At 44.0% G+C, this 71,494-nt stretch overlaps 2 protein-coding genes across 5 annotated transcripts; both read right to left on the bottom strand.

The window, feature by feature from the left end:
- Positions 1-2,193: 2,193 nt before the first annotated feature.
- On the bottom strand, positions 2,194-27,356 carry RHEX (regulator of hemoglobinization and erythroid cell expansion). The gene is made up of 7 exons (XM_027564306.1): positions 27,273-27,356; positions 24,830-24,920; positions 6,111-6,232; positions 5,719-5,819; positions 4,550-4,693; positions 3,223-3,287; positions 2,194-2,760 (listed from the first exon to the last, which is right to left on the bottom strand). Exons 4-7 carry the CDS (start codon positions 5,813-5,815, stop codon positions 2,560-2,562), a joined length of 507 nt encoding a protein of 168 aa, XP_027420107.1. The 5' UTR covers positions 5,816-5,819; positions 6,111-6,232; positions 24,830-24,920; positions 27,273-27,356; the 3' UTR covers positions 2,194-2,559.
- Positions 27,357-38,417: 11,061 nt separating this feature from the next.
- On the bottom strand, positions 38,418-62,594 carry LOC113906329. Of its 4 annotated transcripts, XM_027564304.1 has the most exons (7): positions 62,194-62,567; positions 44,608-44,818; positions 43,671-43,888; positions 41,315-41,357; positions 40,942-41,048; positions 40,421-40,473; positions 38,418-40,169 (listed from the first exon to the last, which is right to left on the bottom strand). In XM_027564304.1, exons 3-7 carry the CDS (start codon positions 43,741-43,743, stop codon positions 40,011-40,013), a joined length of 435 nt encoding a protein of 144 aa, XP_027420105.1. In that variant the 5' UTR covers positions 43,744-43,888; positions 44,608-44,818; positions 62,194-62,567; the 3' UTR covers positions 38,418-40,010. The 4 variants fall into 4 exon arrangements, with proteins under 4 accessions (XP_027420105.1, XP_027420106.1, XP_027420103.1 ...); XM_027564305.1 differs by lacking the exon at positions 44,608-44,818 and having other exon boundaries at positions 43,671-43,884; XM_027564302.1 differs by lacking the exon at positions 44,608-44,818 and having other exon boundaries at positions 62,194-62,562.
- Between the last annotated feature and the right edge of the window lie 8,900 nt (positions 62,595-71,494).

Raw genomic sequence — 71,494 nt, 5'->3', positions numbered from 1 at the left:
CAATCCATGGGATTGCAAAGATCTGGACATGACTGAGCGACTGAACTGAACTGATGACTGATTCACATTGTTGTAGGGCAGAAAGCAATATGACATTGTAAAGCAATTATCCTCCAATCAGAAAAAAATAAATTTTTTAAAAGATGAGGGAAAAATGAGAAAAAAAAGAAATATCAAATCACTATATTGTGTGACAGGAACTAGCATAGTGCTGTAGGTCAGTTATACTTCAGAAACAAATTCATAGGAAAATAGAGATCAAATTTTTTGTTATCAAAGGCAGAGGGTTGTGGAAGGGGAATTGGTTAAAAGCAGTCAAAAGGTACATAATTTCAGTTATAAAATAATAAGTATTAAGGGTGTAATGACAATATGATAAATGTGATTAACATTTATGAATGTTCTATGTGAAAGCTGTTGAGAGTAAATCCTAAGAGTTCTCATCACAAGGAAAAAAATTTTCTATTTCTTTAATTAATTTTGTATCTATACAAGATAATGGATGCTCACTAAACCTACTGTGATAATTATTTCATGATGTATGTAAGTCAAATCATTGTGCTGTACACCTTAAACTTACACAGTGTTGTATGTCAATTATATCTCAATGAAATTGGGGAAAAAGAAAGGAAAGCCTTCTAAGGAGATGTGATAGTCCCTCCAGGCTGCCATCAAAAAATATCATAGAGTGGTTGCTTATAAACAGCAGATATTTATTATTCATAGTTTTGAAAAGTGTCAGACTAGTTGGTGAGTGTCTTTTTCTGGGTTGCAGGCTTCTCATTGTATCCTCATATGATGGAAGGCAATAGGGAGCTCTGGATTTCTAACAGCGCTAATCTCATTCAGGAGGGTGCCTTCCTTATGATCTAATAACCTCCCAAAGGCTCCATCTCCCAGTACCATTATCTTGAGTTAGGATTTCAGTATATGAATTTGAGGGGAACACAAACCTTCAAGCTGTAGTGGGAGAGGAACAACAATGATAGTTAAATGTGTAGGGACTTGTAGACAGGCAAAAATTGCCAAAACTCAAACAGGAACAATGTCTTCAGATCATCTTGGGGAAAAGGAACCTGGAAAGATGAAAGCTGCCCCACTCTCACAACACCCTAACCCCTTTCTCAGTACTGGGGCTAGAAAGGTCGTTTAGAGTCAGCAGATTTCAGAACACAGTTGATGAATAGTTTCTATGGTGTTTGAATTTGGCCAGGAGTATTTCTAAAGTTTCCATTTTTTGAGATGTTTGCTTAGCTATTGTGAGCTTTTTTTTTTTTTTTCATTTTGTGTCTTAATTAGCTGTTGGGAAAAGTAAGTTGTATATTTATCTAGTCACTGCTTACAGCATGTTATTAATTTAAAAACACTTAATTTTTTTGAGGTTTTCTAGGACTAGCATATTGCAAACAATGACAAAATTATCCTCCTCTCCCATAGGTACAGCCCTCGTTTGCGTTAACTGTTTGACTGCACTGATTAGAGTTTCTAGAGCTATGTTGGAGAGTAAAGGAAATGGTAGGCTTTTGGACATTCCCACTTTGTTTATGATTTAGTGAGACTGAGTCTAAGGCCTTACAGTTAAACATCATGTCATCAGCTGGTTTCAGATAAACTATACTTAATTAGGTTAAGAAAGTGTTCTTTTGCTACCAAAATTGGTAGTAAAAGTAAAAACAACAGCAACCACAAACCAAGAATAGGTATTGAATTTTATTGGATTGAATTTGGAAAGTTTTTTTTTTTTTTAATAACATAAAGATGGCTCTGTCATCTTTAATTCCTAAGAACTAGCGGATTCAATGGAGAAGGCGATGGCACCCCACTCCAGTACTCTTGCCTGGAAAATCCCATGGATGGAGGAGCCTGGTAGGCTGCAGTCCATGGGGTTGTGAAGCGTCGGACACGACTGAGCGACTTCACTGTCACTTTTCACTTTCATGCATTGGAGAAGGAAATGGCAACCCACTCCAGTGTTCCTGCCTTGAGAATCCCAGGGACGGGGGAGCCTGGTGAGCTGCCGTCTATGGGTCACACAGAGTCGGACACGACTGAAGTGACTTAGCAGCAGCAGCAGATTCAAGGGTGAAATGGTGAGCTTTTCAAGCGCACTATTTAAAGTTCTGAGGGCAGAGCAGGCTTACTCAGCAAAACCCAACACTCAAAAAGGAACGGCATGCAAGGTTACGCCAGAGGAAAAGAGGAACTGGTGGTTGCTATTTATTTAAAATTTTTAAGGAAGTTGTTTATTCCCAATAATTGAAGAGATTAGAGAGGCATTTAATCATTAGACTGTCAAACAGAACTCTACTACAGCTGATTAAAATCTTTTAAAAAATTTTTATGGAGAAAGACTTCATCACTTTCTTTACTGATATGCTCCAATGTTTTCATGCTTAACCTGGAATTTCTTCCTGATCTGAATGTTTCTTGCTGAGATACAGGCTTGTTTTTCCTCCTACGCCTGGTCTTAAAAAAAAAGAAAACAAAAAAACAGTAATTTTGCTATAAAATAAGTGCAAGAATTCATAAGGAACTGCACCCCATTAAAAAGCCCAGGATTCACATGACCACTTGAGTGTATTCCACTGGCTCAGAGACAGCAGGGTTCACAAAAGTCCAGAAATCGGGCTTTTGCCTCTTTGGGTTGACATTGACATAATCTGTGGCTTCTTTTATGTTCTCATAGTCCAGGACAGAGTCATTTCTTCGATCTCCAGGGGCTGCAAAGACTACTTGTGTGTAGTTGACATCCTTGGTGACCTTGGGGGAAAAAGCAAAGAAATTTGGGTCAAAATTCCTACCACGTTTGGAGAAAGTATTCAACTCAAAGAGGCCCGCCCTGGGCCAGATGGGAAAGAACCTGGGTCCCAGGTAGCCGTGTCTGAGAGCAGGGCCAAGGCAATGAGAGAGATTGCTCCTTGTACCTGCGGCAACGAATGGCTTAAGGAAGAAAAATGTGGAGACTCTCCAAGTGAGGTCGGGACTCAGGGTGGACTTTGGCCAGTAACTGGGTCATGGGGAGAAGGGGATTTCCTGTGAGCACCTTCATTGTTCGAGCCCACTCAGACCCACCTTGCGTGGATGCTCTGTGTTGTTGGTACAGGCCTGTGAGTGAAAACCCGACCACCCTCACCAAAGGCTGCTACAATGACTCCATGGCCCTCCTTCCTTGCTCCCACCTCTGTAGCCCAGGTGACCCCAGACTGCTGGAGTGTCCCTTACCTGGGAGGTGGTGGGAGGTGAGCTGTTTGAGCTGTCAGAGCTATCTGAGGACGTGTCACTGTCATCTAGGGAAAAATAGAAATTGTTCTTCTTCTAAAGGAAGCCAGAAGGTGTTCAGAGAGTATAGAGGCGATGGAAGGAAGCATGAGACAAAGACAGAAGCAGAGCCAGCAACTCAAAGTGGAGTAGGGGAGAGAGATCAGTGTCCCCCAGAGAGAACAGGGGAATGGAGCAGAGAAAGTGGAAACCTCTGGAAACAGCCAGGAACAGATCCAAGAGTCCAGGCCCTGCTGTATTTCCAGCTCCATCTAAAAGTAAATACCAAGCCCGCAAGGCTGCCCCGTGCTTGATAAAGACTGTCTGCTGGAAGGGGAGTAGGCGGGATGTGCTGAGCCGCTATGGCCCAAGGCAAACAGATCTGGCCCCAGAAATCACAGGCATGCTTCTAATCTAAGCCTGTCACTAACTCCAGGCAGATTACATTCCTCTTTGTGCCCTGATCTTGTCTCCAGTGACAGTGAGGGTTGGACAAGGATCTCTGAAGTCCCTGCCAACCACCGCGTCTCTGACTGCAGCCAGGCTTCAGGGAAGCTTTGGGATCAAGGGTCATGGTGAGGCCAGTGCCTCTCTGCCTCCTTGGAAACCCTGAGTTCATGCAAGTGGCATCTTCTGTGTCCCTCATGCATTGAGGCCTTATCTTGGTGCGGAGGAAGCCTGACAACCAGATTTCTCTAACGGAAAAGATAAAATTTAGAAGGATGGAGCAAACTTAAATCAACCAGAAGATAAAGCAGTGGAAAGGGTAGTCTCTGGTGAGTGAATGTCTTGCTGCGAAGCGGCAGTTTCCACTGTGTGAAGAGAGTGGCGTGGCGGGTCTCTCAAGTGGGGAGAGAGAGAAAACAGCAGGAGTGTGGTGTTCCTGTTGGTGCCCTTGCCGGAGGCAGATGTAGATGTGAACCGTCACCAAGACTCAGGTTTATTAAAATGCCCAGATCCCATGGCTGGGAGCAGACAGAGGTGGTTGAAATCTGGGCTCTAACTAATGGCGGGCAGAAGATAAGACACCACAGTGTCACAAAGACAGGAGCAGAGACAGCCCCAGGCCTGAACTAAGACCTACGCAAAGCCCACTGCGGCTGCCACACCGCACGGGATGGGGGGCCTTCTCAAAGCAGGGGCCTGGCTTGGCCTGCACTGGGGAGCGTGTGAGGAATCCTCCGGCTCGTGGTTTGGGCAGGAAGACTGGGGCTTCTGCGAGGAGGCTCCCCGATAGTCCAGACAGAACAGAAGCAGCGTCATGACACGTTCTCCTCGCAGCGGTACTCACGCCGGTAGCGGGGCTCAGGCACCAGGACGTTCCTCTCTGCCCGAGTCTCCTTCCTCTCCTCGGCAGCAGGCGGGCAGCAGTGAGTTGGACATAAGCTGGGGGCCTGGGACCTGGCCCCTTTTAGTATGCGCTCGATTTCCTTGGCTACCGGGGACAGGGCAAGAGTCAAAAGTGAATGTTCTCCTGGTCGTGCACATCCTGGATCTGTGAACACAGCTCTCCTGAGGGAACACTCGTCCGACAGATCTCTTCAAACCTCGGCCCTCCTCTGCTCAGAACCCTGCAGTGCCCCTCGCCTCACTTGGAGTAAAACCTACAGTCCAAGCCGAAGGCCTCACTCCCCTTCCCCTTCCTGCCGCAGCGCAGCTCCATCCAGCCGGGCCCCTCTGCTTCCGCCATAATGAGCAAATCTCCCCGCTTCTCCACGTTGTAGGCGTGCCTCACTTCCTGGCTTCCCTCACGTTTAGACTCAAACGTCAGCATCTCAGGGATGCTGGCTCCCATCCAGTTCATACCTCCCTGCCTTGCTTCATCTTTTTCCCTATACTTCCCGTGCCCTGACACACATTTTACTTGTTCGTTTGTTGCATTACCCACGGAATGCAAGGTTCATAACTGCACGGATTTTTATTTTGTTTCCTCTTGCACTGGATAAATTAATGAATGACAAGAGAAGCTTAGACTTACATCATCCTGCTCAATCCCTTGTCTTAGCACAGCCCAAGCAGTGTTATTTTATTTCCCCTAATTATAATGTCTTCCTCAGACAGAGCGTCCTGCTTTTCACTGCGAATCAGCTCAGAAATTTAAGCTCATATCTTAGTCTAACCATACTCCTTTCTCTTGTAATTCAAGGCCATTTCTACAGGTCCCTTGGCGGTGATGAAGGAAATTTACTATGCTCAGGTTAAGTGAGCCCAACCTCAAGAGCATCACAGAAGCTTGTCTCTAGGCAGGAGGTCTGGGTAGCAAAAGGACTCTCAGCCATCATTCCCAAACACAGATGGGCTGGGTCAGAGTGCAGATAACCCACTAAGAGGTTGGTGGAGTGACCTGGCTAGTGATTCCTCAAGTAGGATTTCAAATGATACTTGGGGGCTCATCTTGCTGTGGGCTTGGGAACGGTCCCTGAGAGGGGCCAGGAGGGAAGAGAACGCTGAGCCAGTTACCCATGTGCCTGCTGAGCAGGTAGTTGATGACTGCGAGGAGACAGGTCTGCAGGATCAGCGACACTACTGCGATCACTACTCCATGCCAGACCTCCATGACCCTGTTGGGAAATGAGGAAATCAGGTGAGAGGCTCTGGAGGTGCTGAGATGGCTGCAAACCCATCCCTGCCCCAAGCCAGGGGCAGCCTGCAGGTACTGCTGTTGTGGCTTGAGTCCCTTTCCTCTTGAAAGGGAAGGCTTCAGGGCCCAGGGAGGGTGATGTGCACAGGAAGTGATGTTACTGACACGGGAACCTGAGCTGGCTCTCTCCAGACCACTCACTGAGCCAGCATGACAAGCTCCTGGCAGGGCTGCTGCGGGTCGCGAGTGGGGCGCGGGCTCTCTCCAGTACCTCGTCTCCACGCAGCACCCCCGGCAGGATGGCCGGAGACCTGCAGTGGGTCAGAACTCTTGGGCAGTCTCTGCTGCTGGGGAGTCCTTTCCTTTCCTCTCCCCAGATTCCAGTTTTTGAATCTACAAAACAGGCAGTAACAGTATTAGTGTCTGCCAGCCAGTAGGCACTGGCTTGCTGCCAGTCCCAGGGCCGAGCACCCCCGCAGCCCAGCCTTCCAAACTGATCCACACAATCCTAGGACCTAGATGTCACTACTCTCCTCTTATAAGGAGCCACGTGAGGCCCAGAGGGCTGAGGGACATGTCTGAGGCCCTACAGTCAAGCCTGGTTTGAGCTCTACATCCAAGCCTACACCCCCAACATTCCGTCTCTTCTCCAGAGCCTTGCCTGCTACTGGAAGCACAGAGGAATCCCATAGGAGGAAATACACTGGGAGAGATTCTGTGAAGCATACCAATGTCTCACACACACACACACACAGACACACACGCACCCACACTGCTGAAAGGAAATAAATTAGGAGTTTGGGATTAGCAGATACAAACTACTACATATAAAACAGATTAAAAAAAAAAAAAACAAGGTCCTACTGTATAGTACAGGGAATTATATTTAATAACCTGTAATAAACCATGATGAAAAAGAATATATATATATATATTCTGAATCATTTTGCTGTACTCCAGAAACTAACATGATTTTGTAAATCAACTATACTTCAATTAAAAAAAATTTTTTAGTGTCAAAAATAAAGACCACAGCACTGAATATGGAGTGTATTATAAAACAAAGCCAAGATGGTTTCAAAGCTTTTGAAATGATCTTTACTTAGCACAAGATGGGCCATACGATGGCCCATTGTCCTGCTGCAGACGATAAATGCTGAAAAGCCTTTTATTGCCAATAAAGCTTATTTTCTCAATCAGGGTTTCCAAGTGTTAGGGGTAGTGTGGAAAGTCCTGCCTTTTTTACTTCTATCTGTAGTTCTGCACTGGGTGGGCCTATCCAACATCCAACTGGGACTAAGTTTGGAGAGAGAGGAGGCAGTAGCTGAGGAGGGAGCCTGCGAGGTTTGCCTCCACCGCCTCTCCAGGGCTGGGTGTTGGCCAGCCTGGAAGCTGCCAGAGAGAAAAAACTACCTTCTCCCCTACGTCCTTTACCAACCAACAAGCCACTCTTTGGGAACAACCTTTCTTGTGTAAGGTCGAAAGTTGGGAGCAGACTTCCCTGGTGGTCCAGTGGTTAAAGAAGTTGGCTGCCAGTGCAGGAGACACAGAAGAGCCCACGTGCCACAGGACGACTGAGCCCGCGTGCCTCAGCTCCCGAGCCCCAGAGCCCAGGGCCCGCGTGTCGCCGCTGAGCCTGCACACTGCAACCAGAGAGGCCAGCGCACCGAGCCCTGCTCCTGCAAGAGGAGCCACCACGGTGAGAAGCCCGCACACGTAACCAGAGAGGAGCCCCTGCTCGCTGCAGCCAGAGAAAGCCTACATGCCTCAGCGAAGACCCAGAGCCACCAAAAGCAAAGCAAGGAGAAAAATGGGAGCAACACGTGCCCAATTTAGTCATCATACTTAGCTTAAGTCCCCTCTTTCTGACATAATAAGTTCTGATGTAATAAATTCTAGACACTTCCTCCAAAGGAACCTAACTCTATCCACTCTTTACTTTTCTAGTTAAATGAGCAAAGTATACCTAACATCATCACTCTTAAAGAATGCTATTTAGTTTGATTTATAAAGATGGATTCAGCATCCAGACATGAGTTCTTCATTACATACAGATTCGGCATGTGAGATGGGTCAGGAAGATGTAAAGTGGGAACGTTCTAAGTAGGGGAATTCCCCTTACCCCGCTTCATCCTAGCACCCACCACCCTGGTGCCAAGGAGCACCAGAAGGTTATCTCTGGAGAAGGAGTCTCCTGTGGTTCCTTCTGCAGGAGTGTTGCATTAACTCACTTTCGTCATGGCATGAGGGGGTCACTGGGAGCAGGAGGTGGAAACTGATCCAGATGGCAAGCCAAGTGAGAGGGGACCCCAGGAAACTACCTACCTCCCCCCTTTACACATGGCCATCACCAGACAGTTAGTATCAAAATCATATTGATTATGTTCTTTGCAGCCGAAGATGGAAAAGCTCTATACACTCAGCAAAAACAAGATCAGGAGCTGACTGTGGTTCAGATCATCAGTTCCTTATTGTAAAATTCAGGCTCAAACTGAAGAAAGTGGAGAAAACCACTAGGCTATTTGGGGATAACCTAAATCAAATCCCTTATGATTACACAGTGGAGATGATGAATAGATTCAAGGGATTCGATCTGGTATACAGAGTGCCTGAAGAACTGTGGACAGAGGTTCATAACATTGTACAGGAGGTGGTGACCAAAATCATCCCGAAGAAAAAGAAATGCAAGAAAGCAAAGTGATTGTCCAAGGAGGCCTTACAAGTAGCTGAGAAAAGAAGAGAGGTGAAAGGCAAAGGAGAAAGGGAAAGATACATCCAACTGAATGCAGATTTCCAGAGCATAGCAAGGAGACATAAGAAAGCCTTCTTAAGTGAACAATGTAAAGAAATAAAGAAAACCAATAGAATGGATAAGACTAGAGATCTCTTCAAGAAAATTAGAGATACCAAGGGACCATTTCATGCAAAGATAAATAAAGGACAAAAATGGCAAGGACCTAACAGAAGCAAAAGAAATTAAGAAAAGGTGGCAAGAATACACAGAACTGTACAAAAAATCTCTTCAGTTCATTTCAGTCACTCAGTCGTGTCTGATTCTTTGTGATCCCATGGACTACAGCACACCAGGCCTCCCTGTCCACCACCAACTCCTGGAGTTTACTCAAACTCATGTCCTTTAGGTCAGTAATGCCATCCAACCATCTCATTCTCTGTCATCCCCTTCTCCTCCCACCTTCAAATTTTCCCAGTATCAGGGTCTTTTCCAGTGAGTCAGTTCTTTGCATCAGGTGGCCAAAGTATTGGAGTTTCAGCTTCAGCATCAGTCCTTCCAAAGAATAGTCAGGACTGATTTCCTTTAGGATGGACTGGTTGGATCTCCTTGCAGTCCAAGTGATTCAATAGTCTTCCCCAACACCACAGTTAAAAAGCATCAATTCTTCAGCACTCAACTTTCTTTATAGTCCATCTCTCACATCCATACATAGCTACTGGAAAAACCATAGCTTTGACTAGATGGACCTTTGTTGACAAAGTAATGTCTCTGCTTTTAATATGCTATCTAGGTTGGTCATAGGTTTTCTTTCAAGGAGCAAGCGTCTTTTAATTTCATGGCTGCAGTCACCATCTGCAGTGATTTTGGAGCCCCCAAAAATAAAGTCTAACACTGTTTCCACTGTTTCCCCATCTCTTTTTCATGAAGTGATGGGACCAGATGCCATGATCTTAGTTTTCTGAATGTTGAACTTTAAGCCAACTTTTTCACTCTCCTCTTTCCCTTTCATCAAAAGGCTCTTCAGTTCTTCACTTTCTGCCATAAGGGTGGTGTCATCTGCATATCTGAGGTTATTGATATTTCTCCTGGTAATCTGGATTCCAGCCTGTGCTTCATCCAGTCCAACATTTCTCATAATGTACTCTGCATATAAGTTAAATAAGCAGGGTGACAATATACAGTCTTGATGTACTCCTTTCCCAATTTGGAACCAGTCTGTTGTTCCATGTCCAGTTGTAACTGTTGCTTCTTGACCTGCATACAGATTTCTCAGGAGGCAGGTCAGGTGATCCGGTATTCCCATCTCTTGAAGAATTTTCCACAGTTTAATGACCCAGATAACCGGGATGGTATTGTCACTTACCTAGAACCAGACATCCTGGAGTGTGAAGTCAAGTGGGCCTTAGGAAGCATTGCTACAAACAAAAATAGTGGAGATGATGGAATTCCAAGTGAGAAATAGATTTAAGGGACTAGATCTGAATGACAGAGTGTCCGATGAACTATGGATCAAGGTTTGTGACATTGTACAGGAGACAGGGATCAAGACCATCCCAAGAAAAAGAAATGCAGAAAAGCAAAATGGCTGTCTGAGGAGGCCTTACAAATAGCTGTGAAAAGAAGAGAAGCAAAAAGCAAAGGAGAAAAGGAAATATATACCCATTTGAATGCAGAGTTCCAAAGAATAGCAAGGAGAGATAAGAAAGCCTTCCTCGGTGATCAATGCAAAGAAATAGAGGAAAACAACAGAATGGGAAAGACTAGAGATCTCTTCAAGAAAATTAGAGATACCAAGGGAACATTTCATGCAAAGATGGGTTCAATAAAGGACAGAAATGGTATGGACCTAACAAAAGCAGAAGATATTAAGAAGACGTGGCAAGAATACACAGAAGAACTGTACAAAAAAGATCTTCATGACCCAGATAATCATGATGGTGTGATCACTCACCTAGAGCCAGACATCCTGGAATGTGAAGTCAAGTGGGCCTTAGAAAGCATCACTATGAACAAAGCTAGTGGAGGTGATGGAATTCCAGTTGAACTATTTCAAGTCATAAAAGATGATGCTGTGAAAGTGCTGCATTCAATATGCCAGCAAATTTGGAAAACTCAGCAGTGGCCACAGGACTGGAAAAGGTCAGTTTTCATTCCAATCCCAAAGAAAGGAAATGCCAAAGAATGCTCAAACTACCACACAATTGCTCTCATCTCACATGCAAGTAAAGTAATGCTCAAAATTCTCCAAGCCAGGCTTCAGCAATATATGATCTGTGAACTTCCAGATGTTCAAGCTGGTTTTAGAAAAGGCAGAGGAACCAGAGATCAAATTGCCAACATATGCTGAATCATCGAAAAAGCAAGGGAATTCCAAAAAAAATCATTGACTTCTGATTCATTGGCTATTCTAAAGCCTTTGACTGTGTGGATCGCAATAAACTATGGAATATTCTTAATGAGATGGGAATACCAGCCCACATTACCTGCCTCCTGAGAAACCTAAGGACAAGAAGCAACAGGTAGAACTAGGCATGGATTAATAGACTAGTTCAAAATTGGGAAAGGAGGACAAGGCAGTATATTGTCACCCTGCTTATTTAACTTATATGCAGAATACATCATGTGAAATGCTGGGCTGGATGAATCACAAGCTGGAATCAAGATTGCTGGGGAAAATATCAACAACCTCAGATATGCAGATAATGGCAGAAAGTGAAGAGGAACTAAAGAGCCTCTTGATGAAGGTGAAAGAGGAGAATGAAAAAGCTGGCTTAAAACTCAACATTCAAAAAATAAAGACCATGACATCCAGTCCTATCAGTTCATGGCAAATAGATGGGGAAAATATGGAAACAGTGTCAGATTTCAATTTTCTTGAGCTCCAAAATCAATGCAGATGGTGACTGCAACCACAAAATTAAAAGACACTTGCTCCTTGGAAGAATAGCTATAACAAACCTAGACAGTGTATTAAAAGGCAGAGACACCACTTTGCTGACAAAGGTATGTACAGTCAAAGCTACATTTTTTCCAGTAGTCAGGTATGAATGTGAGAGTTGGACCATAAAGAAACCTGAGTGCCAAAAAATTGATGTTTTTGAACTGTGGTGCTGGAGAAGACTCTTGAGTCCCTTGGCCTGCATGGAGATCGAACCAGTCAATCCTAAAGGAAATCAGTCCTGAATATTCATTGGAAGGACTGATGCTGAAGCTCAATCTCCAATACTTTGGCCACCTGATGTGAAGAACTGACTCACTGGAAAAGACGCTGATTCTGGGAAAGATTGAGGGCAGGAAGAGAAGGGGGTGACAGAGGATGAAATGGTTGGATGACATCACTGACTTAATGGATATGAATCTGAGCAAACTCTGGGAGATAGTGATGGACAGGGAAGCCTGGTGCTCATGGGGTCGCAAACTGTTGGACATGACTTAGCAACTGAAGAACAACAACAAACAAACCCCTCCCCTAAGTCCCAGGACGGATTGATAGACAATCTGATACTCCCCAGTGATCAGCTAGCTCTAGAAAGAAAGTTCAGTGCAAAGTTACATGCACAGGATAAAATTTGCAGAGCCAGGAGGCTGGAAATGAAACACCAGAGTGATGAAGTGAGGAGGCGATTATTCACGAAAAACAATGATATTGAAAAATTAGTTGACTGGATTGAAGAAAGGGCATCGATATATTTTAAATACCTGATCTAGTCTTATTTTGGATAAGCCATACTTAAATTTCTACAGATACCGATTTCTCAAGCAAATTTCTCAAGGAAGTATGTTAGTCACTCAGTCATGTCTGACTCTTTGTGACCCCATGGACTGTAGCCCACCAGGCTCTTCTGTCCATGGAATTCTCCTGGCAAGAATACTGGAGTGGGTTGCCATTTCCTTCTCCTTCTCAGGGAAATTTTGGTACTAATCCTGATTTCTGGGGCAGACGTAAGAAAAACGATTTGATGTTACCAGGAGAGCTTTATTGAATCAAAAAAAAGCATGAAAGTCACGGGAAAGGGCTGGAAGCAAAGCCGGTGTGCCAGGAAATCAACAGTTTCTTTTTAAAAGGCACTCTTATGCTTTAGGAATGCTGACTTCATATTAAATGCCTCATTTGTCCTTAATCGCAGAAGTTATTCCGCTTCTTCCACTGAAGGGGTTGGTAGGGATACCACTAGGGCTGTATTCTGAAACCATGCTCTAAGTTTTCATTTTTTTAAGGCTCCTCTCTATTTATTAAAAATCCAACAACTAAGAGGCATTTGTAATTAAAAAAATTAGAAGTGCAAATAAGCAAAGCATTTCATAAAATGAACCCAAATTTCATTCCATAAAATTATCTTTGTGTTTTCATAAATATATGCACTTTGTACGTGTATGGAAATATTTGTATACACAATCTTTTTGAAACAAGGCACCATACTGAGTAGTTACTTTTCCGCTTTGCTTAACAGATCATAAACTTGTTTGCAGATCAGAAAAACCTCTGTTAAAAAACCCCAATCTGGGCGCTCACTGGCCAAATTTGACACCTAGATGATTTTATTTGATAATGTACTTTAAAGATTTGTACGTGGATGCCCTGAGGAAAGTCATGTACTTTTCAGTCCCTGACTGATCCCTGAAGGCATTGGAGTTTGCCTTCAGTTTTATGGCATCACTGAAAATGATTAGTATTCTACTTTACCAGTATTTCTTACTATTCTTCAGTTTTATGACATCACTGAAAATGATTAGTATTCTACTTTACCAGTATTTCTTACTATTCTTCAGTTTTATGACATCACTGAAAATGATTAGTATTCTACTTTACCAGTATTTCTTACTATTCTTCAGTTTTATGACATCACTGAAAATGATTAGTATTCTACTTTACCAGTATTTCTTACTATTCTTCAGTTTTATGACATCACTGAAAATGATTAGTATTCTACTTTACCAGTATTTCTTACTACTCTGGACATTCAGAGGCACACAGCTCCTTGTCTAAAACTGCTTGTGTACTGCCTGGGAGACCACGATAACAGATGTAACAGGCCAAAATGACCCCTCACGTTTCCAAATGTCTCCCTGAGGCAGTCACTTTTGCCCCCAGTTGAGAATCACTGCATTAGATAAATGTTACATTATGTTAAAAGCATTATCTTATTTGGTCTTTTTATTCAGAACAGTATTGCCTACACTTCCTCCTTTCATTTTAATATATTATGAGCATCTTACTCGCTAAATGACACACTACCTGTGTCCTCAATATCTAAGATAAAAGTCAATACGGATCCAAGTTCTGTTCCCTTCTAGGTGTGAATTATTGAACTTCTCAGTGTCTTAGTTTCTGTACCTGTTAAATGGGGTTAAGGATAGTATATACCTCACAGAGTTCTTGTCGGGGCTTGGGGAGTTACGTTTATAGAGACCTAAATACAGTGGCAGGCATGTGGAAAGCACTCAGTAGTTACCAGGTATTATTCAACCCTAAAACACTGCACCAAGTTGGTGACTAGAGCGGAGCTATAAAAATTCGGTCTGTGTATTTTTGGAAGCTTAGACATTCGGTTTTGAGTACAGTTTGAAGATAAAATCTTGGCAGGATGAGGTTTGAAAATGATGACAGATGCCATTATTTAAGTGGCTAATGGCCCCTAACCGCAATGAGCAGGTTGTTCCTTGGGGGCTAATTGCAGATTGCTGATCAGACAGTCGGCAGAAACATCTGCTCATTTGTGTACATACCCCAAACAACCGGGAAATGAGCAATTTGAAGTAATTAAGTTGTGAAAAAAATGCCTGGACCATGTGAGAGTTTGGTACGCCTCGTTCCATCATCAAGATGTGACTGTCCTGCCCTCTTTCAGGTTTGGATACCCAGCCCCACGTGAATGCAGTGTCCTGCCAACTGCCTGCAAACCACAGGTCAGCAGAGGGCCGAGAGCATTTCTTCTGTTTTCTTTGAACCTGGTGGAAACCCTGAAGCTGGATTCACATTCTTATTTCCCCCTCTCCTGCTAAAGGAGCTCTCTCGTGGCCTTTCTAAAAGGTACACCCCTAAAAGAGGTGAAATAATAAAAACACAGCTTTTCCTGTCTGATGCCATGCTTTCTTTGGATAGATAAATTCAGAAAGAACACAACAGAAGATGATTTATGTAAACATCATATGGATTAAAGTAATCGTAATCAATATTGCTAAGCAGACTTGATCAATCTTTTAAAATTAAGTAGCTTTTATGTTTAAAATGGATAAGCAATAAGGACCTCAGTTCAGTTCAGTCACTCAGTCATGTCCGACTCTTTGCGACCCCATGAATCGCAGCATGCCAGGCCTCCCTGTCCATCACCAACTCCCGGAGTTCACTCAAATTCACATCCATCGAGTCGGTGATGCCATCCAGCCATCACATCCTCTGTCGTCCCCTTCTCCTCCTGCCCCCAATCCCTCCCAGCATCAGAGTCTTTTCCAATGAGTCAACTCTTCGCATGAGCTGGCCAAAGTACTGGAGTTTCAGCTTTAGCATCATTCCTTCCAAAGAACACCCAGGGCTGATGTCCTTCAGAATGGACTGGTTGGATCTCCTTGCAGTCCAAGGGACTCTCAAGAGTCTTCTCCAACACCACAGTTCAAAAGCATCAATTCTTCAGCAAAAAAAATAAGTAGCTTTAAAGATTTTTTTATAAAGTGTTTATAAAAAGATTTTGGGGAAATTTTCATTAATTTATTGTCTTTAAAATGAAGAATTTGAGCTCTAAGATAACAAGACAGGGAGATGAGAGCCAGGCTCCTCCTCCTGGCTCAGTTACTTGCTACCTGTGTGACCTGGGACAGGTAGAAATTCTTTCTACGCCCAGCACTTGTAGTACTCCTAAGGCTCTTTCTGGCCCTTAACATTCTGTTCTTTAAAGATGGAATTACAGTAGGGGAAAGGAAAGTGTAGTTGGATGGAAATGGAATATTTTGAAAGAAAAACAATACATATTTCTATTTTATATCATTCAGTCTCCTTCACTCTACTAGACTTTTGTCCTCTAATTGAATATGCAGTTTTGAATAATCAAGAAAAGAATGAAACATAAATAAGCCAAACTAATAATAGCTATAACCACATAAACGGAGGAAGCCAAAAATTGTGAAATTCCTGACATTTTTCTGTGTGTGGAAATATCAATAAAATTATCGATTTCCTAGAAAAATATAGATTAATGAAATGGACTCCATAAGGCACAGAAAACTTAAACAGACTAAAAGCAAAGCAAAATAACAAGAAAGAAGTTTGGGATCCGAGTTTGGTACCTTTCGAGCAGCTAAAGGCAGAGAACTTGGAGTCAGATAGTCTGGCTTCACATCCCAGCTCATCCTCTGCATGAGTTGGGTCTAATTATTTAACCTCTCAAAGTCTCTGCTTTCTTACTTGTAAGATAAAATCAATAACCACTAATTCTCAGGGTTTGATTAGATGAACATAAATGATACCCACTTCTGCAGATGAAGTAAGATGAGGTACGTAAGTTATTCTAGCTTTTGTCACATAGTAATAAGCATCCGATAAATGACAGCTATTATTATTTGAAATTAAAAGCAGTATAAAAACTATCTACTCAAAATCTGCATCCAGATAGTGTTACAAATGAATTTTTGAAATTTTAAGGAACATAGGGCACAGAAAATAATGGAAGGCTCTCCAGGCTTATCTCGTTTATGAATACAGAGGTAAATGCATGATTATATCAAAAGTTGCTCCACCTTGCTTATAGTTTCCTTCATTGTGCAAAAGCTTTTAAGATTAATTAGGTCCCATTTGTTTATTTTTGCTTTTATTTCCATTACTCTGGGAGGTGGGTCATAGAGGATCCTGCTGTGATTTATGTCAGATAGTGTTTTGCATATGTTTTCCTCTAGGAGTTTTATAGTTTCTGGTCTTACATTTAAATCTTTAATCAATTTTGAGTTTATTTTTGTGTATGGTGTTAGAAAGTGTTCTAGTTTCATTCTTTTACAAGTGGTTGACCAGTTGTCCCAGCATCCTTGTTAAAAAGATTGTCTTCTTTCCTTTGTATGTTTATTCTTGCCTCCTTTGTTAAAGATAAACTGTCCATAGGTGTGTGGATTTATCTCTGGGCTTTCTATTTTGTTCCACTGATCTATGTTTCTGTCTTTGTGCCAGTACCATACTGTATGGTGACTGTGGCTTTGTAGTAGAGCCTGAAGTCAGGCAGGTTGTTTCCTCCAGTTCCATTCTTCTTTCTCAAGATTGCTTTGACTATTCAGGGTTTTTGTATTTCCATACAAATTTTGAAATTATTTGTTCTAGTTCTGTGAAAAATACCATTGGTAGATTGATAGGGATTGCATTGAATCTATAGATTGCTTTGGGTAGTATACTCATTTTCACTATGTTGATTCTTCCAATCCATGAACATGATATATTTGTCCATATATTTGTGTCCTCTTTGATTTCTTTCATCAGTGTTTTATAGTTTTATATAAAAAACCTTTTCAGTGTCCTATAGTTTATAGGTCTTTTGTTTCTTTAGTTATAGTTTATAGTCAAGGCTATGGTTTTTCCTGTGGTTATGTATGGATGTGAGAGTTGGACTGTGAAGAACACTGAGCACTGAAGAATTGATGCTTTTGAACTGTGGTGTTGGAGAAGACTCTGGAGAATCCCTTGGACTGCAAGGAGATCCAACCAGTCCATTCTGAAGGAGATCAGCCCTGGGATTTCTTTGGAAGGAATGATGCTGAAGCTGAAACTCCAGTACTTTGGCCAGCTCATGCGAAGAGTTGACTCATTGGAAAAGACTCTGATGCTGGGAGGGATTGGGGGCAGGAGGAGAAGGTGATGACAGAGGATGAGATGGCTGGATGGCATCACTGACTCAATGGACGTGAGTCTGAGTGAACTCTGGGAGTTGGTGATGGACAGTGAGGCCTGGCGTGCTGCGATTCATGGGGTCGCAAAGAGTCAGACACAACTGAGCAACTGAACTGAACTGAACTGAACTATAGTTTATAGTTTCTTTAAGTATAGTTTATAGGTTTTTTTGTTTCTTTAGGTCAATTTATTCCTAAGTATTTTATTCTTTTCATTGCAATGGTGAATGGAATTGATTCCTTAATTTTTCTTTCTGTTTTCTCATTGTTAGTGTATAGGAATGCAAGGGATTTCTGTGTATTATTAATTTTAAATCCTGTTACTTTACTCGATTCATTGATTAGCTCTGATAATTTTCTGGTGGTGTCTTTAAGGTTTTCTATGTAGAGGATCATGTTTTCTGCAAACAGTGAGAGTTTTACTTCTTTTTTTTCAACCTGGATTCCTTTTATTTCTTTTTCTTCTCTGATTGCTGTGACTAAAACTTCCAAAACTATGTTGAATAGTAGTGGTGAGAGTGGGCACCCTTGTCTTGTTCCTGACTTTAGGGGAAATACTTTCCATTTTTCACTATTGAAGATGATGTTTGCTGTGGGTTTGTCATATATGGCTTTTATTATGTTGAGGTATGTTCCTTCTATGCCTGCTTTTGAACAACAAAGGAAACTATAAGCAAGGTGAAAAGACAGCCTTCAGAATGGGAGAAAATAATAGCAAACAAAGCAACTGACAAAGAATTAATCTCAAAAACATACAAGCAGCTCATGCAGCTCAATTCCAGAAAAATAAATGACCCAGTAAAAAAATGGGCCAAAGAACTAAACAGACATTTCTCCAAAGAAGACATACAGATGGCTAACAAACACATGAAAAGATGCTCAACATCACTCATTATCAGAGAAATGCAAATCAAAACCACAATGAGGTACCATCTCATGCAGGTCAGAATTGCTGCTATCAAAAAGTCTACAAACAATAAATGCAGACAGAGTGTGGAGAAAAGGGAAGCCTCTTACACTGTTGGTGGGAATGCAAACTAGTACAGCCACTGTGGAGAAACAGTATGGAGATTCATTAAAAAACTGGAAATAGAACTGCCATATGACCCAGCAATCCCACTGCTGGGCATACACATTGAGGAAACCAGAATTGAAAGAGACACATGTACCCCAATGTTCGTTGCAGCACTGTTTACAATAGCTAGGATATGGACGCAATCTAGATGTCCATTGGCAGACGAATGGATAAGAAAGCTGTGGTACACATACAATGGAATATTACTCAGCCATCAAAAAGAATGCATTTGAATCTGTTCTAATGAGGTGGATGAAACTGGAGCCTATTATACAGAGTGAAGTAAGCCAGAAAGAAAAACACCAATACAGTACATATGGAATTTAGAAAGATGGTAATGATGACCCTATATGCGAGACAGCAAAAGAGACACAGATGTAAAGAACAGATTTTAGGACTCTGTGGGAGAAGGCGAGGGTGGGATGATTTGAGAGAATAGCATTGAAACATGTATATTACCATATGTGAAATATATCACCAGTCCAAGTTTGATGCATGAAACAGGGCACTCAAAACCAATGCACTGGGAGAACCCTGAGGGATGGGATGGGGAGGGAAGTAAGAGGAGAGTTCAGGATGGGGGACACATGTTCACCCATGGCTGAGTCATGTCGATGTATGGCAAAAACCACTACAATATTGTAAAGTAGTTAGCTTCCAATTAAAATAAACTAATTAAATTATTTTTTTTAAAGTTACTACAGGGAAACTAGGCTCCCTAACTTCAGACTCTACTACAAATCTACAGTAATCAGGGGGCTTCCCTGATAGTTCAGTTGGTAAAGAATCTGCCTGCAATGCAGGAGACCCCAGTTTGATTCCTGGGTCACGAAGATCCGCTGGAGAAGGGATAGGCTACCCACTTCAGTATTCTTAGGCTTCCCTGGTGGCTCAGCTGGTAAAGAATCTGCATGCAATGCAGGAGACCTGGGTTTGATCCCTAGGTTGGGAAGATCCCCTAGAGAAGAGAAAGGCTACCCACTCCAATATTCTGGCCTAGAGAATTCCATGGGCTATATAGCCCATGGGGTCGCAAAGAGAAGGACAGGACTGAGCGACTTTCACAGTAATCAGGACAGTATGGTACTGTCACAAAAACAGACATAAAGATCAATGGACCAGGATAGGAAGCCCAGAAATAAACCCACACACATATGTCAACTAATCTATGATGGAGGAGACAAGAGCATAGGATGAAAAAAGACAGTCTCTTCAATAAGTGGTGCTGGGAAAAGTGGACAGCTACATGTAAAAGGGGTCGTTTCCAAGCATGGAAGCAACCTAAGTGTCCGCCGACCGTCCACAGAGGAACACATAAAGAAAACGTGGTGCATGTATACAATGGAATATTGAAGTCACTCAGTCGTGTCCGACTCTCTGTGACCCCATGGACTATATATATAGCCCACTAGGCTCCTCCGTCCATGGGATTCCCCAGGCAGGAATACTGGAGTGGGGTTGCCATGTCCTTCTCCAGGGGCTCTTCCCCACCCAGGGAACGAACACGGTCTCCTGCATTGCGGGCAGATGCTTTACCCTTTGAACCACCAGGGAAGCCCTCGGCCATAAAAGAGAAGGAAACAAGGCCATTTGCAGCAACATGGATGAACCTACAAATTATCAAACTACAAAATATCATACAAAGTAAGTCAGACAGAGATATTGCTTATATGTGGTATCTAAAAAAAAATGGTACAAGTGAACTTATTTACAAAACAGAAACAGTCACAGATATAGAAAACAACTTACGGTTATGAGAGGGAGGGGAGGGAGAGATAAACTGAGAGATTGGGATAGACATATGCCACTCTGTGCTGTGTGCTCAGTCACCCAGTCATGTCCAACTCTTTGTGACCCCGTGGACTGTAACCCACCAGGTTCCTCCATCCATGGGATTCTCCAGGCAAGAATACTGGAGTGGGTTGTCCTCCTCCAGGGGATCTTCCTGACCCAGGGATTAAACCCACATCTCCTGCAGTTCCTGCATTGCAGGCAGTTTCTCTAACACTGAGCCACTGGGGAAGCCCCACACATACACACATATCCACTCTTTTTTATTTTCTTTTCCTATATAAGTCATTACAGAGTATTGAGAAGTGTTCCCTGTGCTATATAGTAGGTTCTTATTAGTTATCTCTTTTATATATAGTAGTGTGTGTAGCGAGAAGGCAATGGCACCCCACTCCAGCACTCTTGCCTGGAAAATCCCATGGATGGAGGAGCCTGGTAGGCTGCAGTCCATGGGGTCGGTAGGAGTTGGACATGACTGAGCTACTTCACTTTCACTTTTCACTCTCATGCATTGGAGAAGGAAATGGCAACCCACTCCAGTGTTCTTGCCTGGAGAACCCCAGGGACGGGGAGCCTGGTGGGCTGCCGTCTATGGGGTCGCACAGTGTCGGACACGACTGAAGCGACTTAGCAGCAGCAGCAGCAGTGTGTGTATGGGGCACAGTGGTAAAGAAACCATCTGCCAGTGCAGAAGCTGCAGGAGATGTGGGTTTGATCCCTGGGTCAGGACGATTCCCTAGAGAAGGGCATGGAAACCCGCTCCAGTGTTCTTGCCTGGAGAGTCCCACGGACAGAGGAGCCTGGTGGGAAACAGTCTATAGGGTCACAAAGAGTCGGACGGGACTGAAGCGACTTAGCACGCACACATGTGAATATGTGTGACTGATTCTCTTCGCTGTACACCTGAAACTAACACAACATTGTAAACAAACTGTACTCCAATAAAAATTTAAAAATAAATTTAAGTTACTCCAGGGATATCCAGGAGATTAATTATTACAATAATGAAAACTAAGGTTGAGTGTTTTCCATGTGGCTTTTATCTTCTTGCTCTACAAGAACGGACATCATCACCATTTCCTAGATGAGGACACTGAGGTTGTCCAAGAAGTGAACAGTTTGCCCTTGTGCCCCCACTGGAAGAGTCTTTTTAATTCAAGCTCATCTGACTTAAAAGTCTAAGCCTCGATCATTTAAGGAACTGCCATTTATATACTATAAATACATGGATAAATCAAAAAATTTAAACTATGATCGCAGTAAAATGCCAAAAAACATTTGATAAAATTGAATACTCATTCATTTTTACTATTTTTTAATTAAATGTTTTAAATTGTATTGGAGTATAGCCAATTAACAATATTATGATAGTTTCAGGCGGACAGCAAAGGTACTCAGTCATACATATACATGTATCTATTGTCTCTCAAACTCCTTTCCATTCAGGCTGCCACATAACACTAAGCAAAGTTCTCTGTGCTACACAGTAGGTCCTGTTTTTCATCCATTTAAAATATAGCACTGTGTACTTGCTCATCCCAAACTCCCTAACTATCCCTCATTTCTTTATTTCTTATGTTATTAAAGTTCAAATGTGAGGATTGCTTCTTACTCTAATAAAGAATATCCCTTCTATACCAGCAATCAACATCTTACCAAATGGTAAAATATTTTAGCCGTTATTTGAGAATGAAGATGTCTGCTGTAACCATTTTAAAAAATTAATCCTAGAAATTCTAATTCCTGGAAGTTCCTCCAATCTATAAAAATAATATTGAATATTTATTGAGCAGGCTCTCTGTGGCTGACACTTTTACATATGTCTACTCATCTGCTTCTCACAACTACCTAGGAGGTAGGTACTATTATTATTACTTCCATCTTACGGAGGACAGAACTCAGACACAGAGAAGTTAAATGAGTTGGCCAAGATGATGAGAAGAGTTAATGAGGCTTTGCGCCCAGACAGGCTGGTGCTGGAGCGTCAGCTAATAACTTATGCATGAAAGAAATGGAGCAAGGAAAAGTCAAGTTTATCCTTATTTGCAAAAGATGTGATTTTATACCTAGGAATCCCAAAAGAATCAATTGAAAAACCAGTGAAATTAATGAGACTGCTCAGGAAAGTCCTAAGGGCATGACAAATATTCTAAAATTACCAGCCATTCTTTCTATTTTTCTATAATAGAAAATAGAAGTGGGGACAGGGGGAACGAGGAGCCTTATCAACCATCACAAGAGATAGTGCTAAGAATTATTTTAATTATAAGAGAATTATTTTATAGAAAATTCTAGAAATTTACTGAGAAACCTAAAAGACTTAAACTAATTGAAAGACATCTAATGTTTCAGATTGGGAAGTTAGAAGACTAAAAAAACTGCTTTGAAATTGATTTATTGGTCCAATACAATTCCAATCAAAATTAGAGAGAGAATTTTTAAAACCTCAAAATTATTCAAAAATTTATTAGGAAAAAATAATAACAAGCCAGAAAGGTTGGAACATAATTTGAAAAGGAATTGTAACAAGGTGGGTTCCCACCTTTTTAAAACCATTTTTAAAAAGTAGTGTAGTTGCCAGTCCAGGTTTGATGCACGATACTGGATGCTTGGGGCTAGTGCACTGGGACGACCCAGAGGGATGGTATGGGGAGGGAGGAGGGAGGAGGGTTCAGGATGGGGAACACCTGTATACCTGTCTGTGGCAGATTCATTTTGATATTTGGCAAAACTAATACAATTATGTAAAGTTTAAAAATAAAATAAAATTAAAAAAAAAAAGAAAAAAAAATAGTGTAGACTTGCAAAATTATGTTTAGAAAAAATTAATCTAGAGAATGAGTCTTCCATGAAAAATTACAAGACAGTTATATTTAGCTTGTACTTTATTGTATATATGTAGTATACAATATACAATATGATCAAAACTCTGTAAAAAATGAATATAAAAAGAATAAATATTTTTAAAGAAAAAAACTCTAGATCATTAAAAAAAAAACTATGTCTATTAGATTACCCCTCAATTCACATGATTCTGTTAATCAAATCCAGAAAATTCATTGACAATAATTTTGCATATTAAATTTTCTCATGAACATACATTTATGGAAATTAAATTGGGGACTCTGTTTAAATGTGCTTTCTTCAAAACGGGGAAATGGAAGAAAACATACCTAAATATTAAAAGTTAGGTACTGAAATGTTATGGATGATTTTTTCTAATGAGGGAAAAAAAGGTATTTTAAGAGTGTAAAAACAAGTCCAGAAATTCTGAGTAGCTTAAATTAACATGAGACCAGATTTCTCTACATAAATGTCTTATTTACATCTAAATTCTATCTCACCATGTTAATAGAACATTGAGATAGTAAATTAAATGTCTGAATTTCAATGAATCAAATATTTATTGAGTGGTCTGTGTGTGGTCCTGGATGAAATACCCTTGGCCATGAAAAGGGGAGAATGCTATCTGAACTTCCAAGAGCTCATGTTATACTTGGAAAATCAAGACATTAAGGTGTAAAAAAAAAATCAAAAAGCACAAGAAATGCTGTGATGAAGCATGATGAATCGTCAGAAGACGTGCATAAGGTGTAATGTTTTAGAAGAAAAAGAGATGCCCATGCAATAGAATCTTCATAGAAGAGCCACTGAGATGGATGGATGGGTGGAGAATGGAGACCACAGCACTCCAGCTGAAGCTATCTACCAGCTCTGGCTGTAGAGGACAGCTGTAATGGAATTGCTTGTCTGCAACAAAGTTCACTGTATATTGACCACATGGGAATAAGAGGATATGGGGAAAAGCTGGGTATGCTCCCCAGAAACCTCACAAGCAAGGGCAGGGAAATGGTGAGAAACAGGGACTCAGTGGTTAGGTGAACCCGGCTGGGGAATCCCAGCTCTGGCCTTCCTAGCTATGACTTGCTTTCTGTCTTCTGGTCCCAGAATTTTATGGGGATAATGAGGATGTCAGTTGTTTCCTTTTAACTCAAGTTGTGTGCTTCCTATATGCCAGCATCATTCAAAACATTTTGAATAAATTATCTTGTTTAATTATCTTAACCCTCAAAATAAGAACGTTATGAAGTAGATACTATGGCTGCCCTGCTTTTGCATAGGAGAGAACCAGGCTTTAGTTCCCCATGAAGGGGAAAGAATTCAAACCCAGGCTGTTTGAGGCCAGAGCCTTCACCACACTACACACGGTATTGAAGACACTTAAGTGCTTGGCATATAGAGGTATACAACAGGGGTTGATCCTTAGACCAGAAAGAGGGGTCAAATCCCTATAAGTTGGCTTACCTATATAAATGCACCCATTTCCACAGGCCCTCACTCATGATTTTCAGATGGGAGGTATAAGCAATCCAACTAACAAAGCTGTATAGTCCTGGGAGATCCTTGGTGCTACGTGTGTCCCTGTGCCCAGGCACCAGGGAACAGAGAAGGTCAAACCACTGTGAAAGGGAGGAAACAGGATCTGACAAACCCCACGGAGAAGACGACAACAGAGTTAGGGTGTTACCTCTGTCCTGCGTATCAGAGGAATCGTCCCTAGATTTGCTTCAGCTCTGGTCACCATGGTAGGGACCTCACCCTAGGCAGCTGGGACACATCTGGAATATGAAATGAAAAACCAGGTCAACATTGTAGCTCAACTTTCTAGACTCAGCTACCTTGGACACCTTGATTCCTCTCTCTGAGCCTCGGTTTCCCTGTCTAGAAACTAAAGGGGATGAGTTAAACAGATTTAGTTCTGATATTTTATTGTTTTAGAGTTCCTTTAAAGTGACATAGACGATAAGACTCAAATTCACAAGAAATAGCAACTGTGAGTCTCAATCAGCCAAGCCACATCTCCAGTCACGTGGCTTTATAGGTGCAGGCACTTCCAATTTTTAGGAAGAAAACAAATCATCCTAAATTTCTGATTAGTAATTTGATGGAAAGCCTTTTTACAAACAATTACTTGAGATGATGGACAGGGAGGCCTGGCGTGCTGCGATTCATGGAGTCGCAAAGAGTCAGACATGACTGAGTGACTGAACTGAACTGAACTGAACTGAACTCACTGACTTGAGATCATTGCAACTTAGAGCCAAGACTAATTCAGCAAGACAATTGGAAGTAACTTAAGCAGTATTCAGAAGTCATTTTGCTAGTTCTGCAAAGCTCCAGGTAAATTGGAGGGGCCAGCCAACAAAATTTTATAGAATTGACCAACTAGATTTTAAAGAAACTGAACGCCTTCTACAGGGTATGCTCAGTTTGTGAGCACTTTAGTGGCTGGAACCAGGTCTAGTCCATACTTAGCTCCACGATTCCTGGCACGATATTTAGACTCTAAATTTTAGAGGCAATGTATGGGGAAAAGCACTTTGTATTAATAACATTCTGTACACATTGCAATTCAATCTGTTTCCATTAATAAATACTGCTTAAGCTTGGTGGGGAGTGGGGCGCTTAATGTCCCTGAGCCTAATTGCCCTCCTCCGTTAATCAGAAAGCCAAAGGCCTCTCTCACAGGATTTGTCAAGAGGGATAAGTGAGACCATGGAAGCTTCCAGCCCTGTTCCTGCCTCACTGCTGGGTCTCAGGGCCACAGGCTTACCTCCTATTCTGTTCAGTAGGACCTCATGCTCAGAAGGGCCCCATGATGGGCCTAGAGCTCTGCTGTTGCCATCTTTAAATTCTTAATAATTTTTAAAAGAGGAACCCCAGATGTTTATTTGCACTGGGCTCTGCTGATCATGCAGCTGACCCTACTCAAGGTGTTGTACTGGGTAGGGTTGTCGAAGCCCACACAACAAGGCCCATACAAGGAACAAGAGCAGGATCCCAATTACCACGTCTTCCTTGAATGCCTAGTCTACACTCCTGAGCTCCCCGGGCTGCAGAGATGATGGCAAGAGGCCTGCTCTAAAAACACTCTTCTGTGCTGAAGTCCTCCAGAAGAGCTTTCTGTCACCAACTTCAGTCAAATCACTCAACACCTTTGTGCCTCAGTTTTCTCAACTATAAAGAGAAACTATGAATAGCACCTGTATTTTCAGAGCTGTTGTGAAGATTGAATGAATTAATCTACATGATGCTCTTAGAGCAGTTCCTAGGACATAGGAAGCTCTATGTAAGGGTCAACTATTGTATTTTGCTGTCATTGTTGCTGGCTTTTCTTTGCCTGGATGTTTGCATGGCTTTTCCTGGTCTGGATGTTTGCATGGCTTTTTTCTTTGACAGCATACATTTTCTCATTCTCATTCATAACATTTTTAAACTGCCAGACTGGTTTGTTTCCCACAAAACATCCCAGTTCTTTGTAGCTCAGAATGAGTCTTAAGGGAAAAACTCACGTAGCGGGGTATTCTCTGTGATCTGGTTCACAGATGACTTGAAAAGAGTCATTAATTTATAGCTACTATTGCTGGAGCACCGGACTGGGCGCTAAATGTCCATTGTCTGTGATCCTCATAGCAATACTGTACCATGGCTGGTTTTATACCCATTTTGTAGATGAGGAAATTGAGGCTTATAAACATTCTGCAAAGTTCTTTGGATCTGGTTCTGTCTGCCTCCAAAGTCACCTTCCAGCTGGAGCCCTGAAGGCTGCTGCTGCTATTGCCAACAGATCTCAGGTCTCAGGAGCAAGAGGCTAATTAATGTCCAGGGACTTCCCGGGCGATCCAGCGGTTAAGACTGCACACTCCCAATGCACAGGTTCAATCCCTGGTTGGGGAACTAAGATCCCACATGCCTCCAGGTGCGGTCAAAAAGAGAGAGACACTGAGGTCTGTGAAGTGCACAGTGCCAAATCTTAAGCTCACTCCAAGAGGATGGCAATTGAATTCCACACCCTGGCATCCTAGCGCGTAAACAAAGAATCCGCTCTGAAATTTGAGTACATTTATATTCACAAACAGACACACATCCCTTTAACTAATTTTAAATCCTACTGCCCAGATAATACTTACCCCCAGGACCATGAGAAAGGTCTGGGCCCAGCCTGTGTTTCAGCGGTGTCCTGATGGAAACATCTCCCTCACCAACCCCCAGCCCCACCCGGAAGCTTGTCAGCCCCTGGAGGTCAGTCACCAATGTTTCATCATTTCCAACGGGGCGGGGGCATGCTACTCAAAGATAATGATCTAGCTCGGTTGAGAAAAGCAGGGTGAAGCAACAGATACCACCTCCTATCTCTCTTGGCAGGGCTCTGCCCTTCTGCTCCGTGCAGTTTATGTCTGTGGAGAGTAGTAGTCTCTTTCCCTCCGTGTGAACACAAATTTAAATACCACGAATACACGCGTGGCCTGGTGGAGTGGAAAGGGCACTGCAGGAGGAGGCAGGAGGCTTGGGTTCAAGGCCCAGCTCTGGCACTCATTTGCTTGCATGAACTCGGACGAATCACTTTCCCACCAGCAAGCTCATGTTCTTCCTTTATGAAATGAAGAAGTGGGTCTCTACAAATCGGCAAAGTTCCCTTCCCGCTTGCTTCACCTCCGAAACTGTGTATGCCGTGGCCGTAGCTTATTTCAGAGTGTGTGTATGGGATGTAGGCAACTGGTAAGGATGATTTTAAGCGCTTTGCCATTAAATGCTGAACGGGGCCAACCTGAGACGGCTGGGGCAGTTTGCAAGACAGACAGTGCCAGCAAGGGAAGGAAGGTTGACGGCAGGCTTTGGGTGTGGGGTCTCAGGCTAACCCTCCGAGACTAAACTGAGGACTGAAGAACAGGAGGAGGATAAAATGACCCTGATGTAAAACAAAGAAAGCAGAACTTTGCAGGCCTCTGTGATGTCACCTCCCTGCTCTGGACAAGATAACCAGTGTGGAATAAGAGCTCCTGAATCAGATATATTCAGATTTGAAAACTGGCTCAGTTACCCGATAGCTGAGTGACTTGGGAAAAGTTACTTAACCTCTCTCAGTTTTTTCACAGGTTAATAATAAATGTTTAATTTTTAAAATTTCATAAGGTTTTTTAAAGTTAATACAAATACATGGGCAAAGTACTTAACAGATGCTCTTTTCTCTGGTAAACAGCTCATCATGCTCAGTTGTATCCGATTCTTTGCGACCCCAGGGACTGTAGCCCACCAGGCTCCTCTGTCCAGGGGATTCTCCAGGCAAGAACACTGGAGTGGGCTGCCGTTTCCTCCTCCAGAGGCTCTTCCCAACCCAGGGATCAACCCCACACCTCCTGTGTGTCCTGCATTGCAGGATTCTTTACCTACTGAGCAATTGGGGAAGCCCCCTGGTAAACAGCATATAGCAGCTATTAATATTTACATTTTTATTCTTTAAAGTTAAAAGTCCACCTCTCGGGCCGAGCCCTGCTCCGTGTTTCCGCGTCTGCAGTGTGTTATCAGTTCACTGTGGAAATATGTCTGTAGCTAGTTTTCTTTTCTCTCATAGCATGTTAAGAATTATTTTTGTTTAATCACTAAGTTGTGTCTGATTCTTTTGTGACTCCATGGACTGTAGCCACCAGGCTCCTCTGTCCGTGAGATTTCTCAGGCAAGAACACTGGAGTGGGTTGCCATTTCCTTCTCTAGGGGATCTTCCCAACCCAGCAACCCAGCCACCAGGGAAGCAATAGGAAGCAACATTCTTACTCAAAGTTTAGGAATGCATGGGCATTCTGGAAGCTTTACAGAATAACTTCCTAACTGGCTTTTCCACACCCTTCAGGTTCATCCTTACACTGTCAACAAACAGCTCTCTGCTCCTGAGTGTCAGGGTCTTCTGCTACTTAACTCTAGCTACAGTTAACCTACGGGAATCAAGCCAAGATTTTGACTCACTACGTTGTTTTCTCTTTTATCTGAACCCAGGATAGATATGTCAGCATCCAGGGCTGTGCAGAATTCACTCTGCTCTGCTCTTCTGTGTGGACCATTCTTGGACCAGAACCTTCCATGATGCCACTCCAAGGCTCACAGTCCCATGTAGCTGGGCATCCCTGGATGTGAATCCACCTGCCAGTGCAGGGGACATGGCTTCCATCCTTGGTCCAGGAAGATTCCGCATGCTGTGCAGTAGCTAAGCCCATGTGTCACAACTACTGGGCCCGCACGCAGCAGCTACAGAAGCCCACGCAGCTGGAGCCTGTGCTCCGGAAGAGGAGAGGCCACCACGACGAGATGTATACCCCACTCGCCAGGGCTAGAGAAAGCCCGTGAGCAGCAATGAAGATCCAGCACAACCATAAGTACATAAATAAAATATATTTTTTAAATGTAGTTGTTAAGGGTCTTTGCTGTTGCCGCTGCTGCTGCTAAGTCGCTTCAGTCGTGTCCGACACTGTGTGACCCCATAGACGGCAGCCCACCAGGCTCCCCGTCCCTGGGGTTCTCCAGGCAAGAACACTGAAGTGGGTTGCCATTTCCTTCTCCAACGCATGAAAATGAAAAGTGAAAGTGAAGTCACTCAGTCGTGTCCGACTCTTATCGACCTCATGGACTGCAGCCTACAAGGCTCCTCTATCCATGGGATTTTCCAGGCAAGAATACTGGAGTGGGGTGCCATTGCCTTCTCCTAAGGGTCTTTGAACACGACATATTGTGATCTTCTGTGTGTGTGCTCTCACTGGGATAGTCTTGTAACAGTAGAAAGTCTACTTGATTTGGACATCAGTGACTTGGAGATCACAGGCCTTTGCCCTCTCTGGACTACATTTTCTTCATATACATTTGCAAGGAATTTGATTAGATCATCCATGACTCTGCTGTAAATCCAGGGTCTATGTATGATTCAGAGGCAGGAGATAGATGGGTCCCAGGCTGAACAGTTTCTCCCCTGTGGACAGAAATTCCATAAAGGCAGAAACTCCATAAAAGCAGGATGATGAAGGAGGCTGGACCCTGCCTAGATAAGAGATACAGATCACGTATTACTCATTCTCGAGGTTAAAAAGAGCTCCCTGACTACACATGCACAGAAAGACTACTTGGAGGTCAAAAAGGGAGGGAGCATCACCTCATAGTAAGTGATGTTGTAAGTGATGTCAGGCCTCTTTGCTGGAATCCATCTGGGCTATGAGATGTGTGTGCATGCATGGGAGGACCTTGAGATAAACCAAATATGGACTCAGAACCAGCAAAGCAAGATGATTGGTTAAAAGAAACCCAGAAGAAATGCCCCATGAACGTGATCCAGTTGCCACGATGGTGCGACTCTCCGTCTGAGCTGGCTCTTGAGTCCATCCACACGCCCTATACCATTGTTTCTTCAAATAAACAATTTATTTGTTTCACTACTTGCTGTCTCTACATGGAAATTCGTTTCTACACAGCTGATGGGCCAGGGCCTTGCCGCTGGCCTCTGACTCTGGTGGACTAGTGGCTGAGATTCAGCACTCTCCCTGCTGTTGCCCAGCCTCAATCTCTGGCCAGAAATGAAGCCCTGCTTGAAGCAGGGGCCTCAGCTGCAGGCCGAGGCCACCCAGGATCAACTCTACCGTGTCCCCAGTCACCAGAACTCTGCTGGCTTCTAAGGTAGTCAAGCAGTGTTTGTGGCATATGTAAGTGAGTGAATGCATTTAAGCATTCTGTTCCTTATACATACCTAGAGTTTGCCCACACCTCACTGCCTACCTACATGCAAACACTTGCTGAAGATGAAATAATGATTTTCTCACAAAAGCCCTTAGCCTGTTCCTTCCCAGAGGTCATGGTCAGTGGATTTCTGCTGGAGCTCCTTGGGAGGTCCATATCCAAGCCCCTATCTGCTGAGCTCCAAGTGATATGGTCCTCCTCACTCTGCTTTGAGCTGACATCTTTAAAGGCAGGAGTCAAGAGGAGATCAGACAGTGATAAATGAAGCTATAACATCTGTAACATCAACAGGAAGCTATTTCTGATAGCTTATCACCTGGTGGAGAAGGAGCGGCTGATGGAGGTCGATAACTCACTTTCACCTCCCACCCCTTATACATTTTGTAAGACCACATCCCTCCCAGGCCTTGCACGCCCTTGCACGACACCTCCAATATTCGTGGGCCGCAGCGTCTCACAGAGAACATAGCTACTTTCTGCACGAAAGTCATTTATCTCTCCCCATTTTTAAGGGAGAAAAAATCGTGGGTCAAGATTAAGGAATTTTTCTAAAATCTTTTTTTATTATCATTTTATTTTTATTTTTTGATTAAGGAGTTTTTTAAAAGAGGAAAAATACTTGTTTCAATCATCCTCATACCACTTTGCATGAAGCTTTTCCGGCATACTTGTGGGTTTTTTGAAACAGTTTCCCAAATTGTTTTCCACATTATGACAAATGAGCTTTTAAAACCTGCAATTCCGGTTATGCCCCTCTCTGCTAACAACTCCTCAGTGGCTTCCCACTGAACTTAGACCCTGAACGAGATCCACCCTCTCAGCTGCACCTCGGGTATTTGTCTTTGTTTCTTCACACTCTTCCAGGCTCCCTCCTACCTTGGGGTGTCTGGCCATGTGGATTCTTCTGTGCCCAAAAGGTTTTCATGGCCTTTTTAACGGTTGCCTAATACCCCGCCCTGCTGTGTGCTTGCACGCCAAGTCGCTTTAGTCGTGTCTGACTCTGCAGCCCTATGGACTGTAGCCCTCCAGACTCCTCTGTCCATGGGATTCTCCAGGCAAGAATACTGGAAAGGTTGCCATGCCCTCCTCCAAGAGGTCTCCCTGACCCAGAGATTGAACCCATTTCACTTACGTCTCCTGCACTGGCAGGCGGGTTCTTTACCACTAGTACTACCTGGGAAGCCCCCTCCCTGCTCACCCCGACTCCCCTCCCAACCCCCTGCCTTGCTTACATATCCCTAAATTCCAAAGCATTCTTTGGACGATCAATCAGTTGTTTCCAGTGTTTTTACTACTGAAGCAACACAGTGATAGGTAACTTTGTACACAGTGATTTTGCTGCTATTGTTGGTAATTTTAGATTACTTCTTTTGAATAAAGCTGCAGAAGTCGATGTCCAAGCCCAAGGAAAGTGACTTTCTGGCCTTTGCGTCACACAGACCTTTGGCTTTCAGCATGTGTGTTCCTTTATCTGTGCTTGAGCGTGTCTATTCCACTACAACCTGGATAGCAATTATATAGTGTTACTTCCATGCATGCTTTAGTTCATTTTTTAAAAATCTGTTCATCAGTAATAAAATGTTCTACTATTCACTGAGCACCAATATATGAAGTTGCTTCAATACACTAGCTCCTTTAATCCTCACAACAACCATACAAGGAAAATACTATGAATACTGTTTTAAAGTAAAGAAGCTGAATATTGGGACGGTTTGTTGCTGTTCAGTCACTAAGTCATGTCCAGTTCTTTGTGACCCCGTGGACTGCAGCATGCCAGACTTTCTTATCCTTCACTATCTCTTGGAGTTTGCTCAAACCCATGTCCATTGAGTCAGTGATGCCATCCAACCATCTCATCCTCTGTCATCCCCTTCTCCTCCTGCCCTCAATCTTTCCCAGCATCAGAGTCCTTTTCAATGAGTCGGCTCTTCTCATTAGGTGACCAAAGTATTATAAATGGGAAGGTTAACTTTCCCAAAGTCAGAGAGTTGTAATAAGTAGCAGAATCAGGATTCAGATTCAGATCTTGTAATATTATCTCAAAATCTATTTGCTTTGTGTATTATTTGTCTACCATCTGCATCTTCCAACTAATAAATGTTCTCAACAGTGAGTTTTGTGGACCCTGAACTCCCCAGAGCGTCAGGTGCAGTGCAGCACCCCAAGTTCATGTGACAGCATGCATGGAGCTCCCAAGTCCAGTCGCTCAGTTCCGACTCTTTGTGACCCCACGGACTGCAGCACACCAGGCTTCCCTGTCCGACACCAACTCCCGGGGCTTGCTCAAACTCATGTCCATCAAGTCAGTGATCCCAGCCAGTACCTATCCAGAATGAACAGTCTGCAAGCAGAAGACTCCAGCCTCCTGGGCACCTCCACCTCCACCACTTCTCCCCTTCCTTTTAGATAAAAATTTTTATTGATTAAAAGTCTTCCTCCATAAACTGAAGTTAAAACTCATTGACAGATGCCATCCAATGCCCACCTCACAGAATTGTTCAAGATTCAATGAGCCCACATGGGCTCTATTTACCCATATGAAACACTCTGCAAAAACCAGGCTTTATTATCTTTTTAAAATAACATAGGAAGAAGTGAAGAGTGACTGATAATGAGAAAAGGTTTCTTCTGGGGTGATGAAAATGCTCTAAAATTGTGGTGATGATTGCATACTTCTGTAGAATCATGAATTGTATGGCATGTGGACTCTATCTTGATAAAGCTGATATTTTATCAAATAGCAAGGGTTTTGCTACTGTGGTCAGTGTGTTATTCGCTCTGAACAGTCCTGCCACTCATTCATGCTACAGATATTTCTTGGTAGTTGAAGATGCACCTGGCTCTGCATTTAGGACCCAGAGAGAAAGAAGACAGACATGATCCCTACCCTCAAGCAGTTGGGATCATAGACTTCAGATGAGAAATTACACTCAGATGTGGTGAATGCTATCTCCTGGAAAGTTAAAGGGAGCTGGGGAACAGCAGAAAGGCTCATCACAGTCTTCAGTCAGAGAAGGTCTCACTCTGACCTGGGGAATGGGGGAAGGGTTACAGGCAGAAGGAAGAGCGTGAGTAAAGTCTCAGTGGGGAGAGAGAGAACCAGAGCATCTGGGAAACTCAGAGCCAGCCGAAATGAAGCAGGGGGGGGCGGGGGTGGGGGCAGCAATGAGGAGCAATGGGGCCAAGGTGGTGGGTATGGGTGGGGTCACAGAGGGCCTTGTAGACTCGGCTAAGGAGTTAGGATTTATCCAACAGGCAACTGGAAACTGCTGAAGGGAAGCTGATTAGCTGAAGAAAGGTGAACTGATAAATGCCCCTGGCAGTTTGTTTTTGAAGAACCCCTGGTTGCAAAGTTAGACTAGAGAGAGAGAGAGAGGTAATTAAACAGATTTTTTGAACATGTAGGATGTAGAAGTGATAGGATTTGGTGGTTGAATTACTTGGAATGGAGGTGGGAGAAAGACAATTGCAAGGTGACTTGGATTTTTCCCTTCAGGCCATGGGGGACTGGCGGGGAGGGAGAGAGTGGCGGGGGAGCAGCAGGCTCCTTTCCGCGATGGTCCTGGCGAGGGTGCACACACAGGGGCCGGGACACACGGTGCGTGAGGACCAGGCCCCGAAGCGAGGCCGACTCCGCCTGCTTAGCGTCGCTACCCAGCTTCTCTGTGACCCATTTCTTGAAGATAGGAATAATAGTAGCTTTCTCAAGTGCTGCTGTGAAGCTTATATGAGTTATTATATGTGAGGTACTTCAAATGTCTCTGTTAAGACCGCATTAGTGTTTACACACAGCTAAGACTACGAAAGTATTTTTCATTTTTATTGCTGTCATTCTTCCAAGAGGTGAAGTCCAGTAAGCAGGTAGATGAGTGTCTACTGATGTCTACAGTTGGAGATGCAGATTTCAGGGGCATTGGCAAGTAGATGGCATTAACACCTTGGGGAGCAGAGATGTCTCCTGGCAAAGGGTCAGGAGAGGTCCCCGAGATGTTCTATCAGGGACAGGTGGAGCTTGCTAAGGACACTCTGAAGGCCTGGCAAAGACACAAGAGGAAAGGGGTGGGAGTGCCCAATGCCAAGCCTCAAGAACATCCTTATAACTCTGTGGGGCCTCTGACTGTCCCCCCACTTTCCTTACACAGTCAAGATGGCTCCAGCTAGGTATTTCCAGGGAATATTGGTGAATTCAGTAAATCTAGTTTTTAACATCTATGCCTAGAAACGGTAGCTTCCCCGATGGCTCAGTGGGTAAAGAATCCTGCAAAACAGGAGACATGGGTTTGATCCCTGAGTCGGGAAGATCCCCTGGAGGAGGAAATGGCAACCCACTCCAGTATTCTTGCCTGGAGAATCCCATGGACAGAGGAGCCTGGAGGGCTACCGTCCAAAGGGTTGCAAAGTGTCCAACATGGCCGTGCACGAGCATGAGCTTGACTCCTCTTAGATCACTGGCTCTTAAGGAAGTGAAAAATTAGGGACGACATGATTTATTTATTTGTTGAGTTCCCGTTTATGAGGAGATGTTGCTGAGTAGTACTTGAGGTGGGTTCTTAAAAACAAAAATGTGTTAACGCACAGTGGCCATGCTCTTTTAATGATGATAAAATCGTCCTGTTGGTCTAGTCTATTGAACAGATCCATGAGAAATAACTCCTTGTAACATAATCAATTGTCATATAATCAGTGGAGAATCATCCTTCACCTTTTCTACAGCATCTTACAATTTACAGAACGTTTTCATAAACACCATCGGATGATACCTATCTTCAAAGGAGTCACAGATTATTTCCATAATCTGTGAAATTATTTTCACCATCTAACAGATGAGAAAATCAAGGTTTAAAGAAATTAGTTAACTTGTCAAATGTTGTACAAGCTAAGTGAAGGATCGAGACTGATAGCTACGAAGAGAGTGGTGAATGTAGTGGGTAGGGGGCAGGTGGCAGTCAGAGCTGTCCATCCTGGAAGCAGGCACTAAAGGGGTGCCTTGTCTGCAGAGGATTTAGAAGATAATAAAACCGACTAAAGGCAGTCTGCTTTTGTTATCACTATGCACCACTAATTTCAAATACTGTCAGTAATAAAATATTCCTCTCTGCTGGGCACTGAGAAGCTGGTCTTTTCTATCCTCTGATAGAAACGTTAACAGAGCAAGTGAACCACATTTCCAGTCACAGAAAGAGATTTTTCTCAGTACTTTGCAAAGTGTTTCATACTGCAAATCCCTGTCCATGTTAAAGCAAACACATTTTCTTGGAGCGTGTTCAGAGTCCTCCAGAACTGTGCTTCCCCAAGACAAAGATCAACCACCACATGACCAAACGTCTAGAAAGAAGTGTCTCAACCTACTTTACAGAATTTCTGAAGAATCTTCTAAAAGAGCAGCACCCATTCGCTGTCTCAGCAAAACACATTGAGCAACTCCTCTGAGAGTGATGCAAGGCAGGAGCCGTGGGTGTGAGTGGGTTCGTCCACCAGGCCAAAGGGCTGTGGACAACTTGCTTTGCTGGTAAGCTGGAGGGACTCATCTCAGTGCCCACACCCTGGGCCTCCTTGGAGTGTGCATCTCGCTTGCACTCTGGGCTTCAGCTGTAACTGTCCAGAATTCTCCCACCCTAACTGAGAAATGCAGCTGCTCGCTTATCATATGTGAAACAGATCGCCGGTCCAGGTTCAATGCATAAGGCAGGATGCTCAGGGCTGGTGCACTGGGATGACCCTGGAGGATGGGATGGGGAGAGAAGTGGGAGGGGGGTTCAGGATGGGGGACACATCTACACCCATGGCTGATTCATGTCGATGTTTGGCAAAACCCACTACAATATTGTAATTAGCCTCCAATTAAAGTGAATAAATTTAAAAAATAAAATAAGATCACAAAGGCTAATTCAGCAGCAGAGAGTTCTAGCTGCTAGCAGGCCAGACTTGAGGGGTTCCCCAAACTCTTCGATGCTAAAACTCAATGCTCTCAGTGCTAAAACAGAAACAATCCAAGGCAAATCAAGATGGTTGCTCAGTCATCCTTCTAGTTGCTGAGACTTTTAAATCATCTGGGGGGCAGGGGGGGCTTGTTTTAATTTGTTAAAATCACCATGGGTCCCAAGGCTGGGACATGGAGAGGCTGGTCAACATCTTCATCTTAGCTATGTATTGGAACCACACAACAGGCTCCAGAAAAACCTAGAGCAGGGTTTTTCAACAGCAGCATGACTGACATTTTAGGCAGAACAATTCTATTTTGTAGGGGGCTTTCCAGTGCATTTTGATAACATCCCTAGCCTCTATATATGCCAGTAGCACACACACACACACCACTCCTCTGTGACAATAGAAAGTGTCTCCAGATATTTTCAGATGTCTGGGAGGGGGAGCAAAATTGTTCCAGCTGGGAGCTACTGCTCAGAGAGATGTCTCTGGCTGCCTCACTAAATATGGGGCTCAGTCGCCTCAGTCATGTCCAACTCTTTGTGACCCCACGGCCTGCAGTTCCCCCAGGCTCTTCAGTCCATGAGCTTCTCCAGGCAAGAATACTGGAGTGGATTGTCATTCCCTTCTCTAGGGGATCTTCCTGACCCAGGGGTGGAACCCGCGTCTCTCATGTCTCCTGCATTGACAGGCAGGTTCTTTACCACTAGAGCCACCTGGGAAGCTAAAAATGGGAACTGTTGGGTACAAATCAAGGCTGGAAAAGGGAAGTGTCCTGGCTTCACAGCCATTCTATTTGCCACATACAAGACTAATAATGACCACTGTTCACTCTTGGGTAGAATCAGAAGCAGAGTTAGGCTGAGATCCCCCTTTTGAGGCAGGAGGTAGGTGCCCCTTCCCCCAGTGTAAAGCAATTGGAGAGTCATCCCCTGCAAGCTGAAACTCCAAAATATCAATAGCAGGACAATTGAGAGAGGAAGCTGGGCCCTGCCCAGATAGAAGAGACCATGTATTTCTCATTCTCCAAGTCAGGACACCTCCCCGACTACACACGTGCAGAAAGGCTCCTTGGAGGTCAAAAGGAGAGTGATCCTAAGTGAAGCTCCGCCCATAGGCTCTTCGGTGGAATCCATCTCTGTTAAGAGATGCATGTGCACACACAGGAGGACACTGAGATAAACCAAATACGGACTCTGAACCAGGCAAATCAGAATGACTGGCCAAAAGAAACCCAGAAGAAATGTCCCATACAAATGATTTAAACCACCACGACAGTGTGACTCTCTCTTTCGTATGTCTATCCATAAGTACTGTACTTTTTCTTCCTAATAAATACTTTGTAACATTACTTTCCATCTTTGTGGAAATTCTTCTGCCTCAAAGCTGAAGGGGCAGGGCCTTGTCACCGACCACTGGTCTAGTGGCCGGAATTTGGTGCTCTCACCGCCGTGACCTGACCCCAACCTCTGGCCGGGAACAGAGGCTTCACGGCAAGCCGTTCCAGGCCCACACCACCCGAGATCCCTGTGACAGTGCCTCCTGGGCAGGTGGCCCCTTAAAAAAGCCTTCCCACAGGATGTTACAAGGATTACTTCCTGCCCTATGGAATGCTCCCTAGGAAAACAAAAGAGAGCTTTATTCATGAAGGACTTTATTCATGAAGTAGATTACATATTGAAGCCTCTGAGAAGTCTCACCATAAAGGAAGCTGTTTAAATTTTACAACCCAGATTCATGCTGAGGTCAAACTACCCATTAAATACCGTTGTTAACCTCCCAACTGTAGGTTCTTCCGAAACTCTGGTCCCCTCCCTGAGATTTCTGAGAAGTTTCAGAGAGTTTGCGTTCTTGTGTTCTCTTCCGGCTCTGAGCTCAGCCTTCCTCTGAACGGTCCAGCTCATTCATATTGCACCTCTTACCACTTCCCTTTATTTCTGCTCTGTGCTGACCTAGATGTAGACTTCGGTTCCCTTTCCATGGTGCCCCCTTCCCCTAAATACCCGCACCAGGAATTGTTGTGTTCACTGGGCTTTACCAAGGTTTATGGTGGTGGAAATCTTTATGTGATTTTAGCTCCGTTTGGCCTCCAGACTGCCCTCGCACCTCCCCAAGGCACCGTACATGCAGCCTCCTCCACTCCCCCCCCGATTCCGTTCCCACTTTATTGTACAAAACAACTTTGCTTTCCCTTCCTTATTGGTCTTGGAATTGCTTTTGCACTCTCAAAATCTTGTGAACAGGTGACCACATAATCTATCATCCAAACTATGACAATTTAGAGAATGAAAGGGGATCTAATAATAATTTTGCTGGGACCACAGTTGTACACCAGGAAAATCCCCAACAAATCAGGGTACCTGGTCATCATACAGCTGTGTTAAAGACAAAGGGTTGCCTGCTCTTGAACTTTCCCATTATCAATAGAAAAGAAGGCAGAGGCTTGGAAATCTTTGTGTTTCCTTCCTACTTTCATCTCCCCTCTCCAGTCTCTATAGATGGAATGGATCCGTAGAATAGGTGTTTTCTTAACGATGTGAATCACATCATCCTCGAAGATGAAAGTGGCTTCCATAAGCTTTGTTTTTAAATGAAATTTTCTTTTCTCCATTGCATTTGCGTGCTAAGTTGCTTCAGTCATGTCCAACTCTTTGAGACCCCATGGACTTGCAGCTCCCCCACGCCGCCTCCCTCCACACTTGCTGCATGGCCCTGGAAAGCTGCTGTGAAAATGTGCGTGGTGATCAGCCACAGACCTGAGTGTGACGCACGCGTTAACCTCTGCAGGGAGTCAGCTCCTTACACGGCAGCACAGCAGAGACGAAGTCCGGGAGCTGGTCCCTGAGTGGGGTGAGCCCTGCTCCTCAGCCCTGGCCTTATGAGGGGCAGGGGAGAGAGACGGCTCTTCTTTCGGCCAGTCTCTCTCAGGAACCTGCCTCTGGCTCAGAGTGGCTGAAATGACTATGTCCCTTGTCACTCAGATGTCACCCCTTTCCATTAGAACTGCACCTTGCTTCCAATAAATTAGAAGAAATACCAAGTCGTTTACCTCCATCAGAATACATATTATGGTTTTTGAGCATGGGCGGGCATGAACACACACAGGCACGTGCAAAGACACACACACACACATGCACACATATACACACATATCTAGAGCAAAAGCCGCATCAGGATACAGATAGGCACAGGTCTGACTCTCCACTCTGAAGCATCTCACGAGCCTCTCATCAGTGAAATACAATGGAGGCATATTCCACGTGGTCTGGTGATGTCCTCCTGGGGCGGCTGAAAGGGGGCACGTTGGCATAGACAGCAAAGTCATCCTCTTTCCTGGGTGCCAGGTTGATCACGTTGGAATATATGGCATCGGCATGGCAGGAAAGCTCCTTTAGAGACAGGATGCAGGTGAGAGACACCAGTGATTCCAAAGACAGAACAGGCTACCGGGGTCCCTACAGGACAGCAAGTGGAACCTCGGGTTCTTGCTGAGCAAGCTCTGATCTTCAAAAACATTTCTTTTAGGGCTGTTCTCTGCCTCACCACCACAATACCTGTGTGGTGCCTGCCTAGGAACAGCATGAAATCCTGGCAGAGATAACCAGGAGACCCTCTAGGTATGACTCAGCCATTTCCTTACCAAGGATTTGTGGAGAAAGTTGGTCTGATGCTTCTGTTGTTTCTTAAATAGTCCTAGAAGAATTAATAAATTCAGAGTCAGTCTAAGTTGGGGTGGTAGCCATCTTTCTTTGATTGCTGGACTTAGGGTTGAACTTCAGAATGCAAAGCCACCACGTTCAACCCACTGGCCCTCTGAGACTGGGCTAAGTGCCCAGGAAGAGACAGGGAGAGTGAGCACTGTTTTACCCTTTATGATTTTCGTTATTATTTAGATATTACTTGGTATCAAAATTTATTTTAGTTGATACATTTGAACCATGTCTGTTCAGATTGCTCATGTGTGACTTTTAGCATAAAGAGTTTGTACCATAAACAAATCTTGTTGCTCTGTGCTGAGTCCCTGGCTACTCCAGAGAATAGACCTACAGCCTCCCTGTTCTCCCCTCCCCCAAGGCTGCCCCAGAGGAAAGACACCCCGTTCCTACCCTCAGTTTCCCCCCTGTCCTCATACTTAGCTCCAGGGCCAGCTGGTCAACTCACTCTCATGCCTCCATTTTTTCAGAGTCACGGACAAGAGTCCCACCAGGAGCAAGATGAGGGCCACGACACCAATGGAGCCAGAAACAGCTGTGGCCGCTGTGTCTAGGCTGAGGGAAGTGAACGAGAGAATGAGGACACTTCAGTGCCCTAGCCGGCTGTGGGGACTATCCACAAGGTGGCCCTGGGGCCTCCCCACTGCTGGGCTTCCACCTCCCCAACAGCCAACCATCTCCTGCCTCCATGTCGACCCTCTTCCCTCTGCCCCGATCTCCATGCCAAGGTCCCACCCACACCAGTTCCCACACCGGGCCAAGCAGACCCCCCTTCCAAGATCCCCGATACTCCTCCAGGGGCCAGCCCTTCTTTCACCCACCTGCTGGGTAGTGTGGGGCCTGACGTTGAGGTGGTGATGTTCTCTGCAGAAAGGGAAAGGAAATTTGAGAGTAATTCTTTAACACATGCTATAGACTGAATTGGAGAAGGCGATGGCACCCCACTCTAGTACTCTTGCCTGGAGAATCCCACGGATGGAGGAGCCTGGTGGGCTGCAGTCCATGGGGTCACAAAGAGTCGGACATGACTGAGCGACTTCACTTTCACTTTCACTTTCATGCATTGGAGAAGGAAATGGCAACCCACTCCAGTGTTTTTGCCTGGAGAATCCCAGGGACGGGGGAGCCTGGTGGGCTGGCGTCTATGGGGTCGCACAGAGTCGGACACGACTGAAGCGACTTAGCAGTAGCAGCAGCATAGACTGAATGCTTGTGTCCTGCCAGACTCATGTGTTAAAATCCTAACCCCCAAGGTGATGGTGTTTGAAGGTAGGGTCTTTGGGAGGTGAGTAGGTCAAGAGGGTGAAGCCCTCATGAACGGGATTAGTTCTTCTATAAAAGAGACTCCAGAGGGTCTCCTTGCCCCCTTCAAACCTGTGAGGACACCGCAAGAAGACAACCATCTAAGAACCAGAAGCGGGCTCTCACCAGACATTGAATGTGCCAGGGCCTTACCTTAGACCTTCTGGCCCCCAGAACTATGAGAAATGTCTGTTGTTTATAAACCACCCAAACAGTAATTTGTTATAGCAGCTGGAAATGACTGAGACAACACATACCCAAATGAACTCTATGGGACCCTAAACAGTAATATTAGCTACCTTACACTGGGGGCTGGATATATACCCGGCACATTCATTATCTTATTCATTCTTCATAGACAGATAATAAGCTGGAAGCAATCATTATACCCACCTCACAGTAAGGAAACCAGCCCGCAGAGATCAGACTTGCTCAAGGTCATAGAGCTAGACAGTGGCAGAGATCAGACTTGAACCCATATCTCTCTGACCTGAGTTAAACTGCAGCTTGCTATCAGGCTATTGTTGTACTCCTGAGTTCTGCCATTCTTACAAAGGGTCAACAGCCACGGCAGGATGTTCAAAAAAAAAAGACAATCAGGAGGATGCAGGCAACCATCCCCAGGGAGGCGCACATGTGAGGGATGGGGAATGGTCAGGACACCGGGCAGTTGGAATGGAACCAGGCAGAGGTACCAGCTGTTACAGCCTGCCCATGTTTGGTGAGGAGGTGATGGTGTTATCATCCACACTTCAAAAATTTCTCCTGCATCAAGGGACGGAGACACTAAACTTATCCCCTCTCCATTCAGTCTGACCCTGGATTCTCAGAGTTAGAGGGAATCTTAAAACACATGTAACCCAATCTCCTACTGTATAGATCCTCAGGGTCAGTTACTTGCTGCTACTAAGTGCTGGAGTCAGTGCTGGAGTCCATGTTTTCAATTCTAAACTCAAAGCTTTCTTGCCTGTACTTAGGCCTCTTCCTATTCCTTCCCCCTTAAAGCAGAGCTGCATGGTTTAACGCAGCTCTCCAGACACATCTTGGGAGCTGAGATGCAGAGACTGCTGCTGGAGTGGGGAAGAGGGAACCTACTGGATCACTAGGGCAAGCTAATACCCACTGACGATACATAATATCTAAAGGCAGAAGTACTGCACCAAGAATTACAGCTCCTGGAGCACGAAGGCTGGGTGGATTTGGGTCAGGTACCTCCATGGTTCACTTCCTCTTGGCCTTCTTTCCTGTCCCCCTTCTAAGTATGACAGCTGGCTCACCAAGTTTCTCTTTAACAGACCCTGCCCACTGTCTGGGCAAAGGGTAGGGAGGGGACTTGGAAACCAGATCTTCCAGTGCCCACAGCACCAGCAGGGAATTACTCAAGATGAGATACCAAGACACAGGACTTGAGTGTGTAGGCAGTGGTGAATGTCGTACAAAAGCCCAGAGTGATAAGACAGGAGCCTGGGGTACCAGCTGGAGGGTGCTGGCCAGGCAGGGCACATCTGTTCTCAGCAAGGAAGACAGACAACATGAGACTGTCCATTTAGGGCCAGAAAAGGGCAAAGGCCTGTCCTGGGAAGGCCGAGGAAGGTCAGTGGGCATAACAGCATGAAGGATGACATCGTGAAAGAATCTGAGCTTGAGGGTCCCATGGCCTGGTCTCAGGTACTCAAGAGAAACTTGTGTGATCTTAGGACAGTCATGTCACCTCTCTGAGTCTCATTTTCCTCATCTGTGGGATGGTCATAGTGTTGTTCAAGAACTAAATGGTCAGACTATTATTTAATAGAAACTAGCAGCCACTTTCCCAGAGCTGGCATTTTGCTCATCTTACCCAAGCCGAGCAACTGAGTGGTGGTGTCTAGGACTTACCGCTGGAGTCCTGGAACATATGGTCGGTCAAATTCATCTTGCCCAGGGGTCCACCCAGAGGTTTTTGTTCCATATACTGATCTTCCCAGAACAGGGGGTTCCTATTAGCTCAAAGCAGAGTTTCTCAGAGGTACTCAGCAGCCGCTGGCAGACACAGGCCCCTGGGAATCGGCAATTCTCTTCTCCTCGCTGTGTTTCATGCTTCCATAGGAACCTGTCTGATGCAGAGAACGTTAGACTCTCACCTCTGGAAAGGAGGGCCTCAGGGCCCTGAGATAATTTCTTTCTCTTAAAGAGGCCATCTTCAGACAGGCCTTCCCCAAGCACACGGTCCAAAGTCAGCATCCCAGCCTCTCTGCCCCATCGCCCTCTGATCTCTTAACTAGAATGTGAATTTACCACAACCACTGATTAGTTTGCTTGCTTACTGTTAGTCTCTTATCACAAGAACATAAGCCCCACAGGAACAGAAAGCTTCCCTGTTGTGGTCATCGCCATATACCCGGGGCCTAGAACAGTGCCTCTCCAATTCATAGGTTCAACATACATTCGTTGAGTGAATGAATGAATAAATGCCCAAGATTCTTCTGAGGAACCCAACCAGGGTCACTCAGCCTCTATCAGAACCTTGGCAAGTCTCCACCACAGACTTTCAATCCCTTCATTGATGGTAAATCTTTATCCTTTGAAGGAGAAGTTGATTTAAGACAGTCCAAAGACATCTGGGCTTCCCTTGTAGCTCAGTTGGTAAAGAATCTGCCTGCAGTGCAGGAAACCTGGGTTCGATCCCTGGGTTGGGAAGATCCCCTGGAGAAGGAAATGGCAACCCACTCCAGTATCCTTGCCTGGAAAATCTCATGGACAGAGGAGCCTGGTGGGCTGCAGTCCATGGGGTCGCAAAGAGTCGGGCACGACTGAGTGACTAACGCTTACTTACTTAAAGTCATCTGAACCAACCAAACTGGATGATAAAGTAGGTGATGATTGATCTGGGAAGTGCCGATTGTGGAAGTTGAGGCACTTTGTCTGCAGAACCAAGAGCAGTGTCCCAGCAGAGCCTGGAGGAGGTGGCCCCGCCTGGGTGCGTGGAGAGCCGAAGGGGCCGGGGTGCAGAGGACACTGCCCAAGAGCTGCCATCACGACCCCTGCTGTGGGTGGGAAGTGGGGAGAGATGGTGTTTAGCACCAAATGAAAGAGGATCTGTCCCCCTCCACCCCCCCACCCACGGCCACACCCCCACAAAGAGACCTGCAGGAGACATCAGGAACCCCCCTAACAAGGCAGGAGTCGGAGCCCAGAGCCCAAATGACATAGATGAGTCACTAAGCCCGTCTGGACTCAGTTTCCCCCTTTGGGGAATGGGGCGACGGTGAAAAGAATAAGGTAGGACTACAAAACGCATCACCGGCTCAGTGGACATGAGTCTGAGTAGACTCTGGGAGTTGGCGATGGACGGGGAGGCCTGGCGTGCTGCGGTCCATGGGGTTGCAAAGAGGTGGACACGACTGAGCGACTGAACTGGACTGAACAGAATGACTAGTTCCTCCCCTTCGGGTGTCTTCTTTGGATGTGCTCCCCGTGTACATTGTATTGTTTTTCTAATAATCATCCTAATTGCTCAAGTAATACTAAGAACTCCTCTGTGGAGGATAGCCTTTCTAAGTGTTAAGAATTGTTTTTATTTTTAATTTTGAAAGAAGGAGGGAACATCATAATTTTTTAAGTTTGGGGCTTCTGAAAGTTTTTATTTTATTAGGAACATTCATATGACTATAAACTTAAAAGGAACAGAAAGATAGTCCTTGAAAAGGTGCTTTTCTACTCTTCACCCCAGGCAGCTAGTTCCTCTCTCTGGAGGCAACCAGCGTACATAAGGTGCTCGTGTTTGCTCATGAACACCTTATGTATATGAGCAAACACACACACACACACACACACACACACACAGACGTATAGATGCATACAAGCAATACAGTTTTTTTCCTGTGGATGATAGCATACTATATATATTAATCTGCCTCTTGCCTTTTCACGTGATACACATTGGAGTTAATTCGTTATCAATATGTAAAGCTCTTTCTCATTCTTTTTTTCATCTGCCAAGCGTTCTACTCCATGGATGTCCATGGTTTATTTAACTGGTCTCCTTGTGGACATTAAGGCTTTGTTTCCAATTTTTACTCTTCAGAGGATGGTGCAATTATTAAACATATTCAAACATCATCTGCACAGGTATGAATATATATATGTAACATTAGCTTGTTAAGGCAGCTTTGAAATCCAAATATTAAGAAGTCAGTGTTACTTTTTAAATTCCAAAAATGTAATGTTACCCAACTGACTACCCAAGTAATTTGCCAGATTTCAGTTCACGTCACCTTTGGCTATTTCCTGAAATCAAAATGCTCCTCAAAGAACAAAGATCTGAAAGCACTAAGGATATTCAACAGAGCGGCCTCATCTCAGGAGGCTGTCCTCTATAAGAACCAAATGCCATCAGCAGAACAAGTGCAGTGTTTCCCCGGGTGACTATGAGGGTAGAATAACTCGCAATGGCACAGATATTTCCAAGTGCTTCAAACAAGAATTACTGAGACCCAATCCATACTCTAGAGTGCTGCAGTCCATGGGGTCCCAAAGAGGCGGACATGGCTCAGCGACTGAACAACTGCAATCCATAGTCTGCTTAACATAAGGAGACCAATGGTCTAACGCAGCAGGCAGTTCCCAAAGTGTGGTCTGGGAATATCCTAGGGGTTATCCTGGGGGTTCCAGGGAGCCTTTCAGAGGTTTGGGAGCATAAAAACTCTGTCATCATAGTGCTAAAAGGTTAGTTGCTATTTTCACTCTCTGTGTTTCTCAAGGTCCAGTGGAGTTTTCCAAAGGCTACGTGACATGTGATATGGCAACAGACTGACTGCAGAAGCAGATCTGAGAATCTAGTTCTCTTTTACCAAGCTAGATATTAATCATGAGATTGGCAAAAATGTCAAGCAATACTTTTGTTCTCACTAAATTTTTCATGATTTGGAATATATGGTTAATTTTTCATAGAAGTGTGTTAACTGTATTAATATGTAATGGTTATAGTACTTCTTTAAAAATTAGTTAAGACTTATTTTTAAATTGTCAGTTTTAATTCCTAATGTGGTAAATGCAGATGGATACAGCCTGCTGCTGCTGCTGCTAAGTCGCTTCAGTCGTGTCAGATTCTGTGCGACCCCATAGACAGCACCCCACCAGGCTCCGCCATCCCTGGGATTCTCTCGAAAGAATACTGGAGTGGGTTGCCATTTCCTTCTCCAAGACCAGCTGTTCTCAGATTTTTTGGTCTCAGTGCCCCTTTATACTCTTTTAAGAGTATATACTTTTAAGACTATACTCTTTTAAGAGTATAAAGGGGCACTGAGACCAAAAAATCTGAGAACAGCTGGTCTGAGTTTCTTCACCATAGGGTGGGTGTGGGCACTTTACCAAGGGTGTGATCAAGGAGCACAAACCAAAAGATGCAGGAGAAACAGAAATGGGCTTCTTCAAAGAGCCGTATGTGTCAAGGAGAACAGATAATCTCTTGGAAAAGAGAACTCTCTGGGGCCTCCTGGCTGGCACCATGGCAGCTGTGTAGACAGGCTCTGCCAGAGAGGACAGAGCCCTGGTATGGGGGACAGGCTCTGAGGTGGGGCGACCGGAGAGAGGAAGCAGAGCTTTTGTGCCAGACTAAGCTGCTGACTGTGTACCCCTTGGATTCCGGGGGTCACCTGTCCTGCCCCAGACAAATTCACACTGCTGGCTAGGGCCTGAAATTCTAACGAAGTGTTTCATTCTCTTGGCCAAAAGGCAAATTCAATCCCAAACAACGTTAAGTGCTCAAGCTTACACACTTGAACACTTAGATGTTATTTAGATTCATTAGAAGGTTGCATTTTATTAAAACAAAAATGTGTATCCATGCCTGGGTTAGGGTAGTTGAGTGAGGGATGGGGGAGGGGAGCGCAGGACGGAGGATAGGAAATAAGTCTGGAGGCCAAAAGTTATTAAATAATGGACCATAAGAGCTATGCCTGGACCCATGATGGCAGAGCGCCACTAACAGCAGAGTTTGATCAAGCTAATTCTGGGAAACTAAAATCAAAGAAAAGAGTCCAATCCAGCCAAAATTTTAAAAAATTTTATGGTGTGTACCCAGCAGAACAAAGCAGGCTACAGGGGTAGAGAGGATTTAGACATGGGCCCTGGGCTCAGAGAGTGGTATCCCCTGTCCTCCCAGCCCAATCTGCCAGGAAAGGTCTCCACTGACGCCCCCAACAGCTGTAAGAAAAAGCAGGTGTGTGGTCAGTGCTCAAGTGATGTACCAACAAAGGGCTATTGGATCAGAGAGGAAGGACAAACCATTCCAAACTTGGGCAATGAGGGAAGGCTGCATGGAGGAGGTGCCATTTGTGCTGATTCTGAACAATAAGAAAGCTTTCTATAGGCAGTGCTGAGGCTCTGGAAGTACCGTGGTGCCAGGAGCAAAGGAATATGCAGTCATTTCTCCCTTGGTGAATATCTGAAATTATTCATAAGAGGAGGAATCCTGGACACCTGAGGCTGAAGGGAAGCTATCACCTAGGATGGTGGAAGGAAAGAGGGCCAGAATCTGGGGAAACACGGTGTGGGAAAGACAGTTCACAGACGAGAACTCAAGAGCCCTGTGTGGGCCAAGATCAGGTCTGATGCGACTCAACCAGCCCACGGCCAGCGCCTGGAACGTAGCAGGCCCACAGTAAATGCTTGCTGTGTGAGGGAAGGATGGGACACACTCCTTTTCTCCAGTCTGGCCAGACATACTGCTGTAATCAAGTGGGGTCATCAGGAGAAGAGGGGGGAGGGTGTTCAACCAAACTTCCCCCTGGCTTCCGCTGATGTCACTATTCTTACCATTTCTGGGACTTCAACCGCTTTTCTGGTTGTTTTTGCAAATTTTCATTTCTCAAAATAGAAACCCTGTGTCCTCTTGAGGTTTATTATAGAGCCATTTATTGGACGGGAGTTGCTGTAAAGATCATCTTTAGGTTTTCAGTTTGCACAGTGGCTTATTTGCAAGCTTCAAACAGTTACCTTAACATTTGGCTTCCTAAGAAAATGAGGATGTTAACCCCTTAGGCTCCTACAGAAGTTCAGCACTGGACCTGTAAAATCAGCAACTGTCCACAGGTGACTTAACAGGAAATGATTTCAAATTCATTGGAATTACTGGCTTTTACTGGCTCTGGACATGTACTTCATTCGATTTTAAAACAATACAATTTTTAAGGAAAGCATATTTTATCGAGTACAAAATGGAAACACATCTCTCATACACATCTCATGATTTCATTTACGATTCAGAACTGGGAACATCTCCCTGGCCTCCACGTAGCAGTTTGAAGGATTAGGCATACAACTTATCCCCATTTGTAGATGAATTGACAAGGATTCCCAGGGAATGAGGAGTGAATTGCCCAATGACTCTGCGAACCTCAGGAGGAGCATCCAAACACATGTCTCAGGATCACTTAGCCTGTCCTTCATTTCCTACACAGGTTGTTTCTCTGTATGTGGGAGCACTTTATTAGCTGTACTGGCCATAAAAATGTTTAGAGTAGCCAAGGATGGTTGCTCAGGTTGTTTATTGCTCAAGGTCATGACATCTAAGGAGACTACTCCCATCATAGATATCTTTGACTACTGATTTCAAAGGTAGGTGATTTATGTCCTTACTACAATAATTTTCTGAAAAATAACAATAAATTATCTACCAAAAATCCATTTATTATGATAATTTTCTGACAGATGGAAATAAAAAGACTCTTGCTTCGTAAGTAAAGCACAAAGAGGTTGATGAAGACCTCGTTAACTGAAAACATCTACAATGATTAGTGCTTCCAAACAAGGAGCTGCTTTTCCAACTGCTGTTTTGATTTTTATCTAAAAAATTTTAAATCCTATATAAGTATTTGTGTATTGGCTAAATTTAAAATTTTGCCTTATAATTCAAATTGTCCACCTGAACAGTAGTTCAGAGTTGCTAATTTTAATCTACCAGATTTTAAATATGATATAACTCAACTTTTGTAATAATGAATGTTCATTTCCATTACATATATACAAAATAATTGTGCTAGTGCTCAGTCATCCAGTCATGTCTGATTCTTCAAGACCCCATGGACTAGAGCCTGTCAGGCTCCTCTGTCCACAGGATTTTCAAGTAAGAATACTGGAGTGGGTTACCATTTCCTCCTCCAGAAGGTCTTCCCAATTCAGAGATCAAACCCTTGTCTCTTGCTTGGGCAGGCAGATTCTTTACCACTGAGCTACCTGGGGAGCCCTACAAAGTAATTATGTACATTCATAAATTAGAGATTGCTGTATAATGATTACCCTGAAATGGTTACCACAGTAAATTTAGTGAACATCTATATCTCATACAGATACAAAATTAAAGAAATATAAAAGAAATTTTCCCTGTGAAAATATCCTAAGTAAATCTTAGGATTTACTTACTCTCTTAACAACTTTCATATGTAACATACAGCAGCGTTAATTATATTTATCATGTTGTACCTTACGCTGTAGTACTTGTTACTTTATAACTGGACGTTTGTACCTTTTGACTGCCTGCATCCAATTCCCCCTCCTCCACCTCCATCTCTGGTTACTATAAATCTGATCTCTTTTTCTATGTTTGTTTCTGAAGTATAATTGATCTGTAGCATTATGTTAGTTCCTGTTACACGGCATAGTGATTTGATATCTCTATACATTTCAAAATGATCACAATAAGTCTAGTCACCCTCTGTCACCATACAAAGATACTACATAATTGTTGACTATATTCCTTATACCATACATTTCATACCCATGACTCATTTACTTTGCAAAGTCAAGGTACTTTGTACCTCTTAATCTCTCTCACCTATTTTTCTCCTCCCCTCCGACAGCCTCTTTGTGTTTGTCCTCTGTATCTATGACTCTATTTCTGTTTTGTTATCTTTGTTAATTTGTTTTGTTTTTAGGTTCCATATGTAAGTGAAACCATACAGCATTTGTCTTTCTCTGTCTTGCATATCTCGCTTGGCATAATACCCTCTAGGTCCATTCATGTTGCTGCAAATGGCAGGAGTTCATTCTTTTTACAGCTGAGATAATAGAATAATAATATTCTATTACTTTCCTTCTGCCCTATATAGAAGAAATTTCTTTAGGACAAAAATTAACTGCAGTTACATTTCATAGCTTGCTACATAATATTTTTAAAAGTTACACATTCTAAAATGAGAAATTAAGCTCATATATTATTTTCCCCATGATATTGGAAAGAAAAAAGGTATCAAACCCAAAAACAGAAATTGAAAACCTGCCTACAGAAGGAAAGAAATAAAATGATTTGTGGACTTCCCTGGTGGCACAGTGGATGGGAATCTGCCTGACAACGTAGGGGACACAGGCTCGATCACTGGTGGGGAAGATGCTGCATGCCATGGAGCAACTAAGCCCATGCACCGCAACTATTGAGCCCACGAGCTGCAACTGCCAAGCTTACACGCTGCAACTACTGAAGCCCTCGAGCCTAGAGTCTGTGCTCTGCAACAAGATAAGCCACCACACCCGGAGTCCCCTCCGCACTGCAGCTAGAGAAAGCCCATGCAAAGCAACAAAGACTCAGTGCAGCCAAAAAAAGGAGAAAATGGTATGCATTGTTGAATAAAACTAGGGAGAGAAAAGGTGAAATAACAAAAGGATACAGATAAGAGTTCAGAGTCATAGATTTCACGGAATGTGTCACAGAAACGTGAGCAGGATCTGTATTTACATTTTCATTCCATTGTCAACCACAACTGATAGATTTCAAGGAAAACTAGAAAAAAATGCAAAGAACCCAAATAAATAGCCTTGTACTTTGAATGTGAAACAAAGGCTCACTCTTGTTGAAAACTACCCATCTCAGGTAGGAAATGTTTACTTTACATAAGATGATGCAGATTGGAAGTTTAGGGAAATATAATGGACAAAAATTCTTCTAAATGGTGAGGAAAAAATACACTAGATTCTGTTTGCATACATGTGTGCTCAGTCGCTTCAGACCTTTTGTGACCTCATGGACTGTAGCCCTCTATTCATGGAATTTTTCAGCAAGAATACTGGAGTAGATCGCCATTTCCTTCTCCAGGGGATCATCTCAAAACCCAGGTCGCCTGCACCCTCTGCCTTGGCAGGCGGGCTCTTTGCCATCGCACCACCCGGGAAGCCCAGATTCTGGTCACTTTATCACATTTCAAAGGATTTGTATGTTGCCAACACTTTGAGAATGAAATAGATCAATTGGAAAATAAGAAAGAGCACAAAGATTGAGAGCATTTACCGCTATTTTTGTGTGTGAAGAATCTGAAATGAACATTAATAGTAGTATTGCATATTCAAATTTCAAATCTGATTGGAAAAAATATGTGATTATTAAGGCTGCAAAACAGATTCTATATGATAAAGAAAATATTGGCATTCTCTTGTTGAACACATAATATACACAATTATGTCTTTAGCAAGACATTAGCATTCAGAGGATCACCCAAGAAAATATATGAGTGTTCAAATGAGATTCTTCATTTACAGAAATCATTAAAGGATAATAGCAACAGAGCAGAACATTCATCCAGGATACAAACACCAAATAGCATACACACTGGTTAGTGAATGAAAAAACAAAAGTCAAATAATTAAAAAATAGGAGACTTGTTGACCAAAACAGTTTTGAATTCTTAAGAAATGTTAACAATGAATAATTCTTAACAAATGAATATTGTTAAGAAATGCCTCCTGTGAAAACTATATGCAGGTCAAGAAGCAACAGTTAGAACAGGACATGGAACAACGGACTGGTTCAAAAATTGGAAAAGAGTACATCAAGGTTGTATATTGTCACCCTGCTTATTTAACTTATATGCAGAGTACATCATGCAAAATGCTGGGCTAGATGAAGCATAAGCTGGAATCAAGATTGCTGGGAGAAACATCAACAACCTCAGATATGTAGATGATACCACCTTGATGGCAGAAAGTGAAGAGGAACTAAAGAGCCTCTTGATGAAGGCGAAAGAGAAGAGTGAAAAAGCTGGCTTACAACCCAACATTCAAAAAACTAAGATCATGGCATCCAGTCCTATCAGTTCAGTTCAGTTCAGTTCAGTCGCTCAGTTGTGTTGACTCTTTGCGACCCCATGAATCGCAGCACGCCAGGCCTCCCTGTCCATCACCAACTCCCGGAGTTCACTCAAACTCACGTCCATCGAGTCGGTGATGCCACCTAGCCATCTCATCCTCTGTCGTCCCCTTCTGCTCCTGCCCCCAATCCCTCCCAGCATCAGAGTCTTTTCCAACGAGTCAACTCTTTGCATGAGGTGGCCAAAGTACTGGAGTTTCAGCTTTAGCATCAGTCCTTCCAAAGAACACCCAGGACTGATCTCCTTTAGGATGGACTGGTTGGATCTCCTTGAAGTCCAAGGGACTCTCAAGAGTCTTCTCCAACACCAGTCCTATCATTTCATGGCAAATAGATGGGGAAATGTAGCAGTGTCATATTTCATTTTCTTGGGCTCCAAAATCAATGCAGTGACTGCAGCCATGAAATTTAAAAATGCTCACTCCTTGGAAGAAAAACTATGCCAAACCTAGACAGTGTTTTAAAAAGCAGAGACATAACTTTGCCGACAAAGGTCCATAAAATCAAAGCTATAGTCAAAGCTGCTGCTGCTGCTGCTGCTGCTAAGTCGCTTCAGTCGTGTCCAACTTTGTGTGACCCCATAGACGGCAGCCCACAAGGCTCCCCTGTCCCTGGGAGTCTCCAGGCAAGAACACTGGAGTGGGTTGCCATTTTCTTCTCCAATGCATCAAAGTGAAAAGTGAAAGTGAAGTTGATCAGTCATGTCCGACTCTTTAGCGACCCCATGGACTGCAGCCTACCAGGCTCCTCTGTCCATGGGAGTTTCCAGGCAAGAGTACTGGAATGGGGTGCCATTGCTTTCTCTGATAGTCAAAGCTACTACTGGTTTTTCCAGTGGTCATGTATGGATGTGAGAGTTGGACCATAACGAAGGCTGAGCACCGAAGAACTGATGCTTTTGAACTGTGGTGTTGGAGAAGACTCTTGAGAGTCCCTTGGACTGCAAGGAGATCCAACCAGTCCATCCTAAGGGAAATCAGTCCTGAATATTCACTGGAAGGACTGATGCTGAAGCTGAAGCTCCAATACTTTGGCCACCTAATGTGAAGAACTGACCCATTGGAAAAGACACTGCACTGATGCTGGGAAAAACTGAGGGCAAAAGGAGAAGGGGTGACAGGGTGAGATGGTCGAATGGCAGCACTAACTCAACGGACTCGAGTTTGAGCAAACTCAGGGAGACAGTGTGGACAGAGAAGCCTGGCATGCGGCTGTTCTTGGGGTTGCAAAGAGTCAGACACGCCTGAGCAACTGAACAGCAACAGCGAGAAATGTTAAATATTACACAGTTAAACATCTAAGACATATCTCTTGATGTAAGCCATGTGAAACACTTATTCTTAGATTTGTAAATTTTCAGAATGCCAATATAGCTATATGACATCAAAGAAATTTTTTTTCCACAGCAAATTATATAGCTAGAGGAAGATTTTTAGTAGACCGTCAACACCATAACAAGAAAACACTGAATCTAGGCCGTAATCATAACTGAGGGGCAGATACAACAATGACAAAGAAGTTATGACAAACTTAATGGATTTCAACATAAAATCCCCCCAAGGTTCTAAGGCTGCCCATTATTTAAGCCTAGTACTAAGTAATATAGCAAAAGTTCTTTCAACATTGTCAAATGCTGTTATATTATCCAAGAACTGCGAGACTTCAGAGAAACATCGGAGAGCATTGAAAGCAGTGTAATCAGACTTGAGACAACCATCAAATAAGTGATGAAAAAGTCAATTGAAAACATTGTGACTTGAAAAACTCAATTAGAGGCATTATGGGAAAGTCTTTCAGAAATCATTGATATTAATAAAAACATAGATTTTTAAAAATAGGCCAAAGCTATGCTCTTGAAAATATATTTTTTAAATATATTTGTTCAACACTAATTTGGCGTAAAGTTTACAACAACGTAAATATGAAAAAAGCAAAACTTAATGTACACAATATATTTGAAAAATCACAGGGATTTAAAAATGCTTTAAAAAAACACAGTTTAACCCAATTCATAAAACAGTTAATGAAATATTATTGATGCCAAACAAATTGTAGTCTTTTGACATTGATGCCAACTTCTCCAAAATAGAAAATATTAAATAAGGGAAAGAGAAGACTCATTTTATCTGTGAACCTAGGACAGGTCCTTTTACAATCCAAAGGTCAACATCAAAATAAAAAATTCTCTTCTATTAAAATAGCAGAAACAGCAATAGCTCTTTAAAAGATGCAATATTCTAGACAACGTGTATAATTTGAAAAAAAAATTATGAAAAGTATGAGCTTCTACAACCATTAAAAATACATGATTAAGGGAATTCTCTGGCAGGCCAGCAGGTAGGACTCCGCGCTTCCACTGCGGGGGGCCTGAACTCTATCCCTGGTCAAGGAATACGATCCAACAAGCCACACAGCACAGCCAAAGCCAAAAAAAAAAAAAACCAGGCCAAAATGGAGGACCATGGTAGCAAATGTGCCAACGATGAGACATTGATGTTAGAAAAATCTAGTTGACTCACATGAAATGCGTCAATGCATTTGCATCTGTAATATATTGGGCACACTTTACTAACACCATTGTAGCTCTCAGGATATAATAACCTTGGCAATATCAGTCACCAGTGGAAAACATAGTTTCTCACAATTAAAATTAGTAGAAAACTACTTAGCATCTTTCACTACTTTTTCAGTTAACACCCACAGTGTCACAAGGAACACTGTCAAATCTAGTGACCAAGACACTGGAACGAGGAGGACTGACATTATCACAGAAAGTGTTATTATTATTATCAGGCATAAATCTGCTTGCTAACGGTCGGTGCCTCCCAGCGACTGCCGGCATGTCGTCCAAAGGCCTTACACAGGCTGTGACGCCTGTCACCACCTGGCTGCCCGCATTTCCAGCCTTGTCGCTTAGCAGTTTCTTTTACACTCAATACCACCACCAAACTGATCTTCGTTTCCCAGACCCTGGGCCATCCTTCCCTGTATGTAGGCACCCGGATATCTTCTTTGTCTCCTATTTTTCCACCAGGACTAAAGTGAGCTGTCCCTTCCTCCAGGAAGCCTTCTTTCTCACCAGTCTCTACCCCTCAAGGTCACTAGGCCAAGAGACTCTCCTACACTTCATCTCAGACCACAGCACTCGTCACACACAGCTGAAGTCTTCTGTAACCTTGTCTGGCCTCCCCACTAGACTGAGACCCCTCCCCAAAGGAGCCAGGACTCACCAATCATTGCATGCTGCTGGAAACCCAGACTCGGGCACCTACCTGATGCTCAAGAAATGTTTAGACAAACATGCATGCAAATGGCCAGTTACATAAATAAGTACAGTTAAATAAGTACTATCTCACTAACAAATAAAGTAAGTTAAAACCATATTTTTTAAAAATGAAAATTCTCAGTCTTGGCTAGTGTTCTGGACACTCTCTGACAGATGGGCAAATTGTTACAATCTTTGTGAAGAACAATTTGGTGATATGTATCAAAAAGTCCTGGACATGACCATACTTCTTTGACCCAGCAACTCCACTTAGAGGAATTTATCCTGAGGAACTTGCCAAGGATGTGTGCAGAGATTCAGCCCTTAAAGACAGGTGACTGCCAAACCATTTTTAAGGGCAGCAGTGGAGACATATCCTTGATACTCAGAGATGGTGGACTTTTGTGTCAACTGTGGGACATCCATAAAGTGGAATAAGATTTAACCATTGAAGTGTTCTGTGAAAAGATGCTCACGTCATATTGCTTAGTCGACCAAAGGCAGATAAACACAACAGAATATCAAACACTCTCCATCAAAATGAACACATCGTATGTGTGTGGGTCTGTGTGTGTGCACTGCGTGTTCTTCATTTCCCCACCTAGCAGTATATTACGGCCATCTATGGGTCCACATCTTGGAAAGACAAACACCCAAAGGCTAGTGATGATTTTCTCTGGGTGATGAGCTTCCTCGTGACTTCATAGGCTCCTTTCTTACTCTTCTGTGCTCTCTAATTTTTCTGCAGTAAATGTCATTGTGTTGAGAGAGAAGAGGAGAGAGCTTCCCCCACTCCCCAGGGCATCAGGCCCTCACAGGAGTGATGATAAAAGGGAAGAGACTTAGAATTAGGAGAGTAGGGTTGGGGGGCAGATGAGTGGAAAACTCTAAGGCCTCCAGTACCATGATAACGGAAACCTTGGGAAGTGAAGGTAGTTCTTTAAAAGAAGTGTTCAGAAGTGAATGGAATGGCCAAAGGCAGCCCAGGCATAATTGAAGTTGCCCATGAACCCAGCAGCTGGAGGAAAAAAAAAAATTCTCCTGACAGTAGAACTTCTTCTCACAACCCCTAGCTTTCCCTTTCTATTTATGGAGCATCTCTCCTTGCATCTAACAAAGCTCTAATTTATCTTGCAGTTCTGACCTCTTTCTAGTAACGTCTGCTACTTCTAATGTAGGTCAGTGAAGCAGTTTGCGATGAACCTGTTTTCCTGATAGGAATATATTTTGATATGTGATGAGCAAGGGTTAGACCATCTTCATTTTCCTGGGATCTATTTTAAAACACATTTCAGTAAATGTCACATTAATCTAGTGCACCCAGAGCCTGATCCTCACTGCAGTCACTTTATTTATCTCATTTTGAAATCCAAAAGCCATATGCAGAGGAGATGTTAAGTAAATACCTGTTGTGAAGCAGGAGGGACCGCTGTGAAACAGGGAGCCAGGGAGGGAGCCAGGCAGAGCTCCATCAGTGGCTTGGGAAGACTCTGCTGCTGGAGCAAGGACTCAGGTTCTAGCCCCCTATCCTCCAGGCCTCCTCCTCCATCGTCCACCAGACACCCTGCCAGCTTTCCTGGCTTTTTCATTTATGTGTGCATCCCAGAGGAAGGACTTGCCACATCACTGGTGCATTGTTGGGGAGGGGGCGTGAGGATCCTACCAGGACCCCCTGAAGGCCTCCTGGCACCTCCAGCATCACCCTCCTGGGTGCTGTCTCTCCATCACCCTTCTCACCACCTCCCTCATCTTTATCCCCACCCGGCACACCCAAGGGCACACTGCCAGGATTTCAAGGTGCGTTCAACTAGAGACGCGGCTGAGTCCTTAGAAAGGTGTGTTGACTTTCTCCCCATCGCTCTGTGGACCCCTGAACGGGCATATGTGGGCCTCACTCCTTTCTTCCCTGTCTTTGAGGACGGAGAGCTCTTCCGTCAGCTTTAGGAGCAGGTGAGAGGGCTGAAAATGGCAAGTCAGCAAAGAGGTGCCAGCCTGCCACGTCTTGTTCATTCAGCACGAAATGAGCACCTACTATGTGCTCCCTGCCTTGAAAGACTCTCAACCCCGTTAAAAGCACACAGAATTTCCCTCCACATTTTCTCAAACTGCCCAACTGCTCCCTGGGGGTGGTGACGTGCCCGTGTAGCCTTGCTAAGATTAAGCCTTATCACTTTTGTCTTTGTTTTTTCATCCATTTTTCCCGTTTCTGAAGGTCGTAGTCTTTTAAGGGTGCCCTGGTGGCTCAGACGGTAAAGCGTCTGCCTACAGTGCGGGAGACCAGGGTTCAATCCCTGGGTCGGGAAGATCTCCTGGAGAAGAAAATGTCACCCCACTCCAGTACTCTTGCCTGGAAAATCCCATGGACAGAGGAGCCTGGTGGGCTACAATCCATGGGATCGCAAAGAGTCAGACACGACTGAGCGACTTCAAAAAAATAATAATAATAATTAGCTTCAGCAAAAGTGAAAAACATCTTTATCTTGTTCTTCCCATTGAAGCTGCTGCCTCACAGGTTTAGGTTACCCACCCATGGTCTTTTCTTCTGGATTCTCACAGAAAAACTTAACTTGAAGGTAACTTTGACCAACTCTGTTGTCAACATGCTGAAAGATGTTTTTAAAAGCTAGTTTGTGGTTTGTTTTTCCAGAAGTAACTTACTAAACTTTTGCTCAAATAAAATGTTTCCCTCCTTTTATTTACAGCCACACAATATTAGTAAAGGGTCCCGAACTATGGGTCCCTAAAATATGTTGCGGAGAAGGCAGTGGCACCCCACTCCAGTACTCTTGCCTGGAAAATCCCATGGAGGAGCCTGGAAGGCTGCAGTCCATGGGGTCGCTGAGGGTCGGACACGACTGAGCGACTTCACTTTCACTTTTCACTTTCATGCATTGGAGAAAGAAATGGCAACCCACTCCAGTGTTCTTGCCTGGAGAATCCCAGGGACGGGGAGCCTGGTGGGCTGCCGTCTATGGGGTGGCACAGAGTCAGACACGACTGAAGTGACTTAGCAGCAGCAGAATATGTTGAGCAATAGACAAATCACTTGCTGCTAATAATTGCACTTAAGAAAGAAATGGGTTTTATTATTTCAAAAAGACACACAGCACCCCAGTGTTCATAGTGACATAGTGACATTATTTACAATCGCCAAGATAGGGAAGCAACCGAAGTGTCCATCAACAGATGAATGAGTAAAGAAGATATATATAATGTATAATAAATACATATAATGGAGCACGACTCAGTCATACAAAAGAACAAAATTTTGCAAGTTGCAGCAGCATGGACGGACTTGAAGGCAGTATGCTAAGTGAAATAAGCCAGAGAAAGACCAGCACTGTGCAGTATCACTCATACGTGGAATCAAAAAATACAACAAATGAGAGACTATAACAAAAAAGAAGCACTCGCAGATACAGAGAACAAACTAGAGGTTACCAGTCGGGAGAGGAGGCGGGTAACATGAAGGTAGGAGAGTGGGAGGTACAAATTGTTGAGTGTAAGATACTCAACAAAGGCTCCTGGTGCAACGTGTTGTACAATGCGGGGAATATAGCCAATATTTTGTAATAGCTGTAAATGAAAAGTAACCCTTAAAAATCAAATAAGAATTTTTAAATTTAATTAAAAAAAAAAAGAAAGAAGTAGGTTTTGAAGTCCTTCCTAACAGCTCTTTCTGTCACTTTTTCCCACCCCACCTTGGAACTCCAGAGCCAAGTTTCAAAGGGGTTTAAATAAAGGGTTTATTCCCTGGCTCATTTTTTTCAAATGTCAAGGCCTCAAAGACTGTCAATGAATTAATTTAAGACTCTGCCAAGTTGGAAAGATATTCACCCTGAAATCCATTTAGAAGAACTACCTACTGCAGGATAATTCAATTCACCCTTCAGAGACTGGGAACAAGAAACGGCAACTCATTTGGAAAATTAGCCTTCCTAGGTCTTCTTAGGAGAAGGCAATGGCACCCCACTCCAGTACTCTTGCCTGGAAAATCCCATGGACGGAGGAGCCTGGTAGGCTGCAATCCATGGGGTCGCTAAGAGTCAGACACGACTGAGCGACTTCACTTTCACTTTTCACTTTCATGCATTGGCGAAGGAAATGGCAACCCACTCCACTATTCTTGCCTGGAGAATCCCAGGGACCGGGGAGCCTGATGGGCTGCCGTCTATGGGGTCGCACAGAGTCGGACACGACTGAAGCGACTTAGCAGCAGCAGCAGCAGCAGCAGGTCTTCTTAGCAGCAATCAGAGGGCATTGAATAAAGAGGTTTGAGTAAGTCCTGAGTTGGGGGTTGGGGGCTTAGGAAGCTTAGCTGCCTAAGCTAAGCTTAGGGGAGCATGGGAGCTGCAGCTGGCCGAGCCCCGGGCTGGACCTGACTCACTCCTTAAGATCAGCTCTGACATGAGAGACGCTGTTGTCAAGAGGCCTAAAGGGAGCCCTCCTCGGGGTGCCTGGCTTTGATGCCGCTCTCCTAAAACGGCTTTTCAGGGAGAATTAATAAGCATGTTTTGGAGAGACTGGCATTCCTCTGATCTGCTAAACAGATAATGAGAATTTCTAGTCATTAGAGCAATGATACCAGATCAAAATTCCCCCATGACACGCACCAGCATGAAACCACTAGGAAAATGCCGGCCGTGTGGGAGGGCATCAAAAGCCCCCTGATCCTTGAAAATAATTTGAGGTTTCCTGCCCACCCACACAATGTGGATTCCCCTTCCAGGTTTTAATTTTCAGCATATTCAACAGAAATTTGCACATGCGGAATTAAGAGTTTCTCAGACTGTTGGAAAAAAAATTTTATTTAGGAAAAAAGTCCTCTAATTTCAGGTGTAAACCATCAGTGATTAAGTGACAAAGGCAGCCTAATTCTATTTCCCTAGCGAGCAGACCTAGGATCACAGGTGTAAAGATCCTCTCATTTTACAGAGGCAAAAGCTACCTGTCCTAAGCCACTTAGGACATGAGGAGCCGATGAACCCAGGTGTTCAGAGGCCCAGTCCTAGGCTGGTTCCTCGCACCACCTAGAAATCTATGATAATGCATCATCCAGGGTCTTGTTAGTGAGTCCCTTTCAAATTCAGGCAGGACCCACAGGTAGTGGGGAAACCCCTGTAGTTTCATTTCAAGTGAGGCCAAAAATGAAGCTTGTGCTGCTGGTCAGGGTAGAGGGGAAACTTGCACTTGAGCCAGACATACCAGCTTTCAACTTCTGACTCTTCACCTCGTACTAGGTGGGTAATCTCGGGCAATTTACCAGAGCTCTCTAAGCCCCAGTTGCTTTATCTGAAAAAGTAAATATCCCCACCCCACAGAGCTGGCTGGACAATAAGTTTAAAGGCGATAACATTAATGAAGCTGGTAGCCCTGATGCTTAATAAAAGTTCATCCCCCTGCTACTTGCTGCCACCTGAATCCCTTTATCCTAGAACCAAGGGTCTGTTACAGAGCAAAGCATTGCTAAGTGTAATCAGTGACTGAACAACTGAAAATAGAAGATCCAAAAGCTGATTCTGAAGACTTTAGATTCCCAGGACAAAAGGCATCTCTAGTCTGATCAGAGAGTTGAGGGGAAAAGGGAAAGGTGGGAGAAGGGAGACCAGAGCAGTACAGACCAGAGATGTCCAATAGAAATACAACGGCAGCCACATGTGTAATTCCAAATGTTCTCGTAGCCACATTAAAGAGAGTAAAATGAAACAGGCGGCATTCATCTTAATAATACATTTACCTGCAGTTCAACCCTTGTCCTAAGAGACTTAGACATGCTCTAACCCCATGGATGGTGTTCCTTCCCGTTGTTCTCGTAAACAGCTATCAGATTACGCATCTGATTTGGAAGTTTGGGAATCTAAACAGCTGTCAGATTACGCACAGTGCTCTAGGGAGCAGCGTAAGGGAAGCAGGAGGTGCCTTGCTCTCTAATCCCTTAAGGCCCATTTTATTCTTGTGGAGCCCAGATGCCAGACCAGCGGGAAACAGAAAGCAGTCCCGGCCCTCCGAGAGCGGGTTACCTGTGTCCTGGGCCAGCAGCAGCAGCGCGAGGGGCCGTCCATGTCGCAGGGCAGCTGCGCTCACCACCGGCTCTCCCCGCTCTGCCCTGGCCTCTTGGCCGTGCCCCTCCCTGGAGCGCCTCTTCATTTCCTCCACCGCCTGGCTGGGCTCAGAGGGAGATACGCCAACGGCTGCTTGCAGAGCTATCTTCATGCTGTGCCGGGGTGGGCCTCAGCAAAACCACAGAGATTTGCTTTAGATTCCCTAGCATTCTTTTTTTTTAAGCTCTACCTCTCTGTAACTCCATCCTTGCTCCCATCCTGAGGTCCTTTCTCAACTATTCCTGCTGAGAAACTAATTCATACCAAGGAGTTAATGGCTCAGTGAGCCATCTTTCCCAGCTATATTTGCTGAAGGACCACATATTAATAAAAAGAATAGCTGAAATTGATCGAGTGCTTGCTAGCACCAGAGTGCTTAAAAGGATCTCTGGCTGGCTCAGCATCACTAATCATCACGAAAATGCAAATCAAAACCAAGGCCCCACACCTGTCGGAATACTGCATAAATATGAAATCTAGGAAAATGGTACCGTTGAATCTATCTGCGGGGCGGAACAGAGACACAGATGTAGAGAATGGATTTGTGGACACAGCAGGGAAGGAGAGGGTGGAACGGATGGAGAGTGTAGCACTGAAATGCACATACCACCATGTGTAAAACAGGTAGCTGGTGGGAAGCTAGTGTATAACACAAGGAGCTCAGCCTGGTGCTCTGTGAACTCAGAGGGGTGAGATGGTGGCAGGGGTGAGGGGGGCTCCAGAGGGAGGGAATATGTTTTTACTTATGGCTGATCCATGTTGTTGTACAGCAGAAACCAGTACAACATTGTAAAGCAATTATCCTCCAATTAGATAATTTTTTTAAGTCAACAAATAAAAAGTATTGATGAGAATGTGGAGAAAAAGGAACTCTTGTGCACTGTTGGTGGGAATGTAAGCTGGGGGAGCCACCGTGGGAAACAGATTGGAGCTTCCTCAACAAATAGAACGACCACACAGTGCAGCAATGCCTGTCCTGGACATGTGTCCAGAGAAAGTGAGAACACCGATCAGGAAAGGGATCGGTGCAAAGTGTTCATTGCAGCACTACTGACAATCGGCAAGATACAGAAGCAACCTAAGTGTCCATCATTAGACGAATGGATAAAATAGATGTGGTATATGTACCTACAATGGAACACATGTGCCTGCGTGCTAAGTCACTTTAGTCGTGTCCGACTCTTTGTGACCCTACAGACAGTAGCCTGCCCAGCTGTTCTGTCCATGGGATTCTCCAGAAAAGAATACTGAAGTGGGTTGCCATGCCCTCCTCCAGGGAATCTCCCTGACCCAGGAATCGAACCCTCATCTCTTATGTCTCCTGCATTGACAGGCGGGTTCTTTACCACTGGCACCGCCTGGGAAGCCCACAGCAGAATATACTCAGCCATAAAAAAGAATGAACTCTTGCCACATGCAACAACAGGAATAGACTTAGTGAAATAAGCAGTCAGAGAAGACAAATACTAACTAGATGATTTTACTTATATGTGGAATGTAAAAAACAAATGAACAAGCATGAAATAGAAGCAGAGTCATGGATACAGAGGACAAACAGGTGGTTGCTGGAGGAGAACAGACAAACGAGGGACATTGAGGTACAAATTTCCAGTTAAAAGTAAATGAATCCCAGGTATGGAATGCAGTGTGGGGAATACGATTGTATATAGAATCTTCGTAATGGTAACAGAGGGTAATTGTATTTATTATGGTGATCATTTTGAAATGTATAGAAATATCAAATCACTATGCTATGTAATGGGCTTCCCTGGAAGCTCAGCTGTAAAAAAATCCGTCTGCAATGCAGGAGACCCCGGTTCTATTCTTGGGCTGAAAGGATCCCCAGGAGAAGGGATAGACTACCCACTCCAGTATTCTTGGGCTTCCCTGGTGGCTCGGCTAGTAAAGAATCTGCCTGCAATGCAGGAGACCTGGGTTTGATCCCTGGGTTGGGATATCCTCCAGAGGAGGGTGGCAACCCCCTCCAGCATTCTTGCCTGGAGGAGCCTGGTGGGCTACAATCCATGGAGTTGCCAAGAGTTGGACAGGACTGAGCCACTAAGTACACAGCATGTGCTATGTGACAGGAACTAACATAGTGCTGTGCGTCAGTTACATTTCAAAAACAAACTCAGAAAGACATCAGATTTGTAATTACCAGAGGCAGTGGGGGGTGGGGTGCGGATTGGATGAGGGCAATCAAAAAATGCAAACTTTCAGTTATAAGAGACATAAATGCTAGGAAAGTAATGTACAAAATGATAAATATAATTAACACTGCTGTATGTTATAACTGGAGAAGGAAATGGCAACCTGCTGCAGGATTCTTGTCTGGAAAATTTCACGGACAGAGGAGCCTGGTGGGCTAAGTCCGTGGGATTGCAAAGAGTTGGGCATGGCTGAACTCATACACACACACATATATGTTATAATACATATGAAGGTTGTTACAAGAGTAAGTAATTCTAAGTTTTCATCACAAGTTTGTTTCTATTTCTTTCATTTTGTATCTATATGAGATGATGGCTATTCACTACACTTACTATTGTAATAATTTCATGGTGTACATGGCAGATCATTATGCTGTACACCTGAAAATTATACAGTGATGCGTGTCACCTCTGTCTTGATAGAACTGGAAGGAGTAAAAAGGATCTCTGGCTGTGGTCAGAGGGAGGCATGACCATAGAAGGATGTCAGAGACACGCACCTTTGCTGGCTTTGAAGAGGACGGAAGGGGCCCTGAGCCCAAGAATGTGGGCAGCCTCTGGAAGCTGGAAAAGCAGGCTAACAGATTCTCCTCTAGAGCCTCTAGAAAGGAACACAGCCCTTTTGACACCTGGCTTTTAACCCAGAGAAACCCAGATCAAACCTCAGGTATACAGAACTATAACAAATTTGGCTTGTTTTAAGCCATTGCATCTGTGGTCATTTGTTACAGCAGCAGTTGAAAACTAATAAAGTAACATAGTCACATGATTCAAAATTCAAAAAATACCAGAAGATGTACAACGACAGGCCTTCTTCTCACCCTGCCCCTATTCATCCAGTTCCCCTTCCCAAAAGGGCCCAGTGCTGCCCGTAGGTGACACTGGCCTGCAGGGCGTGAAGCAGGATTTCCATTTTCCTCCCAGAAGTTGAAGTCGTGATACGGCTCTGGGAGCGCTGGATCCTAACCACTAGAGCACCAGGGACCAGTGGCTATTGACAAGAAATAAGTTTCCACAAAGAGAAGGAAAGTAGTGAAGCGTTTATCAGGAGGAAAAGGGGTGTGTGTGGCTAGAAACACGGGTAGGCGCAGAGAGAGAGTCGCGCCCTTGTGGTAGTTAGAGTCACTCGTGCGGAGCATTTCTTCCAGGTTTCCTTTGGCCAATCATCTTGCTTTGCCTGGTTCTGAGTCCATATTTGGTTTATCTCAGGATTCTCTCATGTGTGTGCATGAATCTCTTAGCCAAGATGAATTCTAGCAAAGAGACCTACAGGTAGTTGACATCACTCCCTTTTTGACCTCCAAGGAGCCTTTCTGTGCATGCTAGTCAGGAAGGTCTCCTTGACCTCGAGAATGAGAAATACACGGCCTCTGTCTTTTATCTGTGCAGGGCTCAGCTCCTCTCTCACTCCTGCTGTTTGGGTGGATCTGTCCACAGGGGACAAACTCTGGCAGCTCAGCCTGGGGCCCATCCATCTCCTGCGTCACCACCAACTTTCTGGTATATCCTTCCAGAGGTATTTTATGCGTATATAAACAAATGGGACTATATGTACCTTCCCCCTTTTATTATATACCAATGGTAGTATACTGTCGGAGAAGGCAAAGGCACCCCACTCCAGTACTCTTGCCTGGAAAATCCCATGGACAGAGGAGCCTGGTAGGCTGCAGTCCATGGGGTCGCTAAGAGTCGCACACGACTGAGCGACTTCACTTTCACTTTTCACTTTCATGCATTGGAGAAGGAAATGGCAACCCACTCCAGTGTTCTTGCCTGGAGAATCCCAGGGACGGGGGAGCCTGGTGGGCTGCCGTCTATGGGGTCACACAGAGTTGGACACGACTGACGTGACTTAGCAGCAGTATACTGTGAGTACTGCTAAGGCATTTTTTTTAACCCAAAAATATATACTAGAGATTTTCCTTTGGCGCTTTTTCATTGTTATTCTGGTTCCACAGCATTCCATTGCATAGAAATACCAAAATTATTCAGACACTCTCTTTTTGATGCCTGCTCCCAAGCTTTCCGATCACAAACAATGCTCAATGGAAAAAAAAAACAAAAAACCTTGAGCTAGCAGCACTGTGCCCAGAACTAAGTACATCTATGCTACACATTCCAGGTGCCCTCCTAGACGCTCCCTTTCCTCTGTCCCGTCGAGCTCAGTGTCGCAGCCTACGAGCGCTGTCTCCACTCCTTTCCTAGCGCTCCAGCTCCCTCTGCCCCACGCCACTGTCATCTGGGCCAGCACGGTGGGAGTTAGGCACGAAAGACCCTCCACTCCTCAGCTTGCATTTTGCCCTCTAGGGGAAGAGCTCTCTGAGGGCCCTGATTTCTTGTCTCTGAAAGCAGGTCAGTAGGACTGGGTGTCCTGATTTTTGTGTGGATAAATGAACAGTGTTTGCCAAGACTTCCGTGATGCGGCTCCACTTGGAGGCTCTCAGATAAAAGAAGCTTGTTACACCTGAAAGGAAGATTAGACAAGCATCTTTCTTTATATATAAATTTATTTATTTTGGCTGCGTTGGATCTTCGTTGCTGGGTGCAGGCTTTTCTCTAGTGGCAGTGAATGGGGGCTACCCTCTAGTTGCAATGCTCGGGCTTCTCACTGAAGTGGCTTCTGTTTATTTTTATTTTTTCTTAATATATGTATTTTATTGAAGTACAGTTGACTTACAGTGTTTCAGGTGCACAGCAAGGAAATTCAGTTATACGTATAGACATATATTATTTTTGAAATTATTTTCCATTATGGGTTATTACGGGACTTCCCTATAGCTCAGACAGTAAAGAATCTGCCTGCAGTACAGGAGACCCAGGTTCGATCCCTGGGCTGGGAAGATCCCCTGGAGAAGGAAATGGCAATCCGCTTCAGTATTATTGCCTGGAGAATCCCACGGACAGAAGAACCTGGCAGGCTACAGTCTATGGGGTCACAAAGAGTTGGACACGACTAAGTGACTAACACACATAAGTTATTACAAGATATTGACTGTACTTCCCTGTGCTATATGGTAAACCTTGGTTTCTTGTTGCATATCTAGTTTTTTAACTAGATATCTAGAATTCTATTTAAACTAAGTAAAAAAAGTGGAATCAAAATGTCATAAATATTTTAGCTGGCCAAAAACTCTTAAGTTTTCTAAAATATATACATTAAACACACTATTATACAAAAGCTTTTCTGCTGTGCTTGATAAAGACTTGAGAAAGGACATTTTAAAAAGGGAAAGAAATTGGAAAACAAACTAAATGAAATGGGGATACTAAATGTGAAATAAAATAAGTGAACCAAACTATATAAAAGTAAAAGATCACCATATAATCCAGTTGTTTTTAGACATGGCTCCTCATTAGAAACACATTTGGAGATGTGGAGAAAAAAAGCAATACCTGGGTATTTGTATTTTTCAAAAAAGTCCAAGATAATTTTGATATGCATCTGAGTTTTGAAAAGTGATTACAGGTTTTTTCTATTAAATGTTAGCTTTAGTGATATATAGAATTCTATCATTTTCTGTTGACCAATCACGATACAATGGTATTAACTGAATAAAAGTTACATAATCACGATAGTAAAAGATGTTTATCAGTTGATGGGGGACACGTGTACACCCATGGCTGATTCATGTCAATGTATGGCATAAACCACTACAATACTGTAAAGTAATTAGCCTCCAATTAAAATAAATTAATTAATTTTTAAAAAAGAAAGAAAGATAATTATAATTGTAGGCCATTATGGAAAGATGATTAACCTAACAATATACAATAATGACATACAACTTGGGGGGTTAAGTATAGTGGTGTGGTAAGTGGCGGTGCATACACACACATATTTTCATCTACCCAGCCACTCTGTGTCTTTTGGTTGGTGCATTTAATCCACTTGCTGCTGCTGTTGCTGCTAAGTTGCTTCAGTCGTGTCCGACTCTGTGCGACCCCATAGACGGCAGCCCATCAGGCTCCCCCGTCCCTGGGATTCTCCAGGTAAGAACACTGGAGTGGGTTGCCATTTCCTTCTCCAATGCATGCAAGTGAAAAGTGAAAGTGAAGTCGCTCAGTCGTGTGCGACTCTTAGCGACCCCATGGACTGCAGCCCACCAGGCTCCTCAATCCATGGGATTTTCCAGGCAAGAGTACTGGAGTGGGGTGCCATTGCCTTCTCTGCTAATCCACTTACATTTAGGTAATTATTGATATGTATGGAGAAGGCAATGGCACCCCACTCCAGTACTATATGGCTCAGTGTGCTCCTCCTTGGGTTTATCCTGCCTGGGACTCTCTGCTTCCCAGACTTAGTTGACCATTTCCTTTCCCATGTTTGGGAAGTTTTCAGCTATTATCCCTTCAAATATTTTCTCAGGTCCTTTCTCTCTCTGTCTTCTCCTTCTGAGACCCCTATAATGCAAATGTTGCTGCATTTGATGTTGTCCCAGAGGTCTCTTAGGCTGTCTTCATTTCTTTTCATTCTTTTTTCTATATTCTGCGCTATGGCAGTGATTTCCACCATTCCATCCTTCAGGTCACTTATCCTTTCTTCTACTTCAGTTATTCTGTTATTGATTCCTTCTAGTGTATTATTCATCTCTGGCTGTTGGTTCTTTAGTTCTTGTAATTCTAATTGTAATTCTTTAGTTCTTGTAATTCTGGTAAAATGTTCTTGGCAAGCATTTCTTGCATCTTCTCCATTGTTTTCCCAAGATCCTGGATCATTTTACTATAAATACTCTGAATTCTTTTTCTAGAAGATTGCCTGTTTCCACTTCATTTAGTTTTTTCTGGGGGTTCATCTTGTCCCTGCATCTGGGACATGACTCTCTGCTTTTTCATCCTCATTGAATTTCTGTAACGTGGTTTCTGGCCTAGCCACTGTGGGATTGTGGTTCATCTTGCTTCTTCTGTCTGTCCTCTGCTGGATGAAGCTAAGAGGCTTGTGTAAGCTTCCTAATGAGAGGGACTGGTTGGGGAAAACTGGGTCTTGCTCCGGTGGGCAGGACCTTGCTCAGTAGAGCTTTAATCTAACTGTCTGCTGATGGGTGGGGTTGGGCTCCCTCCCTGTTAGTTGTTTGGCCTGAGGTGACCCAGCCCTGGGGTCTTTAGGGCACTATGGTAGGGTTAATGGCAACCTCTGAAAGGACTTAGGCCAAGAGGCGCCTTCCGGACTGGTGTTGCCAGTGCCTCTGTCGCTGTGGTGAGCCCCTGCCAACCCTCACCTCCACAGGAAACCCTCTAACACTAGCAGGTAGGTCTGACTCAGTCTCCTGCGGGGTCACTGTTTCTTTTCCCTGGATCTTGGTATGTGCAAGGTTTTGCATGTGCCCTCCAAGACTGGAGTCTCTGTTTCCCCCAGCCCTGTGGAAGTCCTGTAATCAAATCCTACTGGCCTTCAAGGTCAGATCCCCAGGCTTGGAGGCGTGTTGTGAGGCTCCAGCCCTGTGGAAGTCCTGTAATCAAATCCCACTGGCCTTCAAGGTCAGATCCCCAGGCTTGGAGGCATGTTGTGAGGCTCAGAACCTTGATAACAATGGGAGAACTTCTTCAGTAATTTGTTCTCCAGCTTTTGGATTGCCCACCCAGAGGGTATGGGATTTGATTTTATTATGATTGCAACCCTTCTACCATCTCATTGTAACTTCTACTCTGTCTTTGGACAAGAAACTGAAAGTAAAAATTGCTCAGTTGTGTCCAACTCTTTGTGACCCCAGGGACTATACAGTCTGTGGAATTCTCCAGGCCAGAATACTGGAGTGGGAAGCCTCTCCCTTCTCCAGGGGATCTTTCCAACCCAGGGATTGAACCCAGGTCTCCTTCAGTGAAGGTGGACTTTTTACCAGCTGAGCCACAAGGGAAGTTTAACAGTACTGGAGTGGGTAGCCTATCCCTTCTCCAGCAAATCTTCCTGATCCAGGAATAAAACAGGGGTCTCCTGCATTGCAGGTGGATTCTTTACCAACTAAACTATCAGGGAACCCCATAAAGTGAAAGTGAAAGTCAGTCATGTTCAACTCTTTGTGATCCCATGGACTGTAGTCCATGGAATTCTCTAGGCCAGAATACTAGAGTGGGAAGCCTTTCTCTTCTCCAGGGGATCTTCCCAACCCAGGGATTGAACCCAGGCCTCCTGCACTGAAGGCGGACTCTTTACCAGCTGAGCCGCGATCATGTATGTCTTTGGACATGGGATATCCCTTTTTGGTGGACTCCAGTGTCCTCCTGTCGATGGTTGTTCAATAGCTAGTTTAGATTTTGGTGCTCTTGCAGGAGAACATGCATGTTCTTCTACTCCGTCTTCTTGAACCAGAAGCCAAATTCTGCCTTTATTCTATTTAGCTACAGCCTAAGCCCTAGGCGGTTGAGAAAGGATAGTTGAGAAAATTCCAGGATGGGAACTGGTTCACAGGCTCTAGCAGTCCTGATAGAAAAAATGAAAGCATTCAAGTAAGGAGTAGTAGAGGTGAGGCCCCTGTCACTAGGAAGATGAACATGAAGACCCAGGAAGATAACAAAGGAGGGCACAGATTGTTTACTGTGTGTTTTCACATTTTCACAAATGCTTTCATTTAATCTTCCTAACAACCCCATTTTCCCATTTTACAGATAAGGAAACTAAGGATCAGGGAGCATCTTCATTTTCTAAACTTTAAATGGGCTTCCCAGTTGGCATTAGAGGTAAAGACCTACCTGCCAGCGCAGGAGACATGAGAGACACATTTTCGATCCTTGCATCAGGAAGATGCCTTGGAGGAGGAAATGGCAAGCCACTCCAGTACTCTTGCTTGGAGAATCCCATGAACAGAGGAGCCTGGAGGTCTACAGTCCATCGGCTCACAAAGAGCTGGACACAACTGAAGCAACTTAGCAGAGCACAGACTGTAAATGGTTGATCCCCTGAGCACACAGTAAAAACTAAGAACACACAGAAACCCTGATAACATCCTTGAACAATTAAAATTGTCTGTGATCCCCACAGTGAATTTTAGTCTATTAATATGTGTAGTATTATGGTA

The sequence above is a fragment of the Bos indicus x Bos taurus genome, chromosome 16 (assembly GCF_003369695.1).
Source record: "Bos indicus x Bos taurus breed Angus x Brahman F1 hybrid chromosome 16, Bos_hybrid_MaternalHap_v2.0, whole genome shotgun sequence".
Lineage (NCBI taxonomy): Eukaryota > Metazoa > Chordata > Mammalia > Artiodactyla > Bovidae > Bos > Bos indicus x Bos taurus.
The sequence above is the reverse complement of the archived record's forward strand: the minus strand, read 5'-3'. Positions and strand labels throughout refer to the sequence as shown.

Excerpts from the sequence above, each read along its gene's own strand:
- LOC113906329 (XM_027564301.1), bottom strand. The coding sequence starts at position 62,386 with ATGAAGATAGCTCTGCAAGCAGCCGTTGGCGTATCTCCCTCTGAGCCC. Across the intron at positions 44,819-62,193 it reads GCTGCTGGCCCAGGACACAG|CAGGGGTCGTGATGGCAGCT; the intron begins GTAACCCGCTCT and ends TCCCACCCACAG. Across the intron at positions 43,885-44,607 it reads GTTGGTTCAGATGACTTTAA|GTTCCTATGGAAGCATGAAA; the intron begins GTAAGTAAGCGT and ends TGCATCAGACAG.
- RHEX (XM_027564306.1), bottom strand. The coding sequence starts at position 5,815 with ATGGAGGTCTGGCATGGAGTAGTGATCGCAGTAGTGTCGCTGATCCTG. Across the intron at positions 4,694-5,718 it reads CCTGCTCAGCAGGCACATGG|CCAAGGAAATCGAGCGCATA; the intron begins GTAACTGGCTCA and ends TGTCCCCGGTAG. Across the intron at positions 2,761-3,222 it reads CACCTCCCACCACCTCCCAG|GTCACCAAGGATGTCAACTA; the intron begins GTAAGGGACACT and ends TTTTCCCCCAAG.